We start from the raw sequence: 60,948 nt of genomic DNA, 5'->3' as shown, positions 1-60,948 counted from the left end.
GGTGCATACTCAATCACTTGTGGCTCAGGCTGCGGGTTACCATTTCCGAATCCGCTTCAAGTGCTCACCATGTCGACCTGTACACCAAAATCAGACGTTCGGTGTGTAGTGACGAGAATTTAGATAGAAAATATTTATTTACGATAGACGTATAAATCTCCTTATCACTCCGAAATGTTATATACCGGTTCTAATACCGTAATTAAACGTTTAGAATTCTGAACACATAAAGTTTCCAGATCTGGTCGGCAAAGACCATAGATCCGATTAAACGGTAACATCATAAAGCATCACAGTTCATTTAGAACATAAATCAATTTAGGCATCTTCCCTAAACGAGCTAGCGCTCGTGTCTATTCAGTTGTACTACCTAGAATATAATAGACACACTCCTCACGACCATCGTTTAGCATTCTAATTTGAAGTCTATAAATTTTCCTACAATTCCTAGTTCGCTTAAACTAATGCTCTGATACCAACTGTGACATCCCTGATAAGTCTGTTTTATGAATATACTAAATTGTCATAAATCTGTTGAATTGATGTATAATTGTCCAAGAATGGCACTACTTTAATGATTTGTTGAACTTCATATGCAGGTCAATATATCGTACTAAAAGTGGGCGGAACCTGCAAGTAAAACGGATTGCTAAAGGAATGAAGAAACGTTGCTGGGAAAATTCACCATGCTTCAATGTTTTGGTCATATCTCAAGATTTGGAGCTCCAATTAACATGAGTAAAGAAATTCTGGAAACTAGAAAAGATTTTATACAAATTTCGTGTTTTGTGTTTCTGCTAGTTATGTTGTTTTGACCACCAAAATTTTCACGGAAGATGAAGGACGCCCCCAGGCGTCTAAGACGTCCCCTAGGACGCCCAAGTCAAACAATCAACCTCTGGTCAAATTTCGGAGCAGGAAGGAAGGAAGGACCCCCGTCGGCGTCTTACAAGGCGTCTAAGATGTCCCCTAGGCCGTCTTGGCGTTTTAAGAGCATCTCGTGTTGGAACGGTGTGTTTCGGAAAGCATAGCATTCAAAGATGAACGTCCTAGAACGCGTCTAAGACGTCCCCTAACACGTCTGACGTTTTGGCTATTTTTTAGTGTATTTCAAGAACAAAAGAAGGCATGCAAAGACGTACAAAGAACGCCTGGGTGTTATACACGACGTCTAAGACGTCTCTTAGGACGTCCAACATCCCATATCGCCCAATTTCATTATTTTTTGTCACACACTATAAATAGGAACATATGCATTCGTTTTTAGAGTTCCACCCTTCGATTTTCAGAGCTTTTTCCTGCGTTTTTTAGGCTTCTAAACCCTTGGAAACATTTGGAAACACGAATCCATTCCATTTCAATTCGGATTCAAGTCAAGAGTTCATCAATTTCAACATCAAACTACATTGGAAGATCATTCAACCGGTGATTCTCATCAATTCTAGTAATTTTCAGAAACGATTACTTCTTCCCCAATGTTTATTAATTTAATATTTTGATAATCATTAGGCTATAATTGTTTGATGATTCTTAGTTTGATTATAAATTCTATTATGCATTTCATTTATTTCATCCAAAGGTAAATGTTCATCCCAGTTACCTTGGAATTCCAGGGTACATGCTCTCAGCATATCTTCATGCGTTTGTATCGTTCGTTCGCTCTGACCATCAGTCTGTGGATGGTAAGCTGTACTCAAACACAACTTGGTACCCAATTCCTCTTGTAGACTTCTCCAAAATTATGAGGTGAAACGGCTGTCACGATCTAACACAATCGTTAACGGAACACCGTGAAGCCTCACAATTTCCTTCACGTAAGAATTCACAAGCTTATCCATAGTCCATTTCTCATTGGCTGCTATGAAGTGCGCACTCTTAGTGAAGCGATCAACGACCACCCAAATCATGTCGTGACCATTCTTTGTTCTGGGCAGTTTAGTGACAAAATCCACAACAATGTCTTCCCATTTACCCATAGGCACAGGTAAAGGTTCTAAACTCCCGTATGGTTTCTGATGTTGTGCCTTGATGTCACAACTGGCAAAATTAGGTTAAGATGAATTCCTGAACAATATAATCTCATTGTATAAACCCAAAACTCGATCCAATAAGCTAAGCCCAATAATTTTTGGGCCATAACCCATAAATTCTCAACCCAATACTCTTAATGGACCGAACCCTTCTTATTGGGCCCTAGTGAGCCAATAAGCCCTCAACTTAGTTCTTTTGGGCCATAAGACATTCTTATTGGGCCTTTTGGGCCGAAAACATATACTAAGACTTCTTTAGTTGGGCCGAGAATTAATATTGTTGGGCCCTTTGAAACCAAAACCCATTTGTTAAACTTTGATGGGCCGAAAATCCTTTTTGGGCCAACCAAAAATCGGAATTTATCTCTTGGGCCAACCTTGGGCCGAATACCTCTCCAAAACTCGGTTAACCCATTATTAAAAAAAAAAGATAAGATGAAGATCATACAAGTGCCACCTCAATATTGTACTCCATGCATCCATACATATTGTCCAACAAACAACTAGGAACTTCACATAAACCCTACCTAAAGTCAACCTCTACTACCCCCTTATCCCCTCTCCACTCTTCATTTCATACTCACACAATTACCTCATTTCTCTCTCAAACTCAAAGAAACTCCCTCATTATTTCCTTCAAATTTCGTGACTTTGTGTGTGGTTTCAAGAAGTTCTCTTCTAGCCTTCATAACTTGGTAAGTTCTAGACTAAAACTCAAGTGTTTACTTCAATATATGCTAAGATCTTTCCCTTACACCCTCTTTTTCGTGAATATGGACCTTAGAACCACCTTCATTTCGAGATCTCACCAAAAACACTCAAGTTAGGTTCAAAGTTTCATCTCCTTCTTCATCTACATCTCAAAAACCCCAATGTGAGCTTCATACCCCCTTGTTTTCGGTTTTATAATGTTTTTGGGGGAGAATACAAGTGTTTTTGTGTTAGATCTATGTATATATGCATGTTTATGTGTTTAACTTTTAGATCTTTACTTGAAAATGAAGTTTATCACTTGGATCTTCATATAAACCTTGAGAAAAGTATGTGTACTCACATATAATACTTGTAAACTTGTAGATCTGGGATTTATCCACTTAAAATAGCAAAAACAAGTGTTGTGAACAAACTTAAATAACTTAAACTCAAAAATCAGCCATTGACAGAAAAGTTTTAGTCCAATCTCGAACTGTTTTGACTTCCTTAATGGTAATATTTTTCAAAACTGTTTTACATGCAAAAAGTTCAGGTTATTACCTTTAAAATGACTACTCTCACGTTTTCATACGATTTTTATACTATTTTTGGAGAATTTTACAAAACTGCCTATCAGATTTGAAATAGTTTCGGACCAACCTGTGAAGGTGAGCAATTTCACACTTGTTAGAGGCGAATAAAAATTATGAGAAAAATTGTGAACAAAGTAGACAAAATTTCCAAACTTCCAGAATTTACGGATCCAAATTTCGACTTACGATGACTTTTCTACAAATTTTCCAAAAACTAGGTCGGAAAAGCCCAAAACCAGAAAAATGTGTATTTTCACAAAAATCAAGCCAAAAATGATATTTTTGACAAAAATGAGTTTAAAATGTTATTTTTACCACAAACTAGTCAAAACACAAGTTTTGAACAAAATGGGGGCTATAGTGTTATTTTTACTATAATTGGGCCTTAATTGAAAACTTTATGGCTTATTGGGCCAAGAACGTCATTTTTACAAAAAGTGGGCTTTTTATATCAATTTTGTAAATAAGCGAGCTAAAACAAACAAAACAATAACAAACGGGTTAAAAACGATTTTCTTATCCTTACTGGGCCTGGAAATGGTATACATGTTTAGTGGGCCTTAGTGTCCTTTTACATGTATATTGGGCTCAGGGTAGACATTCACATTCTTTTTGTGCCTGGAAATAATAGATACGTATAGTGGGCCTTAGTGGTCCACTTAAATGTTTATTGGGCCTGAGAATGAGTTTTATATGTGTTCTTCTTTCTTTTCCGTGTAAATTTTTGATTAAGGATCTAGTGAGACCTGTCGGTTGGCACCTTTGAGTGTACAATCGTAGCCTGTAGTTATAACCAGAGTTTCCTGAAGGGAAAGCGGGAGTTTGTGTATAGATCTATACGGGGGTGACCCTCCACACCTGAGCTGTTCGCTACAGTTAGACTAGGCCAGTCTAGGGTGACAAAAAACCTTATTCTATTCCGGCGGCGTCCCAAAGACGCAAAGACATGCGAAATTGTCATTATTATGTATGGTTATAGCGACTCACTTAGAGGAATTAACGTTATAAGATTTACGGGAAACCATTCTATTTTCTTTTTGGGATAAAACATGAAACCATTCTATTTTCTTTTTGGGATAAAACGGGAAACCTTCTTTTTGATAAAACGACAATCTATAAGCACCAGTACTCAACCACCGGGGTTGAGATTCCAGCATCAGCTATCGCAGACAACATCGGGTTGTCTGGAAATCATTCTCTTTCTATTCTCGTAAACATTAACACACATGCATTAATATAAGATCAAACACAAATATTTCAAACCATTTCTTTTTAGAAAATATCGGATATCTGAAAGCGCTATGAAAATTATTCTAAACAAGTACAAAAACCATTTTTATACAAAATTGCTTATGAACTCACCAACTTTTTAGTTGACGCTTTTCAAAACGACTTGTATTCTCAGGAATTCCAGTAGCAGGTAATAAGTTCGACCATAAGATCAAGTGGTGCGACTTCAAGAAATTTTACTTTCTTACTTTTGTGTAACTGATGAACAAGATTCAATATGTAAACTATGTAAGTGTGTATTTCCAATGTATGATGTTTGGTTGCTATGTTTCATTCATATTCAGTTGTTATGATACTATACATGAAGTCATCCGCCCCCGGACGTTTCCGCCGTCCAGGTTCGGGGGTGTGACACTTGACTCTAGCACATGCCACACACTCCGCCACGTACTTTGCAATATCAAGCTTCATCGTCGGCCACCAGTAATAGGGTTTCAGGTCCCTATACATTTTAGTGCTACCAGGATGAATCGAGTACATGGTTTTGTGAGCTTCTTCCATCAGAAGATCTCTTATACCTCCTGACTTAGGCACCCAAATATTGTTGGATTAGGTGTCTAAGCCCATAACTATAATTGGTATGTACTTGAATTGATAGCAGCACAGTCCTTTTGGGTTGCCCTCAACCTAGCAACTGGACAAGGAAATTATGAAAGGAGAGATATTAATTTATAAGATTAATGAATTAATATAAATGAGTTATTAGTATGTTAAAAGATTAATATATTAATTAGAAATCATTATGTTTAATTAATAGTTAGCCAAAAATTAATCAGAATTAATTTTGGGGTTAAAAGAATTAATTATAAAGTGCAGGGACTAGTTTGCAATTAACTAATAGTTGAGTGGAAGGTTCCAGAACCCCCTTGGAAGGAGGTGGACGAAATTCTTAGGGGAAACCCTAGAGATTTCGTCCAAGGGGTCCAAATAAGGCCTTTGGATCTTGCTTAGGCCCTAAGCAAAGGATAACTAGGGTTTTCCCTAAACCCTAGATCCCTCAGCTATTCAAGGAGCCTCCTGGCTCACATTTGAGGTCACTGATTTCTTTGGAAGAAACCCTAAGGCCGAAATTGCATACTCTCTCCATCCTCTCTCCTCCAAGTTTCCTTCTTGCTAGTTCTTGGGTGTGATTCCATTAGAGGCATTACATTTGTGGTGCTAAGCTTCCAAGAAGATCAAGATCAAGATCAAGAGGATTATCAATTATTTGCTATAACAATTGAAAGGTATGTAACCCCTAAACCCTAGTTTGTTAATTTCGAAATTAGCCTCTCTCCTCTAGGGTTCTTGTTTTGCAATTCAAAGTTATATGTTCAATAGTTAAAACATAGATCCAAAGTAGGTTGCATGTGAACTTAGGAATTGTTTTCTAGTTTATTTGTTTTACCTAAAACCCATCAAATACGATCTTGGAATACCTTCAGTCCGTGACTGTTTATACCGAACACTAACGTTTTTTCCAAACGTTCTTCATTTCGGTCATTCTTCTCAGAAGCTTCTTCTTGAGCTTTCTTTATACTCTCCACATTTGTCGAGACAACTTCTATTCTCAACGCTCTTGGCCTTTTTCTTTCAAGATTGACTTTCCGGCTGAGAGCATCAGCGACAACATTTGCTTTACCAGGGTGGTAAAGTATCTCACAGTCGTAGTCCTTAAGGAACTCTAGCCAACGTTGTTGCCTCATATTTAATTCTTTCTGATTAAAGAGATATTGGAGACTCTTATGATCAGTGAAAAGTTTGCACTTCGAGCCATAGAGGTAATGCCTCCATATCTTTAGAGCAAATACTACCGCTGCCAACTCCAAATCATGAGTAGGGGAGTTCTTTTCATGCTCTTTCAACTGTCGAGACGCATATGCTATCACCTTTTCTCTTTGGGTCAAAACACAACCCAACCCAACACCAGACACATCGCTATACACAGCGAAGTCTTCAACTCCATCGGGTAGAGAAAGAATCGGTGCTTCACATAGCTTCTTCTTTAGCAACTCGAATGATTCTTTGTGCTTATCACTCCAAGCATAAGTAGCTCCTTTGTGAGTCAAAGCTGTTAATGGAGTAGCAATCAAAGAAAAGCCTTGGATAAACCTTCGGTAATATCCAGCTAATCCCAAAAATCTTCGGATCTCCGTGGGACTTTTTGGTTGTTCCCACTTCATCACAGCTTCAATCTTTGCTGGATCAACCATTATTCCTTCTTGGTTGACCACGTGACCCAAGAATTGGACTTATCGAATCCAAAAATCACATTTGGAGAACTTGGCATACATCTTCTCCTTCTTCATGACTTCTAACACTTCTCGCAAGTGTCTGCCATGCTCCTCTTGGCTTTTCGAGTAAATCATAATGTCATCTATGAACACTATCACAGATTTATCAAGGAACGGATTACAAACTATGTTCATTAAATCCATGAATGTTGCTGGAGCATTGGTTAGTCCAAACGACATAACCAAAAACTCGTAGTGTCCATATCGTGTTCTGAATGCAGTCTTCTCGATATCCTGCTCTCTCACCTTCAGTTGATGATATCCTGACCTAAGATCGAACTTCGAGAAATAGCTCGAACCTTGTAGCTGATCGAACATGTCATTAATCCTCGACAACAGATATCTATTCTTTATTGTTGCCTTGTTCAGCTCTCTGTAATCAATGCACATCCTCATACTCTCGTCCTTTTTCTTTACGAATAACACCGGAGCTCCCCAGGGTGATGAACTAGGTCTAATGAAACCTTTGTATAATAACTCCTGAAGTTGCATCATCATCTCCTTCATCTCTGTTGGTGCTAATCGATAAGGTGCTTTTGCTATTGTCGTCGTCCCTAGTAACAAGTCGATACAAAATTCTACTTGTCGATCAGGCGGTAATCCAGGAAGATCTTCGGGAAATACTTCCGGATACTCACACACCACAAGAATGCTCTGCATCACCTTTTTCTCCTTCTTAGCATCGATTACGAATGCCAAATATGATGTACATCCTTTGGCCAAACGCTTTCTGGCTTTCATTAGAGAAATGATTCCAGAATTTACTCTGCGTTTGTCCCCATACACCATAAATGACTCTTTCCCTGGCGGGTTTACTTTTACAATCTTCTTCTTGCATAGTATTTCGACATCATTGGCGCTAAGCCCATCCATTCCCAGCACGATGTCGAAACCATTTAACTCAATAGGAAATAATTCCTCGTGGAACTTATTCCCATTCAAATCAATTAAGATGTTTTTCATACGATGGCTAACAGGTACAAACTTGCCACTAGCAACTTCGACTAATAAAGCATTCGTTGGCATAGTGCCCTGGCTTTCCACATTTGAAGCATGTGGCTTCCCCGCCACATTTCCCAAGATGCTTCTTCTTTCTTTTGTCGCACCATTTCGCTTCGCCTCCTCCACCTCCTCTCGAACCAGATTTCGAGAATTTACCCTTCTTGCTGGACCCTGAGGGTCCGTCGAACTTCCTCTTCTCACCAACCTCTGACCTCTCCAGACCCTTCTCCCTGATCTGGGTCTCAACATTTCTAACAGCCCAGATGGCGGCTTTCAATGTGGTTGCTTGTTTAACCATTGGACCAAAGTCCGCTGGTAATCCGAGGGCAAACTTATTGACCTTTGAGAGTTCTGTTGGTACTAGGTATGGGATAAGCTTCATCTTTTCTGTGAAACTTGCAGCGTATTCAGTAACGCTCATTTTTCCCTTCTTCAAATTCTGAAACTCATTATTGATTTCCAGAAGGTCCTGCTCTGAGCAGTATTGCAATTTTAGTTGTTACACAAAGTCTTCCTAAGACATCTTGCTAGTTTCTCCCTTGGGCATCGAGTCAGCTAACACCTTCCACCAACTCAACACTCCAGATTTTAACAGAGGGATCGCAAGAGCGGTCTTCTGTATGTTGCTGCATTCGCAACTTTCAAACATTGTCTCCATTTTGGAGATCCAGTTTATAACTTCTACCGGCATCGGGCTTCCAGATAGACATGGTGGCTTGGATGCCATGAAATCCTTGTACTTACACCCACGCTCATCATTTCCTCCATCCTGGTTGTTTTGTCTAACAATCGGTGGGTTGGCTTGACCAATAATCCCACTGAAGTTTCCTCCTTCCAACTGCCCTTCACTTAATTTGGGCTGAACAATCGGCATCGAAGGTTCTTCACGATTCTGCTGAGACGTCTCGTTTCTTCCATCCGACGATCCAACATCGTCTGAATCATCAATTGTACACCAGCCATTGTCATCGGCTCAGGTGCTGCTGCTACAACAGGTATTTGCTCAATCACTAGTGGTTGAGGCCGTTGATTCCTGTTTTCATCTGCGTTTCCAACGCCACTTCTTGTTCTTGCCATCGTTGATCTATACACTGAATAAGGTGAATTTAGATCCTCAATCACGATAGATAATCAAATCATCCTTATCACTCCGAAACGTTTACATGCTAGTTCTAATACCGTCGTCCTACGCTTAGAACCCTAAACACATAAGGTTTCCAGATCCGGTTGGCAACAAACCATAGATCCGAACAAATAATATCATATATGGAAAACATATAACATTTGGCACATAAAAGCATTTTAGGCAACTTTCCTAAAATAAACTAGTGCTCGTGTCTAAAATACAGCAGACACTCACCCCACAATCTTCACTTAGCATTCTAAGTTTAAGTCTAGAAATCCTACAAATTCCTAGTTCGCTTAAACTAATGCTCTGATACCAACTGTGACATCCCCAAAATCGCGGCCAGAAAAGACCGATTTAATTTATGCTTTTAAAATAAGTTTCAGAGTAATACTTTGATTAAAAGAGTTGCGGAATTTGTCCCCAAAACAATACATGATAAAATAAGGTTTATCAAAGCATTTCTTAAAGAAATGTATTTTCATATATAACAAAACTCGGGATGTCATGTTCCGATACAGACACAAAAGCATAAACGGCACATTATAAGCCTTACAACAGTTATATGCAACTACTGACCTATAAACAAAATAACTTGATGATTCATCCATCTTATGCTCTCGCGCCACTACCTGTAATGCAAATAAAACTAAGTGGGTCAGGCTTGGGAGCCTGGTGAGCATATAGGGTTTTCAACCCACAACAAATAATTATATTTAATTTCACCAACCAACAATAACCCGATTACCCATTCCCGTTATCCTCACTTTACGTCCCTAAAACAACATCTATTACCAGGGACCTAATCTAGGATTTTCATCGGGATGGACATTACTGCAAAGGTGTCACACCCCGGCCGTCGGCGGAAACACCGGGCGGTGTAACGTCATTTCTCGTATCATAGTTATCAACTTCCTGAAAACACATGCATTTAAAAATACGTCAACATAAAGTTGGTGAGTCCACAGGTTTTGACTCCATATAAAAATAATACATTTTCCAAGTTCAAAAGTACAGTTTTGAAAGTATCATTTTGATTCTCCAACGTTTAGTATATATATCTTAGATATAAAAGTTTACTTACCAAATAAGTAGTTTAACTATAAGTCTCATATACTATGAATATAAGTGTTTGTAATTCCATACAAACGAAAGTTGCTACGTATAAATCTTATTTCAATTCTATACGAGTAAAACCGCTACGTATAAATCTATTTCAATTCTATACGAGTATGTGGGATAGGTGTAGCGGTCTACTTAATATACAAGTAATATACCTACTAGATTAAGTATAAGTCTTTGGGGAACTTATACTTAACATTCATACTTGTATATCGACAAAGTATAATGCTTCTAAAGTTGTGCTACCATGAGTCTGTAGCTGCGACTGTATGACTTAGTTTTATACCTCTTATTATTATTACAAGGATCACACATTGCAGTAGTACAAGGATTACACCTTGCGGTAGTACAAGGATTACACCTTGCAGTAGTACAAGGATTTCACCAACGGTAGTACAAGGATTTCACCTTGCGGTAGTACAAGGATCACACCTTGCGGTAGTGCAACAACTATAATTAGAATTAAAACCAGGTTTTATCTTGACATAAAACCAATAACAAAAACATATAACATACCAGGTTTTATATTGACATAAAACCAATAACAACAACATATAACATACCTGGTTTTATCTTGACATAAAACCAACAATAACAACATACTTATCAATTTACATATAGAACTTCCGAGTATAACTCTGGAACTATATCGCACACAACATATATATAGAATCCTAAGTATAACTCAAGATCTACATTAGTATACTACTATAACAATAATATGCTAACAATTTTACGATAGTTGTATACTTTCAGATACGAAATAACTATATCTCGGTTATTATAACTATCTACGTTGATACTAATATACTATCATATAGACATAATAATAACGTATATATAATATTTGGCATGTGTTTTCCCCCGAAATATTAGAAAGTGGGGCCGTGAAACTCACCTTAATAGCGTGATTTTATGTAATCTAAGCAGAAACGGTCAGCGTACGAGGTCGTCGGGGCTCGGGATGCAAGATGGCTTCAACACAGGAGATAGGAGAAAGGGAAATAGTGTAAGGAATAGCTGAAGTTGGACCTGCTATTTATAGTAAGGGTTTTGGACCCTCACGACGTGAGAAACTCATTGTTCACATCGTGAGTTTCGAGCTTATCTCTTCGTAGACTTGCCATCCGTCTTCTAGCTTCCGAAGGTGGCCGTATGACTCCTCACGTCGTGAAATATTAATGTTCACGTCGTGAGTTTGGATCTTATCACTTCGTAGCCTCATCACGCACCTTCTAGATCCGAAATGTGGCGGTTTGACTCATCACGTCGTGAATTTCTGTGCTCACGTCGTGAGTTCAGTCAAATTAGGGTTTCTGACAGCTGAATCTTCGGAAGGTCGTAACTTTTGCATACGAACTCCGTTTTTGACGTTCTTTATATGCACGCGTAGGTATTTACGAGTACTACAACTCTCTTTAGACTCCAATAGCTAATTCTAAGTCTATTTTTAATTCCTCTTTTTATAGAGATTTATAGTGTTCGGTTTATCATAACTTCTTCACGCGAAGTCAGATTTAGACGTCCTCTACATTTTTGGAATCGTATGGATGTATACTTTGAGTTGTATCATAAAGAAAGTTCATATTTGTATTAGAATTATCATGAAATACATAGTAAGTTTACTACATTACTAGTTTAACAAAATCACATTACATGATTGGTATAATCACATGTGATTGTTATTGACCTACTTTTGACTAGTGTTACAAAAGGGGTTTCCTTAACAATAGATGTCCTAAAGGCAACCATGAGGGGGATAAAGTACACCGGTGAACACATCGTTCACAACACCTACAGGTTATGAACCTGCCAGCGTTCCACTGGACAGTCTAGAAAGAGTCCGTGGTCGTCATCCATACTCCGCTAGATGACTAGATTAACAACATCAACATCGAGGCCTCTCATCATTTTTATTTCATCACACATCACTATCTAGCCATGTTATACCCAACATATTTGTAGATAAAAATATAAATATATATACAACATAAAACATGTATAAAACATTCAACCAATACTCATTTCAAATAACACATAACATATAAACACATAGCACATATTTTATGGAAATACTTCGTATTTATGTGTTAGAAGAAAGTAACTACACACTCACTTGATCAGAAGATGATCGGACAGCACTACGGCTCCAAGAGTAGTATTCTTCGGTGAAACTGTGATCTCTTCACACACCGGGTTTCTCGCGGACAGAGCTTCAGCTTGGAAACTCTTTTCTTCTCGGGATCTTCGGAGCTTCGGGACTCGCTTCGGGTCTCGGGATGATACCGGGGCTTCGGGGGTACTTCTTTGCACATAAATCGAAGTAATATGGGTGAGAGAGTGAGAAAGGAACAACCAAACCCGGCTGCCCCTTTGATTTCTATTTATAGGGCAAAAATGCTATGCTCACGTCGTGAGCCTCTTATAGTCACGTCGTGAGCTCGATCATCATCCAGTGCGTCATTGCAACTTGCCTGCTCACGTCGTGAGAACCCTGCTCACGTCGTGAGTTCTGACAGACCTCGAAGTTTGTGTTCCGAACTTCGGAAATTCATATCTTTCGCATACGAGCTCCGTTTTCGACGTTCTTTATATCCACGCGTAGGTGAGACTATGCTCTACAACTCTCGTTTAGACTCCGTCGGCTAATTTTTACTTTAACTTTTATTATATTATTTTAGTGGGCCGGGACAGGAAAACTCTGTTAGAAAATCATATCTTCTTCATCTGACGTCCGTTTTCGTCTGTCTTTTCACCGTTTGACTACTATCAATGAGATCTTCGATTCTCGTTTAGATTGTTTCGGCTAGAAACCACTCGATCTAAAATTCGAACTTTGGGTTGCATACCGCTAAGTCGAAACTTCGAAAAATCATAACTTCCTCATACGAAGTCAGATTTAGACGTTCTTCTTATGCATGCTCTCGGTTTAACTTATTATACGACGTTTGTTTAGATCACTAAGGCTAGATATCGCTCTATCTTAAATTCATATTTTACGTCATTCAGCGTCGTGTCGGTTCTGTCGCGAAACATCGACATGTCATAACTTCTTCGTTATAACTCGGATTTCGGCATTCTTTATATATTCAGAATCCTTGTCACGGCCACTACGTCTTCAGGTATCGATATCGGCTTTATCTAACATTTTATTTTGACGATTATTTTTATCCTTAATTCATTTAAGTCACACAATTAAGCACAAAACACATAATACTCAAATAATACATTCTTATTATTTCAAAATGAGTTACAAAGGTTAACCTAGACCATTACATCATCATTAATGCCTAGCCTAGAAACACGGGCGTTACATGTGTACGCTAAGCATACACACATGTACGCCCAGCGTACGGAGGGCCCTCGATTGCCAAAATTTAAATACTTCAAGGGCTTAAACGAAATACCTGGATTTTTGGATGTTACACCACAAGCATATTCATTGGGTGAAATGGGATCTCACCCTTAACTCTAAAGACAATGGTGGATTAGATATTGGGAGTTTAGATGCTTTTAATCTTGTTCTTCTTTATAAATGGAGGTGGAGATTCCTCCATGAGATATACTCTTTGGGTTCGTCTCATTAAGTGCATGTATGGTCCCGATGGAGGTTTTGGGAATGGTTCTCGGCTCTATGGTGGTGGGGGAGTCTGGATAAAATTATTGGCTCTATTAATCATCCGCACGAGAGAAATGTGGTTGATAAAAATCTGATGTCTTTTGTTATTGGGGATGGGTTTCTTGCTAGGTTTTGGAATGGTGCTTGGTGTGGTGAGTTGATTTTTAAAACCCAATTTCCTAGGCTTTGTGCTCTGTGTGATGTGTAGAATGCTCTTGTTGGTGATCTTTGGTCCCCAAATGGGGTGGAATCCTTATTGGCATCGTGTTATTAGGGGAGGGGTTGAATCATTGCAACTTGAAACCTTAATGGATTTGCTTAGTCCTATTATGTTGGGATCTCATCCGGATTGATGGACTTGGGATCTTGATTCCACTATTTTTTTTTCTGTTAAGTCTATTAGAAGGTATAAAGATGGCGTTCGTCTTCCGGTGGGAGGTACTATTACAAGATGGAATTAATATGTTCTTATTACAGTAAATGTTTTTATGTGGAGATTTATGTTAGACAGACTGCCTCTCCGAGCCAATATTATTGATAGAGGAGTAGAGTTGGACTCAACTTTGTGTCCTATTTGTCAAAGTGATTCAGAAAATATCTCTCATTTGTTTTTCCAGTGCCCCCTAACTCAACAAATTTGGCATCTTGTTTCACTTTGGATGGGTGTTTAGTTTTCGGTCTTTGATTCTCCAACTGATTTGGTAGATTGGGTGGATGCTAGGCCGGTGGGTAGGATGGAAAGGGTGATTGTGGAGTCGGTATGCTTGACGGTGATTTAGGTTCTTTGGACTTACAAGAATGCGGTTATCTTTAGGCCGAATAAGTACAAGAAGCAATTTTTTTTGATAACATTGTTGAGCATTCTTTTAGGTGGTTTTCTTTTTGTAACATTAAGGCTAGGATTAATTGAACTGCTTGGATGTATAATCCTCTTCTCCTTAAATTTTGTTTTTGTTGCTAGTTTCTTGCTAGCTTTGGTTTATTTATAAAATTTTGCCGCCATTTGAAAAAAAAGATGTTGATTGTATTTGACATGCTGAAGCTAGCAACTAACTTAATTTTTGAGTTTTATAAATTGTCATGTTTGACAAGTTAAAATAGCATACAAGTTAGTTTTTGAAAAATCTATATGGACTAGAATTTCAGCGAGCTTGCAAAGTCTTTTAAATTCTCATAAATATATATTTTTATTAATTATAAACACTTCATTGCATTTCTTAGTTGATTTTTTATCAAACATTATTTTTTATCATATAATAACCAGTGTTGCAGAAACCGGCCTAATCGGCCGATTAATCGCTAATCGGACCTCCACCGATGAGATTTATTGCTAATCGGTCACTATAATCGGGATTGGTCAATACAGGTCAAAGTCGGAAATAATCGGACCTAATCGGGCCTAATCGGACCTAATCGGACTTAATCGGACCTAATCGAATTTGGTCAACGCAGGTCAAAGTCGAACCTAATCGGCCCTAATCGAGCCTAATCGGACCTAATCGCCGATTAATCGCTTTTTTTGTAGGATTAAAATTAGATTTATAAATTTTTGAATAATTTTCTTAATAATTAATGGTCTCCGATTAATCCTCGCCTAGCCGATTAATCCCTAATCGCTAGTCCACCGGTTAGCGATTTCTGCAACCATGATAATAACCAACTTTTCAGTTATCAGCTAACTTTTAAATAATATATCGAACATAACCTCTCAAAGTTTGAATATGTTGAACCCATGAGATCATGATCATGGAGGTTGAAAATTGAAATTGAAGGATATTTTTTGTAATAAAGTTTTTGAAAACGGGTTCCTTTTGAGAAAAAACAGAAATAAAGGGGGCAAAACTGAACACAACCAAGAGGGTTACTTTTTCGAACCATTCCATAACTAGCAGAAGGCGCCGCTTGCTCTATAGATTACGAGCAGAGAAGAAGAAGAACCACCGCTGCTTTGCTACTCCACAACTCTGTTATCCCCGTCTTCCTCTGCCTTTTCCGAAACAGGTATGCCTAATTGTCTGTATATTATTCGAGTACATATATTTGTTGAGCGTTATTGCTGTGGGGTTAGCTGAGCTTAATTTATTGAAGCTACATAGGGTTAGAATGGAGACAGCAAATATCAGAGACGTGTTGACTTCGTTCAGTCCATCGTTAGATTTCCTTGCTATCAGCTCCGGCGATGGTCGAATTAAGGTATACATTTCGAACATTTTCTGCAACTGTAAGATTAACACTCTGACCTTGAATGTATAACCGACTATTCTCCACTGTAGAATTATTGTGCACTACATCAAAATTGTGCAACAATTAGAATAGCATATATTATATATACATATCAAGCTTACAAAACGTAGAATAAAAATGAAAAAAAGTTACATTGTAGTTTTGTTTTCTTATTAAATGGAGTGATTAGTTCTTTGCTTGAGGGCTCCTTTTCGCTTTAATTACTGATAAATTCTAATGTTTCTGGAGTGCAATTACTGGATTAAAGATGGAATGTTGTTTGTGCTATGTCCTAATTGAAGCTTCTTTGATTGTGTTCTTCAGATTTGGGACACAATCAAGGGTCACGTGCAAACAGACTTTGCAAACATTGTGTCAACAGATGAAACAGACTTTTTTGCTAAACCAGAAGGTGGACACTTATCAGTTGATTACACTTGCATGAAATGGCTTTCCTTGGAGAAAAAGGTTTACTTTTATACACAATCAAATATTTTCAGTCTATGAATACCATTATTGACTTCACTTACCATTTATGATCAGAAAAAAAGAAAGCTTCGAAATTCTTTGCTAATTTTAGGAACTGGAGGTGGTGATGTTCTTGCCTTGGATGTTTCTGCTGGCCAATTGAAATGGAGGGTTAGTGATTGTCATCCTGGGTGAGTCCATGAATCCAAAATTCATTCTTCTATTCATTTCAAGTTTCTTGATTAAAATCTTGTATTCAATTTCATGTTTTTCTTCTTGTAGGGGTGTCACTGCTGTTTCTTTTCCTACAAATGGATCATGTGTGTATACTGCTGGTGTTGATGGGATGATATGTGAACTTGATTCCATTACAGGAAACTTATTGGCCAAGTTTAAAGCCTCCACAAAAGCTATATCTTCAATGTCTGTTTCACCAGGTATATATTTATTGTGCTACTTCTATTATTCTAGTTAAAAGGGCATTTATTAGCCAACTGGATCATACATATTATATTATGTTTTTATGAATTATGACTCTGTATTTTAATAACATATGGAATCAGATGGGAAGGTTTTAGCAACAGCAGCAGCTCAATTAAAGATCTTCAACTGTTCAGATCGCAAAAAGATGCAGAAATTTTCTGGGCATCCTGTAAGTTTCTTTTTTGAACTGAAAATAAGACTAAATGACTATTTTACCCTTCTTCTATATATGATACAAGTGCAAGACTGCAATTATATATCAATCCTTTAGGGACTGATTCTTTGTATGTGTCTGGATAACTTCTTGTATACACAAAGTCTGTTTCTTTTTTAAATCGCCTGAATGAGACTAAATGACCATTTTACCCTTCTATCAACAACACAAACACAAAAATATATTTCAATCACAACATAATTCTTGTAACTAATGAACACATTTCCATTTCTGTCTCTGCTTTCTGATTAATAATTTAATCCCATATTCTACAACAGGGGGCTGTTCGGTGTATGACCTTCTCTGACGAGGGTAAATACGTAATTTCATCCGCTTCTGGTGAGAGATATATCGCGATATGGGAAGTAGACGGGAGCAAAAAGAAGTCATCTTGCTGTGTTCTTGCAATGGATCATCCTGCCATTTTTATAGACACCAAATCCATTGGTGTTGAGGGTCTATCTGTACTTTCCATTTCAGAAATGGGTGTTTGTTATCTCTGGAATGGAATCAACATGGAGGAATTACGCAATTCCATTCCCACAAAAGTATCCATGGAGGACAATCTTTCCTTCAAAGGATCAGTCCCTACAATATTCTCTGCAAAACTACAGAGCTTATCAAAACCTGCAACTGGGAGTCTTTTTCTTGCACATGGCTTAATAATAAAACCATCTTTTGAGAAAATTACATTACAATGTGGTTCAGATGTGAAGCTTAAGAGTTCCCTTGATGGAATTCTAATTCCGTTGACCCAATCTCAAAAGTCAAAGAAAGGGGTGGAAAACAAGAACCAAAGTACATTCCCTTTTTCTTTTTTGTCTTTTGTATTTTTGTAATTGTAAGTTGTAACCATTTTTATGGATGAATATGTGTAATTTATTAAAATATGTTTTGATTTTAACAGTTACAGCTTTAGATCGTGCAAATACTGAACATGCATTGCTTCCTGTTCTCAATATTTCTAATGTTGTAAATGGTGAAAGCAGAGATATGACTTCAAGTAAAGGTATTGTATTTTTATTTATTCAGAAGGAAAATTACAGAATAATTATTGTAATTTGGAATAATTTTATTGACTTATATATGTTTTTATGGTCAGCTAATATGGAAATGGATCAAGTTACAATGTGTCTTGAAGATCAGTTGAGAACAGAAGGTATTCTCAGTAGTGATAATGATCTTACATCTAATAAAATACAATTATCAAAGCTTTTGAAGGGTGTTAATCTTGAAGATAGTCTGCCACAAAAACAGGTTTCTATTTTTATTTTTATTTTTATATTTTTTTATTTTCACTTAGCCTTTTTTTTATATAATTCTATTCTGAACACATTGTTGATAATAGATGATAGCAGCTGTTTCATCTATGGCACCTGATGATGCGTATACATTGTTGAAAGTATTGTTGGACATGTGGCAATCAAGGTTTGTTTCTTTTGGTATGATGGAATGGAATCAGGAAAGAATGGAATGGAATGGAATGCAATGGAATGAAAAGCCTTGACCATTTCCACTTTCTTTTCTAAATTCCCTTGAAACCTGAAATAAAGATTTGTATGTTAAATAAATATAATTTTTCATTTTTTTTTTGTCATAGATCGATAGATGGACAATGCATTCTTCCATGGGTTTGCTGCTTATTAATTAATCACAGTGACTATATCAAATCTCAAGAACCCACATCACAGCTACTGGATTCATTGTACAAGGTATAATAATATTTTATTGTAATACATTTTAAAAAAATGATGCATTTTCATGGAGTTTTTATTAAAACATTTTTTTTAATCCTTTGCAGCTTACAAAGTCAAAAGGGGAGGTTATTCAGTCATTACTACAGTTATCAGGACGCTTACAACTTTTTACAGCACAGGTTATTTATTTTTATGATATTTAAATATGTAATCTGTTCATATTTTTATGATATTTAATTTTGAGCAGATTAATAAGGCTGCTGATAAAAGCCAAATATTGAAACAAGAGGAAGAAAGTGAAGATGAAGATGAAGAAGAAGAAGAAGAATTACTTTATGATGAAGAAGATGAATCATCTAGTGATGGAGATAATAATTAGGTCAGTTTTCAATCATATTCCTCATGTAGAAATTATATTTTTTTGGAGGTATAATTTAGAAAAATTTCCATTAAATTCTGTGTTAAGTAGTTATGTTTGTTTGCGAATTTGGTGTCTCAAAGTTTTCCTTCTTGTTTGGGACATCAGTAACTTTTTCGTTTATTAATTATTTAGTCTGTGGCCTAAGGGTAAATTACTTTTTTGTAAGATTCCATTGCTTTTAGACTAGGTATTTTAGCATTTGACTATTAGTCAAACATTCTTGATTTTTTGTCTTTCACCTTTATTTTGTGGCCACAAGAGATTCGAAAAGTAAAATGAGTGGAACAAATGAAAAGATATGGACGAAAACAAAAACTAATTAGTAATTACTAATCATCATATAAAATTACTTAAAAGTTTTAATCATCTACAAAATAATCCGTCCCATATAACAAAATAACCTTTTCAAACAGAAACATTCATAAGGGTCGAGGGAGGAGTCCATCTTTTCCCCCTTAGCACACATGACACATAGTTGGGAATTCATCCATCTTAACCAGACACTTGGTACAAGTATACAAGCACATGTTACAACTAGCTAATACAAAAGAACCCGCACAATCATGCAACATGATGAACGATGCTTTTATCTACAAAATAATCCGTGTGCTTAAATGTTGTCATGTGAGGGTTAATCGGTTTAGAGAATATAATTAAAATATTGATCACTAGATAAATTATTTATAACTCCTATATAATTTGCAACATGCAACATGATGAACGATGCTTTTATCATTTTAACAATCGATTTGCTAATTGTTATGTTACGTTCTCCTTTTGAAACATAACTCATGGTATAAGAGACCTTGGTTGGTGCAATGCGCATTTTCAGATTTTCTCCTTTTTTTTTATTAGTTTAATTTTACCCCCCCAGTTTTCTAAGTATCTTAAACTTAATATCTTTTACAAAACATTTTGTACAATATTTACATTTACTTTTTTGATTTTTTTCACGAGTTAATTTTTATAAAATTATTTTCTACATATTTATTTTTTATAATTTTTTTTTGTATCTTTGTTTTTATCAAATATTTTAAAGATTTTTCTGTTTTTTAAAAATATTTTGATTTTACAAATTCTATATCAATTACACATACGTAATCTTTTTTGTCATATATTCGATTTCGAAACTAATTACATCGTTTTAATCCTTTCTAAAAGTGTACATACATAAATTTTTTTTTTTATCATATATCCTCTAGTTACGTCTAAAATTTTGTAATTCGTTTCAAAATACATTGAAGTCTCTTTTTGAGATAACAAAAAGATGAGTAGACATCTCCCTGATCCTCAAGAGGAATTAAGAACATATTCCTCATGCACTTAACAAGCTAGGAATCTTGTTCTTCTCCTTCAACATCACATGCTTCCATGGGAACACTTTTAATTTGACTGGTTTTAATCGATAGATTGATTAATTAATCTCTTTCTAGAAGCCTCATTTTTCAGACAATTGTACATCCATTAATTGGATCTTCTTCCCCGTAAGGTGATGTGATCTCATCACTGTAGTCCATATAGTGTGGTGGTTCAAGTCTGCCATAGTATGTCTGTAGAGGTGGTGGCTCAGATCTACTGTGGCGGAGAGGTGGCGGTGGTGATCCTGGATGGTGGTAGCTTGAGTAGGGTTGTGGTGGTTCCTGGCGGTTGTGATGTATGTATTGTTGTGGCGGCTCTGGTTGGCTGTAATGTTGTAGATGCTCTGGCCTCCCGTAATTCTGTGGTGGTAGCTCCGGCCGGCTGTCATGTTGCAGTGGTGGCTTTGGGCGGCCGTATGGTTGTGGTGGTGGCTCTGCGCGGCTGTAAGTTTCTGGTGGTGGCTCTGGACGGCCATTATATTGTCGTGGTGGTTCTGGACGGTGGTTGGTTTGTAGAGGTGGCTCTGGGCGGCTGTAGGTTTCTGGTGGTGGCTCTCGGTGGCTGTAATGTTGTGATGGTGGTTCGGGACGGCTGTAAAATTGTTGTGGTGGTTCGGGACGACTGTAAAGTTGTGGTGGTTCCGGGCGGCTGTAAAGCTGTGGCGGCAGTTCTGGGCGGCTGTAATGTGTGTATCGCGGTGGTGGTTCCGGCCAACTGTAAGAGGTGTATCGTGGCGGCGGTGGACGGATGTATTCATATTCGGTGACATAAGGTGTCGGCTTATACATGTTATAACTATGGTTCACATGAACCGGTTGTGGCGGCTCGTGGTTGAACCCTAACCCACCATGGCCGCTGGAGTAACGAGCGTCCGGTGGATAACGATACACAACATGAACCTCTTCTAACTCCGATCCGACATAACGTGGCGGCTCATTCGCCGGAGGTTCCGTAGGTTGAGGTGCTCCTCCACCATCCGGAGGTGGGTTTTCCGGTTCGGTTGCCTGAGTCTGTTCCGCTGGCGGAGCTTCTTCTCCCGGAGGGTTTGCAGGGCCTCCGTCTTCCGGTGGCGGCTCTGACTCCTCTGGCGCTGTATGAGAACATATGGTTGCGGTTTTTCTCGTTTTCTTAATCGCTTTTACTATCTTTTCCGGATCAGCCCACCCGATTATGGTTAATTTCTGTTGTGGGATGTCGATATAGATATCATATATACCTGAAAACCATAACAGATAACTGATAACAGATAACTGTACCTGACGATCAAATCAAATACACAGACAGACAAAAACACAAAAATCTTTGTACTCACCGTTGATACCGTGTAGAGCTTTCTTGATTTTCTGCACGCACCCGTTACAGTCCATTCGGACTTGTATTTCGGTGACTTTTGGTTTCTACATATTGACATGAGATTTTAGAACATTAGAACATTAGAACATGAAGAAATTGTTGGATTTGTATATTCTGATATGATTTTTTCGGGAGAATACCTCTAATTCTGGAACCATGGTGATGGTGAAAAATGGTGAAAGTCCTAAAGAAGATGCTTTGTATAGAAGAGGGAATGAAGGAATAAAAATATGTGGAATTTATTTGTGCAATAGGGAATATATAAGAGGGAATGGGTGTGGGACATCTAAAGAATCTAATTTGTGTTTGTGTGTGGAAAAAGGAGTTTATTTTATTCCGTTTTTCTAAACATTACTAAAAGATTAAAATACTACATTTGTAATGGGAAAAAGGTAAACCGAGCTACTAAATTATGCTCGTTAAACATTATTTATCATATGTGATACTTCAAAAATTATTTCGGTTTTATTCTTGTGTGTTAAAAATATGTTTTTAGGTATTTTATTCTATAAGCATTTTCGATCATATTTGTATTTCTTTCTAATATCGATTAAAAAAAGATGAAAATTAGAGGATTCATTATGAGCCTTTCAATTCATTTAGAAAGGTTTGGCGTGAGGCCATTCACGAGAAGAAATGTGAAAGGAATTTTGAGATTTGCTAATAATAAAGTATTTTAACAAAAATATTTAAAAGAAGAAAAAGTAAGCAAGACAAAAAGGGAAGTATGGAAATACTATTAGATGTGTTTTTATTACTAGAAAAAGGTGGGTTTCCTACAAACATTTTCTAGGACCATAAATTTATCACTACTTCCTACATATTACCGATGAACTTCCGAGGAAAACGTGTTTCTGATATCTCCTCAGAAGTTCCTCGGTAACAAGGAGGAAATACTGAGGAATATTTTGTCTTTAGAAGTCCCTCGGAAGTTCCTACGCTTTTCCTAGGAAATAAATATTTTTTTAACGATCATCGGTAGTTTTTTATTACCATTTTTCGAATATGCTAAAGAGTTTCACATTTACGTTAGAAGTGTTTCGTTTAAGTGGTTCCTAGGAAGTTTTTCAGAACTTCCGAGGGATTTCCTAGGAAATTCAATTTAAAAAATTAATTTGATACACAAACGCATTACTTAAAACTTTTGTTTATCATTCTAGATTCTATATATTGTATGTGTATAGGTGTATGCATATAACACATATCTTGGTAAGATAAAAATATTTAATGTGTTTGGGAATCACTATAACACATTACTTAAAACTTTTGTTTATCATTCTAGATTCTATATATTGTATGTGTAGAGGTGTATGCATATAATACATATTTTGGTAAGATAAAATTATTTAATGTATAACAGAGTTGCTCAAAATAAAGAACTAAAAATGATGTTTGTTCCCAGAAAGATGAAAAAACGAGTTATAGTCCTAGGAAATCTCTTGAAACTTCCTATGCATTTCTAAGACATTAGTGACAATATTTGGTTAGCCTAGGAAATCCCTAGAATTTCTCTCACATTTCAAAGGGATTTTCTAGGAACAAAATCCATTTTTTAATATTTAAGGTTGAAACACCTATTTTTTTCATTCAATATTTTATACAATTTCATTATACTTGAGTTGTTTATAGTTTACCAAGTTATGCATGATATATACACACGTAAGTGTCTGTACAACCAGAACACATTACTAAAAACATTTATTTATCATTATATATATATATATATATATATATATATATATATATATATATATATATATATATATATATATATATATATATATAGGACTTAGGGAATATGTAACTGTTATGTACCTAAACATATATATAGAACTCTCCAAACTATGTAGTTTTGATCCATATATATCCAAGCTAATCATGATATCTTGTTTACTATTCTTCCTTAATCACGTAACTTACTAAAATGATCAAATTTATGTTATTTTTCTTCATTGTGTCTAAGAACTTAAAGCATTAAAAGTCATGATCATTTAATAAACCCTATTAAAATTTAAATAAAAACTAATAGAATAAAAGATAAAAGAAAAAAAAAATGCAATAACTCAATAAAGCTTTTCACAAAATCATTGGATATTGTTTCTCAATTGAAGGACAAAATGTTTGAGTTATGTTTGTTAAAAAATATTGATTTTTTTACTTTCTCTATAAACTTCAATAATTCTTTGCAATAAAAAGATATAAAATTGATCTTTTTCATTCCATAATTTAACTCAATTCAATTGTACAAAATTTCGAGAAAATAAAATTGGATTTGTTTTGATTAAAAGTACGTTGTTTAAATGGTTCTATATCTAAGCTTAAGTACATAACAACCACACATTCACTTTTCCCATATATATATATATATATATATATATATATATATATATATATATATATATAATGAAGTTGCACAACATATTGAATGAAAAAATGACGTTTGAACCTAGAAAAATGAAAAAAAAAAAATAAATGAGTTCGAATCCCAGAAAATCCCTTAGAACTTCCTATGTATTTCCTAGAAATTTGTGACATATTTTATATTTCCTAGGAAATCCATTGGAAGTTCCTTCAAATTTCCCAACGATTTCCTAGGAACCGAATCCGTTTTTTTACTTTTTGAGGTTTAAATGTCTTTTTTTTTTAATTCCTTTTTTTTTTTTGCAAATTTCATTATACATGAATTGTTTTTTGGTTTACCATGTTATGGATGATATATACATACATAAGTGTGTGCACCACTAGAACACATTACTCAAAACATTTGATTATAATTATATATTCTGTATATTATATATGTACATGTGTATGTGTATAATACTAATCTTGGTAAGATAAAAGTGTTTTATGTATAACGAAGTTGCACAACATATGAAATGAAAAAAAATGACGGTTGAACCTAGAAAAATGAAAAAAAAAACGAGTTCGAATCTTAGGAAATCCCTTGAAACTTCATATGCATTTCCTAGAAATTTGTGGCAAGTTTTGTATTTTGTAGGAAATTTATCAGAAGTTCCTACAAATTTCGCAACGATTTCCTAGGAACTGAATCTGTTTTTTTATTTTTGAGGTTTAAACGTCTTTTTTTTTTTAATTCCATTTTTTGCAAATTTCATTTCATTATACGTGAATTGTTTTTTAGTTTATCGAGTTATGCATAATATACACATAAGTAAGTGTGTGCACCATCACAATATATTACTCAAAACATTTGTTTATCATTATATATTCTATATATTGTATGTATACATATGTATGTGTATAATACGTATTTTGGTAAGATACAAAGTATTTTATGTATAACAAAGTTGCACAATATATGGAACGAAAAAAATGACATTTGAACCTAGAAAAATAAAAAAAATAACGTTTGAGCCTTTTTATTCCTTTAGAAAGGTTTGGTGTGAGGCCGTTCATTAGAAGAAATGTGAAAGGAATTTTGCGATTTGCAAAAATATTTAAAAGTAGAAAAAGAAAGACAAAAAGGGAAGTATGGAATTACTATTAGATGTGTTTTTATTCTTTTACAAGTTGTAATTATAGTGTTAATAATTTTGTAAGGAAGTAATATATGAAATAAAGGCATATATGAATTTTATAAAATCCATTTTAACTATTTTATATGTAACGTATAAGAGACTTACACTTAGATAAGCCTTATTCGATTTGTTAGGCAACTCATAACATATTCCTATTCATGTTAAGTGTTGAAATCGCTTAGAAAGGTTTGATGTGAGATTGGAATGTGAAAGGAATTTTGCACTAAGAAACCTATCATACAAATAAAAACATTTAAAAAAAGATATATTTTTTAATTTAAATATTTTACGCACGTCTTACCACTGAACTTGTTTATGATGTTCAAAATATGTTATTATGACCGAGTATTGCAAGCAAAATAAAGTTTTTCATCTACGATGGCATCTCTGGTCGTCTTTTCCGTCCAACATGATTTTTGTGCCAACCTTATTCTTCATCTCTAGACATCAATATCTTTTTTAAGCAACAAGAACACATCTTTCTCTCCCTCTCTTGAACACACACAAGTTTATTTCCAGATTGAGTTCTTGATTTCAGATCTTATATGTGTTCATGTTCTTAATTTCTTGTATGTATTATTATGTGTGCGTTCCAAATCGATTTCTTTGATGCTCCGATTTTCGAAAAGCAGATGTGGAGATAAACCTACAACATGTGTGTGTTCTTGTGATCTAAAAATTGAAAGTCAATCCATACACTCCATCTCTCAAACACACAAAAATCAAGAGCATAGAGCAATTGCATATTGGATATAAACGATATCTATACACCCATAGAGCAATTGCATATTGGATAATTTAAAGTATCACCATTTCAACATTTGATTTGAGACAAAAAGATTCAATACGCGAGGCATTTTATTTGTATTTCATCTCATTTATTACAAAAAAAAGGTTACTCAATCTTAATTGGCTCACAAGTCACAGAGAAAGCCACAACACTTTCATACAAATACATACAACTTTATTCATACCGAAAGATTGAAATTTTATATTTTAAATCATGCAAAATGACCAACTTAGACATAGGCGTTAGGGTTTTCCAAGAGGAAAGCTTCAATAACTTTAAAGACACCAAAATCCTTCAATCTCCCCTCTTGAAATTCCTCTTCCTTGATCTCAAATCCTTCTTTTACATGATACTTGCTTATTTTGTTGCCAATGCACCCTCCATTCGGGTTCGGCTCAAACTTCATCTCATAAGAAATCGAATCGATCTTCTCCTTCAATGCTTCACCACCTTCGACCAACGTGTATGCATACACCATCTTTTCCTCATCCAATGCATCTATTCTATGCTTCACATATTTCACTTGACCATCTACGATTAAAAAAAAATCAATCTCAAACGATTTGGTGAATCAAGTCTTTAGAAGTAGTGGTTTTGATTTCGGATAAAATTAATATGATATTTGAATATTAACTAGTTTTAAAGAAAAACCCACTCCCTTTGATTATTATCATATATAATAGTATAATATAAGAAAAACTGTCTTCAACTTTCTTATCGCATCTCTTTTTATTCTAGGACATAAATGAAAGGACAGAAGAGATTATGATAGAATTTTAACTAGTTATAAACATTATTGATTCACTTTTTTTTTTCTAATAAACTTGTATATCTATAACAGTATTAATCCATCTGCTCAATAAATTTTTTCAATGGTTTTAAAATTAGTAAATTAATAATATTTATTATATGTTTTATTAAACTTAAAATGTGTTGACCATTCTAAATTTATAGAACAAATGAAATACATTTACATCTATAAAAACTAGAAAGAAGTTATAGAAAAGAAACAACTAGAGTTATAAAATTACAAAAATGCATCGATATTATAAATTCACAAAAAGAATACCTAAATTTTATAATAACAAACAAAATTATTATAAAAAAAACATATGCTCTAGGGCAAAAATAGCCCGAATAAAGCATCAAGCACCGGTCACCACTTATCAGCTTAAGTATTTTTGGCCCAATATAGGCCCAATCTCATCTTATTATATCATAACTTAGTCCAATCTGATCCTAGATTGGTCCGGTTCGAGAAAGCCCAATTGTCCTGGCCCTAGTCTGTATGTATCGAAGGGCGGACCCAATTTTTTTTGAAAATGGTACAAATAAAATTTTAAGATTTTTAAGGGTTAAAATATATTTAAATGGTTAAAATATACTCCCTCCGTCCTAAAATTATAGTCCATCTTTCCTTTTTGGTTTGTCCCAAAATAATAGTCCACTTCTAAAAATAAATAACATTTTTACCAAAATACCCATTCATTATTACTTAACCAACTAAACATTTAATAGAACATTAAATGCAAAGTAATGACAAAACTGTCATTTTATTAAACAAAGTTAGTGATAATTACTGATTTTCTTAATATGTGTGTTTTTTGTCTGTGGACAATAATATTGGGATGGAGGGAGTATTATTTTAAAGGGTCAATTTTTTTTAAAAAAAGTATTATTTTAATTTTTTTTATGGGTCCGCCACTGTCTGCATGTGCACCTCTACTCAGAAGTAGCAGAATACGTAGGTTTTAATCCGATTTAGAATAAATCCTAAGGATCATGGTTAACTATGATTTAATAAATCTTCTAATCAAGTTGTTGTATATAACCTAAATGTCTTGAGATGGAATCTTACACTTGTATGTTCCAATAATAAGCAATATTTTAATTAAATAGTGTTAGTTAACATTTAATCTACAAATTTCTCATTTACAATTGATCAAGATATAAACCAAACACTTCTATCAATCAAATGATCATAAAGAAAATGTAGATACATGCATGCATATGAAGGACATTAGAAATGGAAACTAGCTACCTTGTTCAAAGTTAATCTGCTTTATGCTTCCTGGGCCTCCTTCACCTTCAACTGTGTCGATGCTTTTAATAGCAAGAGGTGTGATCTTGGGGTAAAGGTTATGGGCATCAAGGATCAAGGCCTTAAACAGCCGAGCTGCTTGAATTGAGCTGGTGAAGTCGCTGGAAAAGGTGGTCACAGCCATGGCTAGTGAGTAGTGCCTACTTGATTTTGTAAAAACTTTTGAAGGATGAACGAAGTAGTGGGAAATACTTTATATACATGATGTGATTATCATATTTGTTTTTTGTAAATATTATAATTTGTGTCTTCACGATAAATATAAAGTAATATATATATATATATATATATATATATATATATATATATATATATATATATATATATATAGTTATATAGTCTTTGCGAAAAAAGGGTATTGCTTTAGTTGTAAGAAAAAGTAAAACATAAATAGCTGAAAAATATGGTTGTAAATTGACAAACAAATAAATAAATAAGTGGCGGAATCAAATTCTATATTAATTTCTCAACAACCATCACGTTTCCACCTCCATATTTATTTTATCATTTTTGAAAATTTATAATTACATTTTTCCAGTAATTATATAAATTTAGTTTATGGGGTGTCGATGAGGAGCTATGTGCAAATTGTTACACAAATGCTAGTTTCCAGCAAGTGATGTGCAGTCTAGCTGAGTTGATGCACCGGGTTTTATATCCATGTGGGGCGTGATGTTGGGAGTTCTTAAACTACATCTTGTGGTGCCACATATGGGGAATTTTTTCCCTGAAAATCCCTATGGGGCTGAGTTTGCCCTGTAAAAAAGCTCGAAGCTCGTTGAAATATTGCGAGTAGGCTTCCACTTATTTCGTTTGCCGTTTAAAAAAAATGCTAGTTTCCAAACCGACAAGGATGGTTAAAAGTCCAAGTTTGGGTTTGTATTTTGCATGGAATTGGGGTTGAAAATAAAAACACACATAGAAATGCTTTTGTTCTTATAAGATATGTGCAAATTGTTACACAAATGCTAGTTTCCAAACCGACATGGATGGTTAAAAGTCCAAGTTTGGGTTTGTATTTTGCATGAAAGAGAATTCTTATAAGATGTAAGAGTTTAACGCTAGACAAGATTTACTGATTTTACTATATCGTGGAGTTGTTGCCACTATCTCAAGACCAATTTAAAATTTCTATGATAGGACTCACACAAACCAGAAAGCCAAACATATTGCTGAAGCAAATAACTCCCTTGATCCTTAATTGATTACAATACAAAATATATATACAATGTAAACAGATCTAGAGTGGGCCTAGACTAATCTATACATGAATGGGTTACAAAAGGCTACAAATACATACATACTCTAACACCCCCCTGCAATTTGAACATGATTGAGCACCTGAACGTTTAAACTGGAGCGAAAATCTATGAAGAGAGAGACGTAGGGAGCGCTTTAGTGAAGATGTTGGCATACTGAGCAGAAGAAGGAACGTGAAGAACACATATCTGACCTCGAGTAACTTGGTCGCGAACAAAATGAATGTCGATCTCTATGTGTTTGGTTCGCTGATGATTGACCGGATTTGTAGACATGTACACGGAACTGATGTTGTCGTAATATACAAGTGTTGCTTTGTTCTTTGGGCAACACAATTCGCAAAGAAGATTCCTGATCCAACTGGTTTCGGCAACTGCGTTTGCTACCCCTCGATATTCGGCCTCTGCACTAGAGCGAGAAACAATCGCTTGGCGTTTGGAGGACCACGAAATAAGGTTGTCTCCTAAAAATACACAATACCCTGATGTAGATCTGCAAGTAGACGGACATCCCCCCAATCTGCGTCTGAATATGCAACTAAGTTTGCCGAGGGTGACACGTGAATCTGGAGGTCGTGATCAATAGTACCACGAATGTAGCGCAAAATACGCTTAGTAGCATGAAGGTGTTGCTCTCTGGGGTCATGCATGTATAGACATATCTGTTGCACAACAAATGCAATGCCAGGTCTAGTGAATGTAAAATAATGAAGAGCACCAACAAGACTGCAGTATAATGTAGGATCGAAGACTGTGGGGCCGGTGGATTGCAGTTTGTGCATTGGTTCAACAGGAGTACGACATGGGTTGCAGTTTAGCATATTTGCACATTCCAAGATATTTGTGGCATATTTTTGTTGAGAGAGGAACAAGCCATTGTCAGATCGAACAACAGAAACTCCAAGAAAGTAATTTAAGGGGCCAAGATCAGTCATAGAGAACTAATGGCTGAGTTGAATGATGATATGATGTAGTAGATAGGTGGTGGATGTCGTCAATGTGATATCATCCACGTATAAAAGGAGGTATGTTGTGGTTGTCGCTGTCTGCATAATAAAGAGAGAAGGATCTGTGCGGCTTTGTTGAAAGCCGATACTAGTGACATGTTGAGCAAAACGGTGGTACCAGGCCCTAAGGGTCTGTTTCAGGCCATAAAAAGATTTCTGAAGCAACGTGATGAGGAAACTGTGGGTTGCGAAATACTAGAGGCTGGTGCATGTATACTGTTTCCTGTAGGTGGCCGTGAAGGAAGGCATTCTTCACATCAAGCTGGTGAATATGCCATTTGTGAGAGACTGCAACGCTGAGAACAGTATGAATCATTTCCGGTTTGACAACAGGGCTAAAAGCCTCATCATAATCAACTCATGGCTGCTGATTGCGTCCATTAGCTACAAGTCTTGCTCTGTAGCGAGAAAGAGTACCATCTGCATGAAATTTGTGATGAAATAGCCACATCGACCTGATAATATTGACCCACGAAGGTTGTGGTACAAGTTGCCATGTATCGTTAGTCATAAGAGCATTAAGTTCATCATTCATGGCTTTTTTCCAATTAGGGTCTTGTATCGCCTGTAAATATGACTGGGGAGTGGGAGAAATAGAGGTGGTATGAAGGTTGAGGCGTTGAATAGGTTTGACAATACCGTTCTTTGCACGAGTTGTCATGTTATGAACAGGAGGTGGAATGGGGGTTTCAGATTGAGTCGTGTGAGAAGATATGAGTGGATAGGATGAAGGAGTTGAGGGTTCATGAGATGGGGAGGGAGTGGTTTGGTCTGAGGAAGATGGTGAGGCCGATGATAGGGGTGAAGTATAGGGTTAAGAGCGCTTGGATTTGTATGAGTGGAGAAGTGGGATGGAGTGGTGAATATTGGTGATGGTGTAGAGGTAACATTAAGAAAATCATATGAGGGAGCTTTATTTGGTGTGCCATATTTGAATGGGAAGATGGTTTCTTCAAAGATAACATGTCGGGATATGTTAATTTTTCGTGATGATAGATCAAGACATCGGTGACCATGATGATTGGGTTAATAACCCAAGAAAATGCATGAGGAGGTATGTGGGGCAAGTTTATGGGGAGTGGTGAGGTTGGGGAAACATAGGGAGCCAAAAACATGAAGGTGGGTATATGTAGGATGCGTTTGGAATAGGAGAAAATGAGGTGTGTCATTTTGAATTGTGGTGGATGGGATTATGTTGAGTAAGTGTGTAGCCGTGTGAATGGCTTCCACCCAATATGTGGGAGGCATGTGGTATTGAAAGAGAAGGAACAAATTGAGTTATTTATTGTTCGTAACATTCGTTCAGATTTTCCATTTTTTTGGGATGTATGGGGGCATGAGAATCGAAATTGACTGCCATTAGTTGCAAAATGGTTATGAAATTGTTCATTGTTGTATTCACCCCATTGTCACACTGGAGAGCTTTTATGGTTTTACCAAATTGGGTTTTGATGTAATTGGTGAAAATAGGAATTTTGTAAACACCTCAGATTTTTGTTTTAGAGGAAATAACCTAAGATAATTAGAATAGTGGTCAAGGAATATAACACAGTATCGTAAACCACTAATATTTGACACGGGTGAGGTCCATACATCCGAATGAACAATATCAAAAATATTGGAAACATTAGACGTAGATAAATAAAACGAAAGTTTAACATGTTTTCCAAGTTGACATGAATGACATATACCATCAAAATTTGTCTTATTACACGAAATGGATGTATTGGAGTGGTGATCCATACATCCAAGTTGACATGAATGAAAGATTGCAAAGTTTTATTGCCGGGGTGGCCAAGGCGTTGGTGCCAAAGAGAGCGGAATGCGGAAACATGAACTTGAGGTGTTGAAGGAAGAACCGGGTAGATTGGGCCATCACTATCACATCAGATTAAAGGTTGCATGGTACTAAAATCCTTGATAGTAAAACCAAATTCGTCAAATTCAATAGAGCATTTTTTTTGACTAGTAAATTGACGAACGTAAATAAGTTTTTTTTTATTATAGTGGGTGTAATAAGGATATTGTGAAGGTGAAGGGTTCGGTAAGGATATTTTAATGGGAAAAGTGAGTGTCCGGTCTTTGTTACAGAGATTGGGGATCCGTTACCGACTAAAACCGAATGAGAATTACAATTATGACTAAGAGTGTGAAGTATACCTTAATTTGCATGTACATGATTAGTTGCTCCTGTATCTATAATCCATTCATTCATGGCCGGTTCTTGAAGTGACATGGAGGAAAATAGATGTAGGAGAGATGTTGGTTGTTGTGTCCCAAATCATTTCGAAGGAGGAGGGATATTTGCTGAAGTTCGTGAGTTCTGATTTTGTCCCGTAAAAGACCCAAAAAATAGTTGTTGTGGAATGAACTTGTGATGGCTATGGTGTTGGGTCTAGAAATCCCTGTTGTTGTCATTGATTTCTGTTGGGCCAAGAAACTTGAGTGGGCCTAAATGACCATTGAGAATGGGCTGGTGGAGGAATAAAGACCCAACCATATGGCTGGGCTGTGGACTGCACTGGGAAAAAAGATGTAGGTCGCATCACTTGCTGTTGATGACCGCTATGAAGGGGATGTTGTCGGTGGTCTCTTGGCTGCTGACGACGGTCATTCCGACTGCTGGTCCGATGATTATTGCTTTCCGATTTAGTGTGAAGAATAGTAAGGGAAGACGAATTGTTGGAGTGAGCCGGAACAGGAGGAACACGAGGCTAATTGAAGCGGGATTCTTCCAAAGCAAGAATTGATCGAGTTTATGAAAATATTGGAAATGGGTGGTGCTATCGGAGTAATGTAGCAACATTTTCAAAACGAGGAGAAATCCCATTGATTGTGTACATAACAAGATGTTTGTCGGAGATTTTTGATGAAGCATCGAGATTTTCAAGAAGGTCGGCAATGTTTTGGAGCTTGGTGCAATAAGCTTGAACGGAGAGATCCCCCATATATATGATTCAAATTTCACTATCAAGTTGCATAATACGAGAGTCTTTGTTGTCTCGGAAAAGTTTCTCAATACTGAGTCAAAGTTGATGAGCTGAAGTACTTGTTTTGATGACCATGTTGACAAGGTTTTGAGAAAGAGAGTCATGTATATCCATGTGCGGACGACTACGTCAAACTTTTTCCATTGAGGGTCGGTGGACGGGGTTGCTGGAGCATCGAAGGTTGTATCGATGTGATCAAGTGCATCGTAAGCCTCACAATGGGTAGTGAAAAATTCCCGCCAAGTATCATAGTTATGACGGTCAAGATCGAGAAGTACAGGAATACATTCTTTAATGTTCGTAACAGCGAAAGCTTTATGGATGGGAGGTGTTGGTCCAGACATGGTTGTGAAGATGGCAACAAGGCAGAAAAGAAGAGGAGAATTTTAGGGTACGACTGATGAATAGTTGTGGGGAAGGAGATGGAAGAATAAAGGAAAGAGAAAAAAAAATAGGATGGAATAAGGAAGGTAATTCAAATTCTCTCTGATACCATACTGAATCAAATAACTCCCTCGGCCCTCAATTGATTACAATACAAAATATACATATAATGTAAACGGATCTGGAGTGAGCCTAGACTAATCTGTACATGAATGGGCTACAAAAGGCTACAAATACATACATACTCTAACACATATAGTTAAATGATACTTCTCATTCGAGAGAAAATTAACAAGGATAGTCTCAAGATATATAAACTCTAGGTGAAGAGAATGTTATCGATCTTTTAATGAAAGATCTCTCTTAGGATGTACATCAATGACACATGTGTAATATAATGATATGATTCTATCAGAGTGAGAGTATTACGACTAGGTGAATTAAATAATATGAAGTGTAACATGAACACAACTATTTTTTATTTTAAGTGTTAAATGCAAATACATTTTCATTCGAGTTAAGTGTGTTCCATTAAACATCATTCAGTATGGTTGAGGTGTATGTACTATCAATGTGACCAAACACGCCAAAGCTAGTGCAATGGGTCTACGATAGCCCTAAGCATTATACTTCAATTTATTTAGGTCAATATGAGGGAAAAAATGCCTTGATGCTTGATAACCATTAGAGGGAGGTAAGAAAGGGGAAGGCAAGAAGAGGGGGCCGTTGGGTGGGGAGGGGCAACAACATTGCTAGGATATAACTGTGAGTACCGAGAGAGAAAGAGAGACATGAAAGTGAGAGTGTGTGTGCACGCATGTAAATGGTGAAACTAGATTTAAAAGAAAGAGCATAAGAGAGAAGCATGAGTCTAGTACCATATTACACTTATAATTATCTCATAATGAAGAATTTTTCATTAAGAAACATATATAAAAAAATACAACATATCTAATGGTCTTCAGTGTCCCCGACGAGATATTAAAATATGATCTTATGTTTGTATTGTACGATAGAACAAACACATATGCAAAAAAATTATATAACAAAAGTGCAATAAATTTTATAGTCAAACAAAATTCATATTAATACAAACAAAAAACCTGCAAAATACCTAACGATGCATTTGTGCATTATTTGAAGCAAAAACATCTATTATTTAATGATAATCAAGACTTTTTAGAAATTGGTATTCAATTTTTCAAAATTGCTAATCCATTGAATCTTTTTGAATCATGATACTTTGGCGATACAACTTCAATAACTTAAATTTCAAAAAATCGCTTTCTACGAAATCGGTCGAAACTAGTACCGTGAACAAAATTTTATATGCAACGAACACATTATAGATCATATACATTTTCTTAGCAAACTCCACAATTTGAATGGTTAATCCAAGGACTTATATATTGTAACGTCCCGAAAATCACGACATAATTTTTTTTTGTTTTTAGATTAATAAATCATTAATACATTTATTTCCCATAAAACAAGGTAACCATGATTTAGCAAAACATCATCAAATCAAAGTAATTCACAGAATGTGAAAACATGTGGTGTGTGCTCTGCAATCATCCCGAGCTCTTCTATTTGAAAACCGGAGTACTTGAAACACAAATTGAAAACCGTAAGCACAAAGCTTAGTGAGTTTCCCCAAAATTACCACATAACATAAAACCACAAAATATCATGCGATATACATATAGTTGCCATGAGCTACCCCCATGGTCTTTACCTAGAATGCCATGGGCTCCCCCATGGTTTGATATCCAAGTGCCATGGGCTCCCCCCATGGTCTTGACCTGGAATGCCATGGGCTACCCCATGGTATGATATTCAAGTGTCATGGGCTACCCCTATGGTCTTGACTTGGAATGCCATGGGCTCCCCCATAGTCTGATATCCAAGTGCCATGGGCTACCCCCATGGTCTTTCATGCAAGTATCATAGAGACATCTAGCTTTCCACATAGCAAGTAATGGACCGACATTGGTGCCTTCGACCCATGGATATAGTGAGAAGACTCACCTCAACAGCTGAACCCACGAATAAATCTCTGATTGCTGATCCGTTAGAATCCCCGCGCTATCAAACAATTAACACCCAATTAATTGGGTTCCAAGCCGAATCCAATAATCTATATATAGGGTAAAAATACCATTTTACCCCTCACCTTGTTTGGTCCAAAACTAAGGCCCAAACTCCTCATCATAAAGGCCCACAAACCAATAATCATCCAAAGCCCACTTATGACCTAATTTTCCAAATTGGGCCCAAACACTTACATGGGCCTTACCCTAAAGCCCATTAACTTTTCCTAATCCAAAACACATATTCCCAGATGGTCCAACAAAGCCCCAAACAACCAAGCCCAAAAATGTAGCCCAAACCAAAGCCCAACACTCAAAGTCCAATAGACCGAGTACACGGGGCGTACAAGCATGTACGCACAACGTACTCGCTTGGAGGCTTGTACGCTGTGTGTACCTGCTTGTACGGCCAACATACTCACCCTATCCAGCCAAAACTTGATTTTCACTTATCCGTTAAGACAAAGCTTCCCAAACACATATCTGACTTCCTTGAGTTGGATTATCACGTAAAGTTGCAACTTTATGTAAATATATGACTAAATAAGGCTCTTAAGCTTAAAAAGGGACTTAATGGTTGACTTAATGCATGAATGACACCATTATTCACATAAAGCTTGCACCTTTATGCTGAAGGATTCCAAAACAACTTAAATCTGAAAGAACCAACCCTTAAATAACCCAACTCATCTATAGACTCAAACAGAAGACCAAAATCATAATAAACTAGCCATGAAGAGATCTAATCATAAACAAGTCAATATGCAAACTTGATACCTCAAAAAGCTTCCCCACAAGATGATGATTCTGGATCTAAAGCTCCTTCACCAAGCCAAACAACTTCAAGTTTCTCTTCTTTCCTTCCCAAGGGCAAAATGTGCACTAAAAACCTTCTAAGAGCTCAAGAACACCACCAAGAGGCTAAAAAGGTCGATCGAGGGTTTTTAGGGTATGGATGCTAGCTTAGAAATGAACCAAATGGACTAACATAAAGCTTATATAGGGTACATCCCTAAAAATTAGGGTTTCATCCTTTCCCTCGTACGCCCAGCGTACTCCTCGTACGCCCAACTTACGAGGTATCGCACCCCGATCCCAGCTTCGTAGTACGCTAAGCGTACTCCTTGTTACGCACGACATAGAGCCCTTCGCACCAGTACGCCCCGCATACTAAGGTCTACCCTCAAACCCTAATTCATTCTGAAGGCCATAACTTCTTCGATACAACTTTGATTCCGACCATCCTTATATCCATGAAAAGGTAACAAGAAGCTCTATGCTTTAAACAACTCATACATGCCTTATAATATCCCAAACAAACATCCAACTGCCATAAAAGCACGAGCTGGCAATTTACCAGAATACCCTTGGCTCCAAAACTAACTCTGAATGCCCGAATCATCCACATACCATCACCCACACCCAAATGGGTAGCGATGCGGAGCAGGGCGTTACAACTCTCCCTCACTTAAATTAGATTCCGTCCTCGAAATCCGCCCTTACCATTCCCGACATGCGAAACAACCTAAGCCACACCACAATAATCCCGAATATACCACTACATAAGGCAACTGAAACCAACCCTAGCAGAATTCTCCAAACCCAGAGAAGAACGAATCCTTAATTCCTCGCAGAAAACCACCTCTAATCAACCTATACCTGAAGTCTTGAGATGGTCTGACTCCCTGACAGACTGACCACATTGAACCACTATCATGCAAATTCCATAATGAATTCTAGACAAAACAAAACACATCCAACCCTTGAGGCTTCCATGGGGAAACCAAAATCACTGACCTTATACTGCTGCAGAACACTTATAATTGACAGAAGGTTCGGATAATCCTTCAAGTAGAAGATTCATCCCTGCAACGATTAGACTCAAATGAGAGCTGCGCAACAGGGTCCAATCAAACACTCTGAGATTATTTAATCTAACCGCAAATGACTTAGCATATGCCCTGAATAACAAGTGACTCCACACACGAATTCCAAACCAATAATTCTGCATTGACTTATCTTGATACCCTTCATGAATAGAATCAATCCAAGACGCATTCATAAGAGCATTCTAACACTCCTATGGTGTACATGCAAACTTTTGTTTTTCCAAAGCATCATCCTAACTAGCATACAATGGAGTATCTTTAATACAAAATTCTATTTAGATGACATACCTTTTGTTGTAGTTGGAATCCTTGGACCTTTAAGAACTTAGTGCCCCAAGTGTTGCACCTCAAATGGAATCACACATCACCACCAACAATGGAGGAACTTGAGAGGAGGTTGTCTTGCTTCACTAAATCGGCTAGCACTCTTCTAAGCTTCCTTAGGTGTCGATTTCATGAGCTAGAGGGGTTCCTATATAGTGTGGCTTAATTAGGGTTACACCATGCAAACCCTAATGTGCATGACCTTCCATATTCCTCATGCTCCATGGGTTTAAACCTTCATGGATCATCCATGGGTCACCACATGGGTTTAGCCCAACATAAAGAACTATGGATCATAAGCCCACATTATAAGAATGAATGATCTACGTAATCAATCCCCATATATTTACTTAGTCTCTTTTGATCACAAAATTAATTCCAAATTAATTCTTGATCAATACTAATTAAATAATATGATTTCATATTAATATATTAGAACTTATAATATATTAATAAACCATAAATAACCTCTTCTCAATTATCCATCCTTCAGATTGTTCCGGTGCCATGCAACCCAAATGGACCGTGCTACTCTCGGGTCAAGTACATACCAATTATAGTTATGGACTTAGACACTAATCCAACAGTCTCCCACTTGGATAAGTCTAATAACTATTATTGCAAGTACGAGTCCACAACCCGACTAGCAATCGTAGCTCTTAAAAGCCGCTGTCGAACTCTGACCTAGTCAATGACGCGTCCATTAGATAAGGGATCATATATTCCTCCATTCTAGATATCATATGGTCTGAGACATGGATTATAATCATTCTCTCTGTCCATCTGTTGTTTCCCAATTTCGGATTTATGACGACCGACTAATTGAACAAATCAAATCAGTCCAGGCTTGGCCAAGCACTTAGGGGTGTCATCACTCAATCATCGAGGGGCCCACAGATATCGCTTTTATCCACATGAGGTAAAAGAAACGGATAAACTTCGACCCAAATGCTTGCTTGTACTTACTCACCAAATTACACACAATAATATGTTTTATAACACCAAGTTACTGGTGCGTTTACATACGTCAATGTGCAACCGACTCGCAACTACAAATCACATGTCTCCGTTTCAAGAATATAAGATATTATCGTCTCACAATCACTCGTGATAAAATACATGAAGTGATTCAGATGAGCGTGGGTTGAATCCAATACTCGAATCTTATTCCAGGAGTACTCATGAACACTGCAGCTATGTCCTAGACAAACTCCAGACCCATGCATGACAGTCTTGCCTCAATACCTACTTCCAAAGTATGATCGACTGTGGATGGTTTGAATAACCTAGTTATTCGGGAAGTCAAAACATGCAAATTGAAACACAAGAATAATACTAATCCTATATGGCCCCAAAACGTTTGGGTCATATTGATTACTTATCATTCATTGTATAATGTTTCGAATAATCAACTTAATACTTGAATTAAAACAATAGCTATGCCATGCTCCAAGCATGCACACTATGTTTGTCTGTGGTCCTGACTTTGTGAAATAGATCAATTGAAAAACATTTCAATGATGCTCATTTCACAATTCCAAATATTTGTTGCAAGTGTAAGAATTCCAAATTCTTGTCACTGCTAAACTTTAATGTAATGCAACCTTTGTAATGTCATGGTACCAGAAGTCACAGAGACTTGACCAACGATATTGCAAAACTTTCCACTGGAGATTGATAGCAAAACAATTCCAAGGAAACGAAGTCTCAAATTCAAAGTACATTCCTTTGAACATCCTTCTTGCATTAAGTTTCCTAATCTTACACATGTTTAAAGAATAACTTCCACTTATAGAAACATTTCCATATTCCCATTTTGACTATCACTTCTGAACAAGAGTTGCCTCTTTTCAGAATATGTCAATATGGTCCATCCATTTTATACTTCCAACTACAAGCGACCAATCCTCGACGAACATTAGATTGTCCTTAATAGTTGTTAACCACTTTAGTCTTATCCAATTCTAGTCCTTTTTCCCTCTTAATGACCTAGGCATTTGGAAAATTTAGAACGCGAGAATATTATAGCATATGCAATCGATCCTATACCCGAAGCATATGGGATGCGATTAATAATATCTAACATAAAGACATGATACTTGACCAGTCTTTTGCTACAATATTTCTATTTGCCATGTTCTCACAATTCAAATTATGAAATGGGATGCCGTAATCATAATTGAATTTTGAGAACGCAATTAACATTTCCATATAGAATTTCCTTATGTCGAATCTTTTCAACATAACATTCATATATGTCCTTGACTAAATTTGATTAAAAACTCAATCTAAGCTTTTAGATTTTGAAATGAAGTATAAAATCCTCTCCCTTAATTATAGAAAAACAACTTTTCAAATCCACAACTTTGCGAATTGAAACTTTTGTTTTCTATAATTAACATTGCTAACTTGTAACACTTACCATAATAATTATGCTGTCACCAACATAATAATTATTATCTTTCTAGCATAACACTTATGCTCCCACTAGCTTTGACATGTACCCAGAAATCAGCTGGACTTCTAAAAATCAATACTTATTGACTTTCTTACCAAAGTTCAGATTTTTGATACGAGATGCTTCGATAAGACTTTATCTAGGCTTTCTCAAACTCATACACCTTTCCTTAGATAGCTCACATGTGTGTCTAAACAATTTTAGAACTTACAGTCTTACAACACATCAACCAACCATGGTTACCAACGCTCGTGACCACCTTTCCTTAGATAACACTTATGCCCCCCCCTCCACGCTCGTGACCACCTCTAACAATAGTCTACCTCAAACTGGTGAATGCTACGATCCCATCACAGTCTTACAACACATCAACCAACCATGGTTTTACCACACCCTAATCATCATAACTCCACGCATCCTGAGCCGAAACCTGCATCCAACTGCATCCTGACAGATGTTCGGGACATACTTCGAATTTCGAAGCCCTCAACCTGGACTCAACCACAAGTCTACTATGCATAATAAAGGAGACGCCAACCAACGGTTTGAAGTTTCCTGAACTCCCACCTACACAAACTCAATCTGAACAGCCACTTGGGTCGTCCCTCTCCCCCTGACCATGATGTGAAACTTGACGTAGCTCCACACCCTTCCTAACTTCTGGAGATCCGGATCGATCCTCCCCCACTTGGATTCGGCGAAGCTCTCTCTCAACTCTTAATTTTTATGGATCTCCGACCCGTCTACCACAAATAGCATGAACCGCCTATAAACTTTGCTAATCAATGCTAGCGTTCCATTGCTAGCCAAACTCAAGGATCGCCCAACTCCTGAAACCCTAAAGAATGCTCCTGAAATCTTAGCCAATCTGATAATCCAAATCACCTCCCACGATACCATACCAATTCCCCGAGTTCTTATGACGGTGACTAAAAACCATAACCCTTGCCCTGAACTGACGAATCTTCACCCTAGTTTCCATTCTCAAAGTACCACCGAACACTAGTCGTCTACAATCCATGCGAATCTGCAACTCCCCTGACACATCCAATGACTAAACAACTCATGCAACTGAGACCACCATCTTCCTGCTACCGCTTCTCTCCTAGTAATGATAGTGTTTGAACCCAACAGTTCTTCCATAGGCAACTACCGCTCCTACCGAACCATTACTAAAACCACTGAACCCTGACGATTACCGGAGAACTAACCCGCTGAATCCTGACCAAAGGCCTTCCACACAATACCCATGAATCGATTCTGACCAAAAGCCAGAATAACAACCGAACACATTAGAACCCGCTACACGAGATACAACCCCTCAATAACCCACTAATGATCACGGCATGCAAAAGGCATATAACAATTCTTCGAAGATATGACCCAAGAATAACAAAGAACTAAACTAAAGATAACGCTTACCCAAAACAATATATAATTCCAAGCAACATAAATACTGATAACAACCGAAGAGAATGCAAAAGATAACATAACCGCAAAATAACCGGAGCAGGTGCACTCACTGCTCCTCCCCTCCTCATCGGACAGACGGCCCTCTTGTGGCCCACTTGGTTGCAGAGAAAACATAACGGGCTTGCCCCCTGAGGATAATACCTGCTGACATGATCAATTCTGCTACACTTGTAGCAACCCATACACCTGGAATGACAAGCTCCTTCGTGTAGTTTCCGACATGTGCCATACTGACCCCAACCCTGCTGGCCTCCCAATCGCTGATCCGAAGTCTTGGGTCTTTTCCTGGGACCCTCCCTTGCCTGCACCTGCTCTGGCCCCCTCCTCCCCGGGTGCTCCAAATCGACCTCTCGCTCACAGAAGGAAAGAGTGCGAGCTCCAAAGATAGCCATAACCTCAGCACGGATCGTGCCCAAGCACTCATCCAAGATCTCCAGAATCCACTCCTTAACTAAACCAAAGATCACATGAGTCTACTCCAGAATACTGCTAGTAATCTCCAACGAGATGAATTCCCGCATCTGCTCGCTAATCGACTCAGTACCTGCACATGAGCCGGAACCAGAACCAGAACCAAAACCTCCTTCCTGGGTGCTCATCACCAAACTGAAATACAACATGCAAAAAACCAGAACATACTTAAGAATCCTCTTCCCACAAGCTTCTTAGATTCTCCAAGACTCTCCCCGATTCGAGTATGGATCCTGTGCTTTCAGTAGTACCGGCCCAATACCACCTTCCACACCTATCCATAATTTCCTCAAGAATCATACAAAATCCTCTAAGTCGCCTTCTCAAACCGATGCACCCACAACTGACTAAACAACGCAACAAAACCCGCTGAAGCACTTCATAGGCTCTCCTAGGTTCCCGACCTCACCCTGCCATCAGCTGCTGAAGAACTCCCCATAATGCCAGTCACCCACCTCATGAATGCATTCATATTCACTTAGTAGCTAACTTCCATTACTTGAGAGTTCCACAAAGCACAAAGCAATCAACATTCGTGCAATAACACCCCATTCGATAAAACTATCATGCTACATTCAACCCACATACCACAACTCATGCTAGAATTTCCACCCTTACTACCGGTTGCCTTATGCATGCAAATTATACACAAAACATGATCAAATAGACTGTCGAATAAAAGACTCCACCCAAGGACCACAACCAAACAAGGAACATGAAATGAGGCCAAATCAATTATTCTGGGGCTATAAGATCCTAACCGTATACAATTTTTAAAGAATACACATAGCAGTTACTGATACCAATAGATACTTCCATTACAGCATAGCATCCAATACTCCCAAGACTACAAAGCTTCACACATATCAGGCCAATCTATCACTGACTAATCAGCTCTAGCATGCAAGTCTACCAACTCATACAATAGACATACAAAGGCATCTCACCTAGCATTCTATCATGAAAAAATTGAGCATATCCTTAGCCCTAACTAGCATGCGATTCACCGATTCATAAATCAAATCACATCAGATAACATGTATGGGTATTTTGGGAAAACTTACTTGAGCTCGACTGATTGCATTCACCACACCCTTTTCTTAACTTAGAAAACTCTTTTCTTAAAATACTTTTCTTTTGAAAACTTTACCAAATCCTGAGTTTGAGTTCAGACACACCCGATAGTATGTCCGAATCCCACAAACCAAGGCTCTGATACCAACTTGTAACGTCCCGAAATCACGACATAGTTTTTTTTTTGTTTTTGATTAATAAATTGTTAATACATTTCTTCCCCATAAAAAAAGGTAACCATGATTTAACAAAACATCATCAAATCAATGTGACACCCCATCTTTCAAGTAACTTCAAATTCATCCCTTGGGTTTTAATTATGTAATTTTTGGCCCTTGGTTTGGAAAGAAGTGTCAAAAGGAGGCCCTAGTGGCAAAATGGTGATTTTGGGAGTTTGAGTAGTACGCAGGGCGTACATGTGAGTACGCTAAGTGTACTAGGGTGTGCCCTAGTATGATGGGCATACACATATATACGATGGACGTACGAGTGCCACAGTGAAACCTTAACTTTTAGGGTTTGGAGGGTATTTAAGCACCATTATGGATCTTTTTGCTTCACTCTTTCAGCCGCCAAGTCTTTGAACCGTTCTTAGCAAACCCTAGGCCATGAGAGAGAGTTTTGGGGCCTAAAGTGTGTTGTTGGTGTGGTTGAATGAGAAGAAAGAGCATCAAAGGAGTCAAGGAAGGAATCAAGCTTGTAGATATGGGGTTTTCATCTTCTGGGGAAGCTCCAAAAGGTATAAAGCTTCTATCTTTATGCTTAGATAGTTTAGATCTCATTTGGGTTGCTTCTTAGTATCTTTCTTGTCCCAAGAATGTCATTTGGTTCATGCTTTGTTTTGGCCGAGTTGGGTTGTCCTTTCAGACCCTAGGATGGGTCCTAAGGCATAAAAATGAGGTCCCTTGAGCTAGTTTGGTCCCTTGTCCCTTGTAGGAGGTCTTAATGGATTAAGACCATGAATTAAGACCTTTTTGGTCGACCAAAGTCTTAAAAGTTGAGACTTTATGGTTCTAGAGCACATTTGAGTAGTGGATCTTAAGTTTGAGCTGAAGTGCTTAATCCATTAAGCACTTATGGAAGTTTTAAGGCCTGCGAGGGTACGCCCCGTGTAAGGTTGCATACGCCCTACATTCAGAGTCAACCACCCCGTATGTGGTCGATTCGAGGCGAAGTACACCCAGCGTATCGAAGGGGAACGCCCCGCGTACTTCCTCTGTTTGGAATTCGGACCTTGGGCTTCGGGTATTGGGCCATCAGTTGGGCTTTGATACTTGGGCCCTAATGGACCAACTGGATAAGTGTGTTTTGGACCAATTAGAGGATCAGACCTTTGGATAAGGCCCAATAAGAAGTTGGGCCCAATTTGGAAAATTGGGCCAAGTGTGGGCTTGAAGTGATTTAGGCCTTTTGGATCAAGATTTGGGTTTGGCTTGCATTGGGCTGGGTTGGACCATCTGGGAATTTATGGTTTGGGCTTTTGGCTTGCTGGATCTTCTTGAGTGAAGGCCATTAGACCTAATTTGGAAAATTGGGCCATAATTGGACTTAAGGAGTTTATTTTGATATTGGGCTTTCGTCATCTAGTTTGGGCCAAGCTTGAGGAAGGGTAAAAAGGTCTTTTACCCTGAATTGGACTCATAGTATGTGTCAGTGGGTAGATGTTGATGGATTGTCATTTTGGAATCTGTTAGCGCAGGTGTGATAGCGGATCTGCAGTTAGAGATTATTATGGAATCAACTACTGATGGGGTGTTGTCTTGATGTTGGTGGTTCGGGATCTGGTAGTCAGTGGTCAGGGATCGTCCGTGTGTTTCGGCAGCGCGATGTGAGTTTTCCTCACTGTACTAACAGGGTCGAAGGCACCAATGCCGACCCTTTTGTTGATATCCTGATATTGTTGATATGCCGAGTACGGAATAATATGCATGAGTATGCTAGTTATTGATATGCTAGTCTGGTAGATCTGTAGGACTGCCTATGATATTGTCTGATTAACTGTATATGATATTATCTGTTATATGTTTCACATATTGTGTGGGTTGGGTTGAGGTGGTACTGCTTTTTGCTGTAGCCAACAAATCCTGGAGTATTCCAGATATGAGCTGAGGGCCAGGGAGGGCATGCCAGACTCATACTGAGGACTCATTAACATTCCAGATATGAGCTGAGGGCCAGGGAGGGCATGCCAAACTCATGCTGAGGGCACATTAGCATTCCAAATACGAACTGAGGACCTAATGGTATGCTAGACTCGTACTGAGGGCTTGAGGGTATTGGAGCAATCCGGATATGAGCTGAGGGCCGGGAAGGGCATGCCAGACTCATATTGAGGGCTCATGGGCATTCAAGATACGATCTGAGGGCCGGGTAGGGCATGCCAGACTCGTACTGTGGGCCGGGGAGCAAGCCAGACATAAGCTGTGGGCCCAGGGGGCAAGCCAAACTTATGCTGTGGGCTCAGGGGTAATCTAGTCTGTTAGCTGTGGACCCATTGCATGCTGTTATTTGTATATGTGCTACTGTTTGTGTGTTGGTACTTTTGGGGAACTCACTAAGCTTTGTGCTTATGGTTTCAGTTTATTGTTTCAGGTGCTTCAGATGTTTTGGCAAGGCGAAGGCGTGACCGTACACATCCTCGCGTTTTGGACTTATGGTTTCCAGTAAACTCTGATAATGTGCATGTTTTGAAAACTATGTGTAAATGATTCCGGTTTTAAATAAATGTTTTGGAAACAACAGTTTTGTAAACACTTTTATAGAAAAAGGATTGTTTTGGAAAGTTTAAATTTTACTGAAATTTTATGGATGTTACAATCAGAGTAATTCACAGAATGCGGAAACATGTGGTGTGTGCTCTGTATTCATCTTGAGCTCTTCCATTTGAAAACCGAAGTACCTGAAACACAAACTGAAAAGCGTAAGCACAAAGCTTAGTGAGTTTCCCCAAAAATACCACATAACATAAAACCACAGAATATAATGAGATATACATATAGTTGCCATGGGCTACCCCCATGGTCTTTACCTGGAATGTCATGGGCTCCCCCATGGTATGATATCCAAGTCCCATGGGCTCCCCTATGGTCTTCACCTGGAATGCCATGGGCTCCTCCCATGGTCTGATATCCAAGTGCCATGGGCTACCCCCATGGTCTTGACCTGGAATGCTATTGGCTCCCCCATGGTCTGATATCCAAGTGTCATGGGCTACCCCCATGTTTTTTTCATGCAAGTATCATAGAGACAGCTAACATTTCACATAGAAAGTAATGGGCCGACATTAGTGCCTTCGACCCATGTTTCGGAAAAAAACGGCTTTGTAAACACTTTTATAAAAAAAGGATTGTTTGGGAAAGTTTAAATTTTACCGAAAATTTTATGGATGTTACAAGTTGGTATCAGAGCCTTGGTTTGAGTGAATTGGAGAAACACTCGTGTGAATCCAGTCTCAAACTAAGGAAAAAGGGTTTTCAAAATAAATTTTCAAATGGTTTTCAAAATAATTAAAGAGGATGCGATGTGTACGATCGGCCGGAGCCAGTAAGTAGACCCCAAATTACCACACAGTTATTTGAGCTTATGTTATGATCTGTTAGAACATCATTCTAGTGATAGGCTAGGGATCTTCAGGAATTGCATGGTAGAATTGCCTGATTATATGATGCCTTTGCTCCTATATAGTTATCTTTCTTGGATGATCTTTGACTCTTTCGCATGTGAACTGGCTATTGAGTGGATACACTAAGTCACATGCTACATGGTTTAAAGGATCTTAGGCCGAGAGGTTTGGCCCTGCTGCGTAGCTCTCATCTGAGTCCAGCCGTTGAGGGATTAAATCTTTAAGCCTAAGATTGTTTAAACTGTGGGGTATGTGATTGTATTCATGCGATAGTCATCTGGTACCAATGGAGGGTCGTGAATCAATTAGTGGTATGGTGAGCCGCGTGGGGTCCGCCGGCCAGTCGCGTTGTTGGATAATGGTTAGTAGCTTTCGCTGAGTGGGCGCAGTATACAGCGGGTTAGCACGAGGAATGATTATCCACTCTTGGAGGAGTGAGAGAAGGACAAAGGTGCACCCGAGATGTTGAGATTGGGAGATCGGGTGTTTCGGAAGAGGATCTGCTTCATTTTATTGTGTTTAGCGCCAGTCGGCTCCTCTGCACGAATGTTGCTTGCTTTGTGATTTGTGGAGCTCATGAGTGATGTGGGTTAGCCATTAAGTGAATATGTCAAGTGACATGTGAAAAAGGTTGGATAATCTTAGAGTGATGGAGTTGACCCTATTGAGCAACTCTACTTGGAGTCCAACCATTGTATGGATGAGTCTGTTACTCGAAGGATTATCTGAGTTTTGTCGCATGCGATTGTGTTCATAAGATGGCTAACTGACATTGTGAGGTGTTCTTCAACAACTGATGGTAGAAGAGTGTGGGATCCTAGGATATCCTAGGGAGTATTTAGTACGGTTGTTTCGCTGTTGAGCGGGTTTCAGGAGTATATTATGACTAGGTATTAGAGGACCCGAAATGATTCTTGAGGAAAGTATGGATAGGTGTGGAAGGTAGTATTGGGCTCGTACTACTGAAAGCACAGGATCCATACTCGAATCAAGGATTTTTTTGGGGATTCTAAGGGTTGGTCAGGCAGGGTAGCATGGTTGGATACCATGATTTACGACAATGGTTATGTTCCTGTCAATATTTTGGTTATGGTTGCCCAGCCATGGGGATGGGCTTGGTATGTGTTGTGAGCCCAGTGGCGTTATGGATTCAAGTTGTTGGTGCAAACCCAGTGAGAATTGGTTTGAGGACTCGTGGGTTTCACTCGAGGCCGGGAATGCGATTTGCAGGACTCAGGAGGGGAGCGATGATTATGATCGGTTGAGTTTTGCAGCTGGAAGTAGAATGGTTGATTGATGGATTGGAATTTTATCATCTATGGCAAGGGTTGTAGCCTTTCAGTTTTCCGGGTTCAAAGGGGTGAGCAGGTTTATGACCTCCAAGGTTAGGTTGTATTTTCAGCTTGGGGTTAGTTGATCGCAATAGTTGGCGACAGTATTTCAGTGCCGGTGAGCACAGGTGGATCGATGTGGCATGAGTATCTTGCGAGGAAAGTTAGGTACCATATTCTCCGGTAGGCCGGGTGCCGGATTATCGTTGAGATTGCAAGCAGGGATTAGTTCGTGTCGCCTGGGATTGAAGGGGAGTTTTCCTACGTGACCTCATGATAGGTGCATTTTATGCACCTATTTTGCATGTTTATTTTCGTCCTTTCATAGCATTCTACTTCATAATTCTTGCATTTAGTTAATTATTTGGGCAATTGCATATTTCTTTAAGAATGTATGGTACTTCACTATTTTTGATTTATTTTGCAGGAATTATGGAGCGTGGAGCTTGGATGCATGGAGCATGGAGCTTTGGAGCATGAAGAGAAGATGAACCGATCATGCAATGGAAGAGAACAAGAAGAGGAACCCGAGTCATTGTGCATTATCATCATAGCAAAGGACTACATTTGAAGCACGGTTCATGTTACATCGACACGGGTCATGTTTGTCTTTTCTCATCTTATATTTAGAGCAACATGACTCATGGTGAAGCTAGACTGAAGATGGAGCCAACAGTGAAGACTTATTGGATTTTTAGCAAAAAGCATTGGCCATGCCAAAAACACATGGTTAAGACAAATGGCCATGCCAAAAACACATGGGCAAAAGGCATGGCCTTGCTAAAAACGCATGGCCTTATGGAAAGCACGTGAACATTAATAAAACAAGTGAAGTTGTCGCCATTTCACAGGGGACGGTTTTTGGGAGCAGTTTTTGGCGATCTTGGGCGATTTGGGAGATTTCTTGGAGTTTTTGAGAAGACCTAATCATTGCAAACACTTTTGATTTCATTTTTGTAAGCATTAAACATTCCAATTCCATCTTTATACTTGTTTGATTTGTTCTTAGCCATGTGTGGCTAAGAAACTCTAGTTTCTAGTTCTTGTTCAAAACATGTTGATTGCTTGACTTGAAGCATATGATTTGATGTTTGATTTGTGATTCTATTATAGTGATTATGTTCTTGTTTAAACTAGAATCCTTAAATTTGATTTGTGTTTGATTGGCCACTTTCATGAATTGAATTTTTGTGTAGTTAATTAACTTTTAGGGCACCTAATCGTTCTGTAAAGTTAATGATTGGTAACAAACAATAGGTTTTCTTATTGTAGAACATTTATCACATGTTTTCACACTTCCGAGCGTATGAGAAGAAATGGACATTGTTGGGAAGCTTGTACAAAACTTAATGCAGTTTTTCAATACAATCTAAGAGCGTGTTTTGGTTGAATTAGTAAAGCTAGGTCTAGTCAAAGAGCGTGTTTTGGCTAGATAATTTGGCAAGCGAGAGGTATTAGAGCGTGTTAATATCTTTGAGTACCAACTTAGAATAGCAATCACATATTACATCAAGTCATAATCAGGTTAAATGACAACATTGAGAACTAGAACTGGAAGCACTTTTACAACTTGTTTACAAATATATTTCATTTTTTTTGCAGGTTTCAAAGTTGATTGTTATTTTCATTATTTGACTTTTGCATACAATCCGCCTTTGTGACCAAAGTACCTTGCGCAAAGAGGTATAGACTTTTATCCCGTGTCTCTGTGGTTCGACCCTGCTTGCCTTGTACTACTTTTTAATGCATTAAAGCAGTATATTTGGAGTCAGTTGTACCCCTATTATTTGTTGGGTTTGACACCCCTAACAGATTGGCGCCATTGCCGGGGACACGGTGTTACTAATTGTTTATGCCTAGATCTTTTCGTACAGGTACACCACTTCGAATTGTCTCGGAGATAGAGAAGACTGCAAAGAAGCTACGGAAGCAAGCCAAGCTTCGTAAGAGGCAACCGGTTTTCGGAACTTCTTCATCATCTACCCCTCCGGTCATCAACATTTGGGAGGATATATCCCTCTCAAGTGTGTTAGAAACTGAAACAGAAAACCCCCTATCATCATCTCAACCATCCTCACCCATAAATACCACCCCACTCTCTTCACCTACTCATAACATCCCAAACACTACACCCACAGAAACCTCAATTCCTACTCATACCATGGGAGATAACCATGGAGCGAATCCACCTCCAAACCCATCACCCGAACAAATCCTTCGCCAATGGGCGATGCAAGAGGTTACTCAACAACCTCTTTGCATCACCTATCCGGCAGCCACAAACCTTGAATTGAAATCCGGTCTCATCCACTTACTCCCAACCTTTAGAGGCTTAGAAAACGAAGATCCACACAAGTTCCTCACAGAGTTCCATGTTGTGTGTGTTGGCATGAAACCACACAATGTCACGGAGGAATAAATTAAGCTTAGGGCATTCCCCTTTGCAGTGCAAGACTCAGCAAAAGATTGGCTTTATGACCTCCCACCGGGGACGGTCAACACATGGATAGATCTTGCACGCCTCTTCTTAGACAAATACTTCCCAGAAATGAAAGCCTCAGCCCTAAGAAGAGAGATAATTGGGATCAAACAACACAAGAGGGAAGCCTTTCATACATATTGGGAGAGGTTCAAAAAGCTTTGTGCCCGTTGCCCAAAGCATGGTAGTAGTGAGTATCAAATCCTTCAATACTTCATTGAAGGCATGAATCCTTGGGAAAGAAGACTTCTTAATGCATCAAGTGGGGGATCTTTTACCGATAAGACCCCAACTAAGATTCGAGATCTCATAAAAAACATGGCGGAGGATTCAAAGCATACTAGTCAAGATGAAGATTGGTATACGGATGCACCTCGAGGTGTAAAAGAGGTGCACACTCCTCAAATTGAAGCTCATCTATCCGAGTTGACTAAGGTGGTAATGATGCTTGCTAAGGACAAAGGTGTGCAATCCACACCCCGCCCTTGTGGCATTTGCACTCAAGTGGGACACCCAACTGATATGTGTCCTCAATTGCAAGAAAAAGAATATGAAGAAGCAAATGCTATGGGAGGCTATTCTGGGCACAATCAAAGAACATATGATCATCCCTGAGGAAATCAAGGGTGGAACAACAACCAAAACATGGGCTATCAACAAAGACCACCACCCCATTACCAAGCAAGGCCTCCATTCCCACAACAAAATTACCAACCGAGGGAACCACATCCTCCTCCTCAACAAGCCGGGTCCTCAAGCATGTCTTTAGAAGACATAGTCAAAAGCCTTGCCACTAGCACTCAAAGTTTTCAGCAAGAAACCAAGGCAAGCATCAAGAATCTTGAGCACCAAATGGCACAACTTGCTTAATCGGTGAGCAAAATGGAGAATCAAGGAAAGCTACCTCCTCAAACTGAAAAGAACCCAAAGCATAATGCTTGTGCAATTAGCTTGAGGAGTGGAAAGAAATATGATGGCCCGAAGATGCCCGAAGAAGAAGAAGAGGAGTTGGTGATAGAAGAACCACCAAAGAAGGATGAAAAGAAAGAAAAAATGGTGGAGGAAAAGAAGCCGGAAGAGAAAGAAGCAAAGATCACACCACCGCCTTTTCCATCAAGATTAAGCAACAACAAAAAAGAGAGAGAAGATAATGAAATCATGGAATTGTTTCGGAAAGTTGAAGTCAACATCCCTCTTTTGGACGCCATCAAACAGGTACCTAGATACGCTAAGTTCCTTAAGGAACTTTGCACATCTAAAAAGAAGCTGCGAGGTAATGAGACAGTGAAAGTAAGTGAAAATGTTTCTGCAATTTTGCAGAAAAGGATGCCCCCAAAGTGCAAAGATCCGGGTGTTTTCACCGTTCCTTGCAAATTGGGAAACCTTTATGTCCCCCGTGCTATGCTAGATTTAGGAGCTTCAATCATTGTTTTACCATATTCTATTTATAAATCTATTGGCATAGACACTTTAACAAAAACCGGGGTGATCATCCAACTTGCAGATATAGTACACCGAAAAGGTGTATTAGAGGATGTTTTAGTGCAAGTTAATGAGCTTGTCTTTCCTGTAGATTTTTATGTGCTTTATATGGGAGATGATGACCACCCATCCTCGAGTTCCATACTTTTAGGTAGACCATTCTTAAAAACAGCAAGAACAAAAATTGATGTCTACAATGGTACACTGCTCATGGAATTTGATGGGGAGGTCATCAACTTTAATATCTATGAAGCAATGCGGTACCCAAGTGATGTTCATTGCATAAATTTTGTTGATATAATCCAGCCTCTGACTGAAAAGTGTTTTGAGTTGACTAACCATGATTTGTTGGAGTTAGTTTTGAGCAGGAATTTTGATAACATTTCAGTCAAAGAGATTGCAGAAAATTTCAAGTTAGATGAAGAGTTGCTGGAAATTGTGGAGTTCATGGAAGAAAGGAAGAAAATGAGGTATGATAATAGCAATGTGAAATTGCCCATTTCTAACATAAAACTTCTTCCTTCTATTGTGCAGGCACCTAAGCTAGAATTGAAGACTCTTCCAGATCATTTGAAGTATGCATACCTTGGAGAAGAGAAGACTTTGCCTGTCATTATTTCCAACAAGTTGTCCCTTGCAGAAGAAGATGAGTTGGTGACTTTGCTAAAAAAGTATAAAAAAGCTATTGGATGGACAATTGCTGACATAAAAGGGTTGAGCCCTTCCTTGTGCATGCATAAGATTCTCTTGGAGGAAGACTTCAAACCAACCCGGGAGGCACAAAGAAGATTGAACCCACCCATGATGGAGGTGGTAAAGAAAGAAATCATGAAGCTTTTGGATGCAGGTATGATCTACCCCATCTCAGATAGTAAATGGGTGAGCCCCGTTCAGGTAGTCCCGAAAAAAGCCGGGGTCACAGTTGTCAAGAATTTCGAGGGAGATTTGGTGCCAACCCGTGTGCAAAATGGGTGGAGGGTTTGTATTAACTATATAAAGTTGAATGCCTCAATGAGAAAGACCATTTTCCCTTGCCATTTATTGACCAAATGTTAGAGAGATTGGCGGGTAAATCTCATTACTGTTGCTTGGATGGTTTCTCGGGTTTTCATCAAATTCCGGTAGCCCCGGAAGACCAAGAGAAAACCACCTTCACTTGTCCCTTTGGCACATTTGCTTATAGGCGTATGCCTTTTGGTCTATGCAATGCACCCGCAACATTTCAGAGATGGATGGTGAGCATTTTTTCTAAATATGTTGAAAATATCATTGAAGTCTTCATGGATGATTTCACAGTCTATGGAAACTCCTTTGATGAATGTTTGAGCAATCTAACAAAAATTCTGCAATGGTGTATTGACACAGATCTTGTGCTTAACTATGAAAAATGCCATTTCATGATGGACAAAGGATTAATCTTAGGTCATATTGTGTCCCAAAAAGGCTTGGAAGTTGACAAAGCCAAGATAGATGTTATCAAGAGTCTTCCTTACCCGAAAAATGTTCGGGAAGTTCGTTCGTTTCTTGGCCATGCAGGTTTCTATCGGCGGTTCATCAAAGATTTTTCAAAGATTACGGTGCCGATGTGTCAACTACTCTAAAAAGATGCTGAATTTGAGTTCACTCAACCATGCAAGGATGCTTTTGATCGTTTGAAGGGTTTACTCACCTCCGCTCCAATCATCCAACCACCCAATTGGGATCTCCCGTTTGAGATCATGTGTGACGCGAGCAACACGGCTGTTTGGGCGGTTTTGGGTCAAAAGGTGGATCGAGCACATCATGTCATCTACTATGCATCAAAGACCCTTGATAGTGCACATAGCAACTATACCACAACAGAAAAACAGTTGCTTGCTATTGTGTTTGCACTAGATAAGTTCTGACAATACTTCTTTGGAACTAAAGTGATCATATATTCGGACCATGCAGCCATAAAGCACTTACTTACCAAGAAAGATTCGAAATCGAGGTTAATACGGTGGATGCTGCTTTTGCAAGAGTTCGATATTGAGATCAAAGATAAAAGCGGGAAGGAGAACCTAGTCGCCGATTATTTGAGCCGAGTAGTTAATCCCGAAGATGCGACCCCTATCCACGACACGTACACCTTCGACTGTATGACATAATGAGGTTAATTGGATTGAATCTGTTCGTTTGGTTTTGTTTATTGCATTAATGTTTAAAAAAAAATCTTTTTGTACATATGTTATTTTCATTAGTTTTTCTTTTATTGCATGCATTCACTCTTAATTCCATTTATACCTTTTCGTTCCTTCCATTCTTTTCATCTTAGTTTCTTTTTAGTCGCCTATCGTCTTCTCTAAGGTGATTCTTAATTTTGTTCTTTCTTGAGGACAAGAAAGGTCTAAGCTTGGGGAGGTTTGATAGGTGCATTTTATGCACCTATTTCACATGTTTATTTTCGTCCTTTCATAGCATTCTACTTCATAATTCTTGCATTAAGTTAATTATTAGGGCAATTGCATATTTCTTTAAGAATGTCTGGTACTTCACTATTTTTGATTTATTTTGCAGGCATTATGGAGCGTGGAGCTTGGATGCATGGAGCATGGAGCTTTGGAGCATGAAGAGAAGATGAACCGATCATGCAATGGAAGAGAACAAGAAGACGAACCCGAGTCATTGTGTATTATCATCATAGCAAAGGACTAAATTTGAAGCACGGTTCATGTCACACCGACACGAGTCGTGTTTGTCTTTTCTCATCTTATATTTAGAGCAACATGACTCATGGTGAAGCTAGACTGAAGATGGAGCCAACAGTGAAGAGTTATTGGATTTTTAGCAAAAAGCATGGGCCATGCCAAAAACACATGGTTAAGACAAGTGGCCATGCCAAAAACGCATGGGAAAAAGGCATGGCCATGCTAAAAACGCATGGCCTTATGGAAAGCACGTGAACATTAATAAAACAAGTGAAGTTGTCGCCATTTCACAGGGGACGGTTTTTGGGAGCAGTTTTTGACGATCTTCGGCGATTTGGGAGATTTCTTGGAGTTTTTGAGAAGACCTAATCATTGCAAACACTTTTGATTTCATTTTTGTAAGCATTAAACATTCCAATTCCATCTTTATACTTGTTTGATTTGTTCTTAGCCATGCGTGGTTAAGAAACCCTAGTTTCTAGTTCTTGTTCAAAACATGTTGATTGCTTGACTTGAAGCATATGATTTGATATTTGATTTGTGATTCTATTCTAGTGATTATGTTCTTGTTTAAACTAGAATCCTTAAATTTGATTTGTGTTTGATTGGCCACTTTCATGAATTGAATTTTTGTGTAGTTAATTAACTTTTAGGGCACCTAATCGTTCTGTAAAGTTAATGATTGGTAACAAACAATAGGATTTGTTATTGTAGAACATTTATTACATGTTTTCACACTTCCGAGCATATGAGAAGAAATGGACATTGTTGGGAAGCTTGTACAACACTTAATGCAGTTTTTCAATACAATCTAAGAGCGCGTTTTGGTTGAATTAGTAAAGCTAGGTCTAGTCAAAGAGCGTGTTTTGGCTAGATAATTTGGAAAGCGAGAGGTATTAGAGCGTGTTAATATCTTTGAGTACCAACTTAGAATAGCAATCACATATTACATCAAGTCATAATCAGGTTAAATGACAACATTGAGAACTAGAACTGGAAGCACTTTTACAACTGTTTACAAATCTATTTCATTTTTTTTGCAGGTTTCAAAGTTGATTGTTATTTTCATTATTTGACTTTTGCATACAATCCCCCTTTGTGACCAAAGTACCTTGCGCAAAGAGGTATAGAATTTTATCCCGTGTCTCTGTGGTTCGACCCTGCTTGCCTTGTACTACTTTTTAATGCATTAAAGCAGTGTATTTGGAGTCAGTTGTACCCCTATTATTTATTGGGTTTGACAACCCTAACACCTCAGGTTGGTCAAGGTAACTCAGGAGGAGGAAGTCAGGATTTCTTCGAATGCCCCTGAGAGTGTGTCACCTCCTGTATTCTTCGGGGTTGTATCAGGAATTGTATTGTGTTGGAATTTTGTTGGATTGGGTAAGTTATATCCCGGGTTGACTTTATGCTATTTTTGGGTTATTGAGGTTCGTTATATGCCAGAAGTCTTCAGCTGAAATTCAGGTTTCTCATGGGTTTCGATTGATCTGTATCGGAAGGACCTTCTCGCGTAGGTTATTCATTCCATGGTCAGGATTGATAGTACCTGATTGAGCCGGGTTGAGTTGTGAGTTGGTTTCAAACCAGTGAGTGGTAGTTAAAACCCTAAGTGGGGGAGAATTGGGAATTCTCAGGTTAAGCGTCAGTCATTGAAGGTTTTGTCAGTTGATGTTTAGATTACTGCTTTCAGATTGTTGGGCAGATATTCGTCAGTGAACCTTTCCGGAAGCAGGCGTGTTCAGCTCCAGGTAGGTTTGTGGTTCTCTGGTTTCGGTGTTAGGGTGTCCTAGACCATTGGTCGTTGAGTTCGCCTTTCAGTGGGAATACTTCGGAGGATTCAAGAGGCGATAATTAAGAGCAAGGAATGTGTCACCCACCCTCCAGTGCAGTGTGTTTATGTTTTCCTTTGGTCCTTGGGTAAGATCGCCCTCAGTGGTAGATTGAAATTTCGTAGTCATAGCAGACTCGGGTTTGGAAACCTACAAGATCGCCTTGGAAGTCTTCTCAAGCAAGTTTTGTGTTGGTAGGATCCGTGCAGTCTCAATCAAGTATGGGATCTTGTTTCGATCGGTATTGTGGATGTCTTCTGTTATTGATGGAGGTGGTGTGTTGATTTACCTCGGAAATCTTTCCTTTTAGATGAGGTTTGGATTTCCCTAAGAATATGCATGGTACTGTTGGGTTATGGCCTTCGAGTTGGGTCGAGAGTTTGACCATTATCCTATCTTCGGGTTGTGTGCGACCATTGGTTCGTAAGGTTTTGCTTGGGTAGCAACTTGTTCTAGAGGTGAATCGTACATAGTAGAGTTGTAGCATGGTGATGCGCATACAATATTGTGTGGGACGGTGATTAAGTCCCCTCAAGGTAATGGAACGAGGTGACTATCTTCAGGCCCCGAATATTGGTCAAGCGATGTAATGCCGATAAGATCGGTATGAGAGCGAGAGCATTCCAGTCATGGGCTGAGGGTCGGGGATGGCATTCCAGACTCATGCTGTGGGCTCGGAGGCAATCCAGACCTATGCTGAGGACCTGGTAGGGGTATTCCAGTCATGGGTTGTGGGCCTAATGGTCATGACTATGTTGGGTTTTGTATACTACAACATCCTATGGTGCACATACAACCCTAAAACCTTTGGATCTATGTTTTCTCTAATTATACATGCATATGGTTTCCAAAGCTTTAAGCCTACAACTAGCATACAAATAACATATGTATAATAAGACAATTTTTAGACATACCTCTTGATGTTGTTGATGTTGCTAGGAAGACTTTGGCCTTTAAGAACTTAGTGCCCCAAGTGTTGCACCTCAAATGGAATCACAACTCACCTAGGACAAAGGTGACTATTGAGAGAGAATTTCCATGCACCAAAAACACCTCCATGAACTCCAAGAACTAGAAGTATGCGTTTTTAGGTTATGGAGCTTATATTTATATTTAGGATTCCAAGAGTCCTGGGTATAACCCAAATCCATACCCATGGGTTTTATGATCCATGGTTCATGTGGCCCAACTCTTTATGTATCCATACATAAACTTAGTCCAATATGGATCATAAGCCCAACACATATAAATATAACCATTACCATAATTAGTCCCCATAGATTTAATTAGTCTCTTTTGATCACTAAATTAATTCCAAACTAATTCTTGATCAATACTAATTAAATCATATGATTTCATATTGATATATTAGAACTTATAATATATTAATAAATCATATATAACCTCTTCTCAAAAGTCCATCCAAACAAATTTTCCTGATGTTATGCAACCCAAATGGACCATGCTACTCTCGGGTCGAGTACATACCAATAATAGTTATGGGCTTAGACATCTAATCCAACAGTCTCCCACTTGGATAAGTCTAAAACTATTATTACAAATATGACTCCAAAATCCCGACTAGCAATCGTAGCTTTTAAAAGCCGCTGTCGAACTCTGACCTAGTCAATGACGTGTCCATTAGATAAGGGATCATATATTCCTCCATTCTAGATATCGTATGGACTGAGACATGGATTATAATCATTCTCTCTGTCCATCTGTTGTTTCCCGATTTTTAATTTATGACGACCGACTAATTGAACAAATCAAATCAGTCCAGGCCCGACCGATCACTTAGGGTTGTCGTCACTAAATCATCGAGGGGCCCACAGATATCGCTTTTATCCACATGGGCGAAAAGGGATGGATAAACTTCGACCCAAATGCTCGCCTGTACTCACTCATCAAATTACACACAACGATATGTTTTATAACATCCATGTTACTGGTGCGTTTACATATGTCAATGTGCAACCGACACGCAACTACAACTCACACGTCTCTGTTTGAAGAATATAAGATATTATCGTCTCATGACCACTCGTGATAAAATCCATGAAGTGATTCAAATGAGAGTGGGTTTAATCCAATACTCGAATCTTATTCCAGGAGCACTCATGAATACTGCAGCTATGTCTAAAACATCTAGACATTCTACAGACCCATTCATGACAGTCTTGCCTCAATACCTACTTCCAAAGTATTATTGACTGTGGACGGTTTGAATAACCTAGTTATTCGGGAAGTCAAAACATGCAACGTGAAACACAAGAATAATACTAATCCTATATGGCCCCAAGACTTTTGAGTCATATTGATTACTCATTATTCATTGTATAATGTTTCAAATAATCAACTTAATACTTGAATTAAAACAATAGCTATGCCATGCTCCAAGCATGCACACTATGTTTGTCTATGGTCCTTTCTTTGTGGAATAGATCAATTGAAAACATTTCAATGATGCTCATTTCACAATTCCAAATCCTTATGAAAAATGTAAGAATCCAAGATTCTTTCCAATCTGTTAGATTCTAAACTTATATGTAATGATCCTCTTGTAACGACTATGCACAAAAGTCACAAAGACTTGGCAACAGACATTACAAAGTATTCCAATGGAGAGCAATTCCATGGAAACGAAGTCTCACATTCAAAGTACATTCCTTTGAACATCCTTCTTGCATTAAGTTTTCTAATCTTACACAGATTTAATGAATAACTTCCACCTATGGAAACATTTCCATATTCCCATATTGACTATCACTTTTGAACAAGAGTTGCCTCTTTTCAAAATATGTCAATATGGTCCTTCCAAAATTAACACTATACTTCCAACTGTCCATGAGTTACAAATCTTTGCTAAACCTCAGATTGTCCTCGACAATCGCTTAATTATTTTAGTCATATCCAGTTCTATTCCTTTTTCCCTCTTAATGCCCTAGGCATTTGGAAAAATTAGAACGGGTGAATATTACAACACATGTAATCGATCCTATATCCACAGTATATGGGACATGATTCATGATGTCTCACATAAAGACATGATACTAGACCGGTCTTTTGCTATAATATTTCTATTTGCCATGTTCTCATGATTCAAATTATGAAAAGGGATTCCGTAATCATAATCGAATTTTAGAACGCAAATAATATTTCAATATACAAAATTTCCTTATGTTGAACCATTCCAACATAACATTCATATATATATACTTGACTAAATTTGCTTAAAATCTCAATCTAAGCTTTTAGAATTGAAATGAAGTATAAATTCCTCTCCCTTAATTATAGCAAAACAACTTTTCAAACCCTGCAACTTTGCGAATTGAAACCTTTGTTTTCTATTATTAACATTGCTAACTTGCAACATTCACCATAATTGATTATGCTCCCACTAGCATAATAATTACATCCTTATTAGCATAACACTTATGCTCCCACTAACTTTGACATGTACTTAAAAATCAGCTGGACTTCTAGAAATCAACACTTTGTTGACTTTCTTACCAAAATTCAGATTTCTGACACGGGATGCTTTAATAAGACTTTATCTAGGCTTCACAAACTCATACACCTTTCCATAGATAGCTCACAAGTGTGTCTAAACAATTTTAGAATTATGAAAAGGGATGACGTAATCATAGTCTCAAATGTTTAGACCTTTGCCATTGCTCACAATTCGAATTATGAAAAGGGATGCCCTAATCATAAT

General features: G+C 37.9%; 4 protein-coding genes across 5 annotated transcripts; 2 read left to right on the top strand and 2 right to left on the bottom strand.

Moving 5' to 3' along the window:
• The first annotated feature begins 15,618 nt into the window (after positions 1–15,618).
• Positions 15,619–19,419, top strand: LOC145121220 (transducin family protein / WD-40 repeat family protein). 2 transcript variants are annotated; one of them, XM_079057001.1, is made up of 13 exons: positions 15,619–15,749; positions 15,845–15,941; positions 16,296–16,439; positions 16,515–16,630; positions 16,722–16,876; positions 17,003–17,091; positions 17,415–17,934; positions 18,044–18,145; positions 18,239–18,393; positions 18,485–18,564; positions 18,737–18,848; positions 18,938–19,012; positions 19,081–19,419. In XM_079057001.1, the coding sequence occupies exons 2-13, from the start codon at positions 15,852–15,854 to the stop codon at positions 19,210–19,212; spliced, it is 1,770 nt and encodes a 589-aa protein (XP_078913127.1). In that variant the 5' UTR covers positions 15,619–15,749; positions 15,845–15,851; the 3' UTR covers positions 19,213–19,419. The 2 variants fall into 2 exon arrangements, with proteins under 2 accessions (XP_078913127.1, XP_078913128.1); XM_079057002.1 differs by having other exon boundaries at positions 15,837–15,941.
• A 929-nt stretch (positions 19,420–20,348) lies between these two features.
• LOC145120852 (uncharacterized) lies at positions 20,349–22,192 on the bottom strand. Its single transcript, XM_079056649.1, has 3 exons — positions 22,107–22,192; positions 21,926–22,010; positions 20,349–21,829 (listed from the first exon to the last, which is right to left on the bottom strand). Exons 1-3 carry the CDS (start codon positions 22,122–22,124, stop codon positions 20,700–20,702), a joined length of 1,233 nt encoding a protein of 410 aa, XP_078912775.1. The 5' UTR covers positions 22,125–22,192; the 3' UTR covers positions 20,349–20,699.
• A 4,133-nt stretch (positions 22,193–26,325) lies between these two features.
• LOC145118948 (major allergen Pru ar 1-like) lies at positions 26,326–28,651 on the bottom strand. The gene is made up of 2 exons (XM_079054599.1): positions 28,337–28,651; positions 26,326–26,826 (listed from the first exon to the last, which is right to left on the bottom strand). The coding sequence occupies exons 1-2, from the start codon at positions 28,518–28,520 to the stop codon at positions 26,525–26,527; spliced, it is 486 nt and encodes a 161-aa protein (XP_078910725.1). The 5' UTR covers positions 28,521–28,651; the 3' UTR covers positions 26,326–26,524.
• Positions 28,652–52,129: 23,478 nt separating this feature from the next.
• On the top strand, positions 52,130–55,405 carry LOC145122108 (uncharacterized). The gene is made up of 5 exons (XM_079057768.1): positions 52,130–53,576; positions 54,005–54,240; positions 54,367–54,593; positions 54,662–54,731; positions 55,268–55,405. Exons 1-5 carry the CDS (start codon positions 52,130–52,132, stop codon positions 55,403–55,405), a joined length of 2,118 nt encoding a protein of 705 aa, XP_078913894.1.
• Positions 55,406–60,948: the final 5,543 nt, after the last annotated feature.

Source organism: Lactuca virosa, chromosome 6 (assembly GCF_052849685.1).
Source record: "Lactuca virosa cultivar CGN04683 chromosome 6, Lactuca_virosa_CGN04683_v6, whole genome shotgun sequence".
Taxonomy (NCBI): domain Eukaryota; kingdom Viridiplantae; phylum Streptophyta; class Magnoliopsida; order Asterales; family Asteraceae; genus Lactuca; species Lactuca virosa.
Note: the sequence above shows the minus strand (reverse complement) of the source record. Positions and strands in the feature narration are given on the sequence as shown.

What these genes read in the sequence shown, in the direction of transcription:
- LOC145121220 (XM_079057001.1), top strand. Translation starts at nt 15,852, where the DNA reads ATGGAGACAGCAAATATCAGAGACGTGTTGACTTCGTTCAGTCCATCG. An exon ending in CCGGCGATGGTCGAATTAAG is followed by an intron (nt 15,942 to 16,295) that starts GTATACATTTCG and finishes TGTGTTCTTCAG; the next exon opens with ATTTGGGACACAATCAAGGG. An exon ending in GGCTTTCCTTGGAGAAAAAG is followed by an intron (nt 16,440 to 16,514) that starts GTTTACTTTTAT and finishes ATTTATGATCAG; the next exon opens with AAAAAAAGAAAGCTTCGAAA.
- LOC145120852 (XM_079056649.1), bottom strand. An exon ending in AGCTCTACACGGTATCAACG is followed by an intron (nt 21,830 to 21,925) that starts GTGAGTACAAAG and finishes TATGGTTTTCAG; the next exon opens with GTATATATGATATCTATATC.
- LOC145118948 (XM_079054599.1), bottom strand. Translation starts at nt 28,520, where the DNA reads ATGGCTGTGACCACCTTTTCCAGCGACTTCACCAGCTCAATTCAAGCA. An exon ending in GCAGATTAACTTTGAACAAG is followed by an intron (nt 26,827 to 28,336) that starts GTAGCTAGTTTC and finishes TTTTAATCGTAG; the next exon opens with ATGGTCAAGTGAAATATGTG.
- LOC145122108 (XM_079057768.1), top strand. Translation starts at nt 52,130, where the DNA reads ATGGAGAATCAAGGAAAGCTACCTCCTCAAACTGAAAAGAACCCAAAG. An exon ending in CATGAAGCTTTTGGATGCAG is followed by an intron (nt 53,577 to 54,004) that starts GTATGATCTACC and finishes ATATCATTGAAG; the next exon opens with TCTTCATGGATGATTTCACA. An exon ending in AAACAGTTGCTTGCTATTGT is followed by an intron (nt 54,594 to 54,661) that starts GTTTGCACTAGA and finishes CGGACCATGCAG; the next exon opens with CCATAAAGCACTTACTTACC.